The sequence below is a fragment of the Photinus pyralis genome, unplaced genomic scaffold (assembly GCF_008802855.1).
Source record: "Photinus pyralis isolate 1611_PpyrPB1 unplaced genomic scaffold, Ppyr1.3 Ppyr1.4_LG4, whole genome shotgun sequence".
Taxonomy (NCBI): Eukaryota; Metazoa; Arthropoda; class Insecta; order Coleoptera; family Lampyridae; genus Photinus; species Photinus pyralis.
The window spans coordinates 38,368,026-38,435,896 of NW_022170511.1; the positions used below are offsets into that span (position 1 = coordinate 38,368,026).

Below are 67,871 nucleotides of genomic sequence, written 5' to 3' on the forward strand. Positions count from 1 at the left end.
CACGTTTTCTGATACGGTAACACAAATTATACCACTAGCCTTTCAACTTGATTGATTAGCATATTTCGGACACTTTTTTAGAACATAATTATGACATACAAGCTTTGCTTAATGAAGCATAATTAATTATTTTGTTTACACATTATATCGCTGACAAATCTTATCAAAAAAAGTACCGGATCACAGTAAATCAATTCAACTGAAATTGGCATCTTCTACTGAATGTATTTTTGAAAAATTAACAATATCCGAAACATTTAAAATTAACGTTGGCAAAAGACCTAGTATCATTCTTCCTCTCTCTCATATTTCGAACAGTATTGCGTTTTTACTTTACTAAATCAAAAGAAATAAATATCCGGAGACTAACTGAATTTAACACTAAGTAGATTTATGGTAGCAAAAAAGTCAAAAAACCATCCTGTTACAGCTTTCAATAATAATAATAATAATGTTTATTGACCGACAGATATAAATACATCCAATTACAGGTCAATTACTAATAAAGCTAAACGTAAGGCGCATTATAGGAATATAAAAAAAAAGAAAAAAAGATTATAGTAAGTAGAATTTATAGAAAAATGATTAAAAAGAAAATTTTAAGTATATAAATTAAGAAATTACAAATCAAGTACTTTATTCGTGCCTAAGAGTTAATAAAATACTATCTAGAGGTGAGAAGTGGATGTCGCACATATTTGATATTTTATTGAAATTTGCACACATAAAATGAATAGGAGAAGCAGCCAATATGTTTGTGTTCGGTTTAGAGCAATAAAATTTAGTAGACGACCGTGAAGCCTAAAATGGTACATATAGATTTATTAATTTTAGTATCTCGCCACAGTCTATCTTGTTATGAAAGAGATTATACAGGAATGTGACGTTAGACTTAGTTCTTCTTTCTTCTAGTGAATTTAAGTTGAATCTAGACAGCAGTAAATGTTGAGGATGACCTCCCTCTGGATAAATACCATCACCTTTGTAAGAAAGAAATTTCAAAAATCTTCTTTGCACAGATTCCAGTTTAGCTTTTAGGTAGGCTTGGTACGGTTGCCAAATTAATGCACAGTACTCCATTTTTGATCGTACAAATGAAATATATAAGATAGTTAATGCAGATATATCAGTGAATGATTTGCAATTTCTTATAATGTAGCCTAAGGATTTCTGACGAGTGTATTTGGTTTATATGTTCACAGAATGAAAAGTCAGAACTGAAGTGAACACCTAAATCCATTACCGCTGTGGATCGACGCAACTCTTCATTTCCAATGGTATATGTATACATAGTTGGGTTGGATTTACGAGTATATGATACGACATGACATTTAGATATATTTAACGCCAGCTGGTTTGTCTCACACCAGTTCGCTAGTAGATCCAATTGTAATTGTAAAGCCCAGCAGTCACTAATGTCAGTAACAGCAGCATAGATCTTAAGATCATCAGCAAACAATAAGTTCTTGCATGTGAGCACACTAGTCAAGTCGTTAATAAAAAGAAGGAACAGCAGAGGTCCCAAATTAGACCCCTGTGGTACTCCAGATGAAGCGATGAAATGTTTCGACTTATAATTATTATACAGGGTGACAATTTGAAAACTTACCACCCCCCATATCTTAGTAAATAAACGAGATATTTAAAAAAATCAAAATCCGTTTCGGTAATTTGGAGGGGGAATCACAATGACATAGTTGGCGACGCACCCCCTCCAACCCCCTGCGCCCCAGCCACCCCAACTTTTAAATCTTAAATAGTGACCCCCCATGTGTGATACGTCTTTGGAAAGCTCTGAAAAAATGCTTTCCAACCATACCAAATAGCATTACATTTAGGTTAGTAATTATCGTGCAAATCAAAAAATAAACTAATATGATACATTTGAAATCTGTCGTATTTAAAACGCAACCGGCGAACATAGACGAACTAAGACAGAGAATAATTCAAGAATGTCGAAATATTGCAAAACCAACATTTGAAAAGGTTCGCCAAGAGTTTGAGAATAGATTATAACTGGCGATCAAAAATGAGTTGCTGTCAAGTCGGCTTTGGAAGTTCAAGTTAAATACGATTTTCCATGTTTATTTTTTGATTTGCACGATAATTACTAACCTAAATGTAATGCTATTTGGTATGGTTGGAAAGCATTTTTTCAGAGCTTTCCAACGACGTATCACACATGGGGGGTCACTATTTAAGATTTAAAAGTTGGGGTGGCTGGGGCGCAGGGGGTTGGAGGGGGTGCGTCGCCAACTATGTCATTGTGATTCCCCCTCCGAATTACCGAAACGGATTTTGATTTTTTTAAATATCTCGTTTATTTACTAAGATATGAGGGGTGGTAAGTTTTCAAATTGTCACCCTGTATATAACATATTGATGGCGATTCACGAGGTAAGATGCCACAAAGGATATTAAATTATTGTGGACACCAAAGCTATCCAATTTAGTTAGGATGAGGTGATGGGAGATTCTATCGAATGCTTTGGAGAAATCTGTGTATATGACATCTACTTGTCCTCTCTTGTCCAATTGTTCGGATACAAATTGTGTTAAACACATTAGATTAGTGACAGTTGACCTGCCTTGCATAAATCCCTGTTGGTACGGAGAGATATACATCTTGACGAGTGGATAGATGCGAGCATACAACACCATTTCAAAAATTTTTCCAAAGTTACACAAAATACTAGCAGGTCTGTAGTTTGCGACGTCTGTACGGGTACGGTCATCCTGTTTGAGAACTGGGCATATTCTTGCAATTTTCCATAACTCTGGAAATGATATGGTCGCAATTGCCAAGTTGAATAGAACGTGTAATGGTTTTAGAAATACTTGAGCACAATCTTTAACTAAGAAACTTGGAACTTGGTCATGACCAGCCGTATATTTATTAGGCAGCTTTTTTATCGCATCAGTTATTTCTGTTTCAGTAATATTAGTTATAGAAATACACGGCATATTTCCATGGCAGTTGATGTTATAGTTGCCACTAGTATGGCAGGACTGGTAAGTGCTTGCAAAGTGATCAGCAAAACCGTCAACAACCTCCTGCGGCGTTGAAAAGACGCAGCCAGTCTTGTGCATACGTGTTGAAATCCTAGAATTGCTTCGCTTAGTATGGATGAATTCCCAGAAATGCTTAGCGTCACTCTTTATTGAAGACTGTACGTTATTAAGGTAATTATTATAAGCAAGTCTCATTCCAGATTTAACATATTTACGATAGTTTTTAAACATTTCAAGATCAGAATGGTTCTTAAACTTACGGTAACGTTTTAAGTATTTAGCTTTTGTTCTAATATTAAAAATTATTTCATAAGTAAACCATTTTGGGTAACTACGTTTTTTAGATTTTAAGTACGGTACATAACTATCAAATACCTTATACAATACCGTGTAAAAATGTTTACAAGCTACATTAACGTCTTTATATTGATTTAAAAAGGTCCAGTCAACTTCAAGTACAAATTTACAAAATCGGCCTTTCTGAAATTGTAACACTGGTCTTCTTTATTTACAGGAAATGTGAGATGAGGTTTATGTTTATAATTAACAGTAATTGATAGGGACGGGTGGTAGCTATCTTCCTTGGTCAGTGGGTCACTATCTCTTTCAACTGTACAGGGAACATTACTTAAAACTAAATCAAGAAGCCTCATCATATCATTCATTATACCATTACACTGAGATAGATTTACAATATTTAAGAAATCTTCTATTACTTTTGATTTACTATCAGTAATTGTTGTATTAACTAAATGAGGAGCGTTGAAGTCCCCTATTATTAACACTTCTTTATAATAACACACTTGCGCCAAAAGTTCCAGAAAATGTTCAAAATCCGTCGCAGGTGTATCGGGTGGTATATAAATTGCAAATAACATGTCAAATCAGCTCGTGTGACATTGAAACTTTTTTAAGCGAATGGTCACTTAAGAGGATTACTTGAAAATGAGTTTTTTAGACACCCATTTAAAGGTTCGCACATTTGAATTGGAACGCTGTTTTTGCACGAGGACATACCTAGAAAGAAACAAGTTAAAAAGTATTCGTAAACGATTTACATAAAGCGCATTTCCACTTGCATTCATTTCCCATTTGTAAGATGCAACTTCTGTTAAAATCGTAAAAATCCGGCCACAAATATGAAAGATAGCGTTGCACATGGGCAATCCATTGTTGACGTGCTACTTCAATTTCAGTTTATGAGAAGAATTTCATTTCAATGCTTTTCTAAATAAGAAAGTTGGAACTGCGCATGCGCACACCTAAATTTTAAAACTAATTTACTATAACTAACTAATAAACTAAGATTTTCCTTTGTTCCAAGCGCCTAAGTATCAAATTTCACTTAAATAGTTCCATAGATAAAAAAGTTGGCACGGCGCATGCGCAAAATAAAATTTTTAAACTGGCGCTAGATTTTCCTTTATTCCAAGTGCCTATGTATCACATTTCATTTAAATTCTTCCATAAATAAAAAAGTTGGCACTGCGCATGCGCAAAACCAAATTTTGAAATTGGCGTTTGATTTTCCTTTATCCAAGTGCCTATGTATCAAATTTCGTTTAAATTCTTCCATAAATAAAAAAGTTGGCACTGCGCATGCGCAAAACCAAATTTTGAAATTGGCGTTTGATTTTCCTTTATTCCAAGTGCCTATGTATCAAATTTCATTCAAATACTTTTATAAGTAAAAAAGTTTGCAATTCGGTTTATAAATGGTCGAGATGCGAAAAGGGCACTGTGAATTTTGAATCGATTCGATCCAACTTTTGGCATTGCGTATTATATGGCTAAATCTATGCCCATATTGAATTTCATGCAATTCAGTTCATAACTAACGGAGATGTAAAAGTGATCGAACATTTCTAAACAAAGTTATCGTTCACACGGACAGATAGATGGACAGACAAACAAAGGAACAGACGGAGAGACCAACCGGCAGGCGACAGATAGCAATGCAAAATTATAAACGATCTCTAGGATCGTTAATAAACGGCAAAAGTGTAAAATTATGGAACATGTAAAAACGGTTTTTTGTTTTTTTTACAATAACTTTTTTTTTAAGCGGTACAGAAAAAATTCCTTCCTTGGTACAAGACTCGACACCATAACGAACCAAATAGCGAAAAAAGTAGAACAATAGCTCTTAAGATAAAAAACTAGTAGCGTCGCAAAGTTAGCGGACGGACGGACGGACGGACGGACAAAGTGGCCACAATAGCGCATTTTTTTTAATTTTTGTGGAAATGCGCTAAAAAGTGTGTACCAACCACTAGAGCTGTTAATATATGCTAGATCGCAAGTAATGAAATACTCTGAATTGATTAAATTTAAATTATTTTTGTATATCTTGTATTGTACTCTGTCTATTTATCTTAGAATTTTGCATATTCTCTATATTTTAGACGTTATAGGCAGCTAATTTAAATTGAATTATCAATATTTTTTGCGATGTTCCTTAATTCTATTGTTGAGTGGTTTAAGTATGTGGATACGATTGGTCATCGAGTTACAATTAAGTTATTTTTCAATAGATTTTGTTCATCTAACCATACCACTACTGACCATTTACAATGTGAAGGTTAGTTAGGTAGGTACTTTGCGTTGTAGTTAGCGAGATAAGATTCCTAATTCAACGTGTGATTTGTAATTTAAATAAATCAATGTGGGAAGCTGTAGTCTTTGAACTAATCATAAATGTGATGGCAACGTTAAAAGCTCAGTAGAAAATAAATTCCTATTAAACAAAAGTGTTGTATTCTAGTTTTCCAGGTTAGTTATCTAATATAGTGATGGTTTTGTATGTCTTTTTTTTATTAACAAATTTAATCTATATAAACTGATGTACCAACCTCCAGAATAACACGAGGGTAGAGATCGCCTGATTGAACTTCTCAGTATCGCTGGCGATCTTATCGCTGATTTCGATTCGGGATGAAAACGCCAACTCATCTTAATAAATTGGATGACCAATTTAGAGATATGTTAGCCAAGGGACACTTCAAAGACACTTTCTTCGGAGGGAAGCTTAACGGGTGACAGCAGCTCGTACTTTGAACCGTTTTGTGAAGGGTTCAGTAGCAACAGTAGCAACGTTTCACACTCTCTCCGTCTAAAAAGCTAGCAGAAAAGTATCGGAAATTAGGTTCTTAAAAAGCATATCTTCCGACTCAAAAGTTATAGGCCAGCTATCAACAACGGACACCTACTCCTGGCTTCAATCGACGGAGGACGGAGGCCAGTGCATCGCTCTCAAGTACCACTAGCGGACAAGCGTCCTTAGAAAGAATAACCATTAGTAGAACCGCAAGAAGGCTGCATTTCTTTTGGAAACAATGGTTTACCCTTGATAAATTCATTTTATCTTGAAAGCTACCGTTACGGTGCCAATGCAAATTTTTGTATTTTGGAAATTGGGGTGAGATTCGAAGTTGGCACCGCATGCTAGCGTGTCTAACCACGAACACGCTTTGATTCCACGCATCCCTATGATTCCGAACGACTTCAAACGGTTTCATTTTCCAGATGCGGCTTCCATTCACAACATCGGCAAATAAATCGCAATAATTTGTATGGGACCAATCTGGAAAATCCATGTTTTTCACATGTCGCCTTTATATTGTGCCCGGAAAACACTATGTTTTTTTAATCATTTATTCCAGCTCGAATTGAATATTCATAGGTAAGACATTTTAACGTCTGCCAGGTCAGCTTCTGTATCAATATTTTCGTCCCATTCTATCCAGAATGCAGAATCTAAACCAAGGGTGTATTACAAAGAAGAAGTAATTCAGATACGAATTGTATAATTCTTCAAACAGTTTAAATTTAAAAAGAAAGTTAGTTAGCGACAAAAGTGTTGTCACATTTCAGTTTGTCATCGATATCTCTGTTCAATGCATTAATTTACACCTTGTAAATAACAATTATGTTGGTGAAATGTGTGGATACTTTCAGCCCTATTCAACTCAGAAAGTGTATCACAATTAAGAAGTAATATTGAAATGAACGTTACTATAATGTACAAAAGCGTCAAAATTGGTCAAAATCGTAACAAAATAGAAAAAAATCATAACCCTTCATGGGGGCATTCTAGGACGCAGATTAAAATTTATTGTATTCGTATACCGCTGAAATATTGTAGCTATTTCCACGTTCCGCATTGACTGACCCTGGTATAATAAATTTAATGATGATTAATGATAAATTCAACACGATACAGCAACTTGTGGTTAGATTTCGGTTTATATGTTAATTAGATGCATTATAATGCAAGGTAGACAAAATTTCAGTCAAAAACTTCTTTGCTGGTACTGCTCTGCTGAGGATATTGTCAGTGCTACTGGTCAGAAATCTTTTGAAGACGGACTAGATCAACAAAATATGCTTTACGACCTCGAACACAAATTGATGTATTCTATATACAGGGTGATTCCTATAGTACCTGCCACCGTTTGGGAGCGTATAGGGGGTGCCTAGGGGAAGTCTTTTCATATAGGACACTTGGGGTCGGAAATCCAAAATAAGGGCACCAGAACCAAATTTATCTTCTGGAATTTCACGCCTGTATGTAGGCAACCCAACCGACCGACGTTTCGCGCGGAGCGATGCAGAGCGAGTTAGCGCGAGGAAGCGACATGGGAGGGAAGGAGGGAAAACGACAGTCAAAAGCAATAACGTTTACAAGTGTTCAACGTGGCCACCGTTGTTCTCAATGCACTTCCTACATCTAGCCAACCACTCCCCTCGAACTCGCGTGAAGACTCCTATGTTCTGGCGAACAGCCTCTCCGGCCATGACGACGCGCGCAATTAAGTCCTCTTCGGATTCGACGGGAGTCTCGTAGACGTGCGCTTCCATCACACCCCACAAGTAAAAATCTAATGGGGTGATGTCGGGCGAGCGGGCAGGCCACTCCACCGCACCTCCACGGCCGATCCATCTGTCCGGATAGGTTTGGTCCAAGTGTTCCCTCACCTGCCGCCCGTAGTGAGCAGGGCACCCATCGTGCTGGAACCAGTGGTCCCAGTACAAGTTCACTGGAACATCCATTAAAAGTTCTGGTAGCACCTCGCGCAGGAAAATCAGGTAATTATGGGCATTTAGACGCGGAGGGAGGATGTAAGGCCCCAGTAGGTTGTCCCCCAGGATGCCAGCCCAAACGTTTAAAGAAAACTTGTCCTGGTATCCTCGCGTAAACGTTTCATGAGGATTGTGCTCCGCCCAGTAGTGGCTGTTACGAGGATTGAAGGTCCCCTCTCTTGAGAATCCTTTCTCGTCAGTAACTAGCACGCTCCTCAGAAAGTTCGGATTAGCTTCTTCCTCCTGGACGACTAAGTTGCAGAATTCCAGCCTCCTTTCATGGTCACCCGGCCGTAACTCTTGCACTTTCTTAAACTTATAGGGTGTAAGTTGTTGTTGTTGGCGATGTTCCACACTGTGTGTTGACTACAACCCACCTGATCTGCTACAAGTCGAGTGCTAGTACGCGGGTTTGCCTCGAAACGTTCCAACACATCCTCCTCTAAGGCATTTACCAACGGGCGATCGCGATCACGGGCGCTAGTGGGCTGCGAAATAGGAGGAGGTCGGTGTAAACAAACTTTTCGAAATGGGTGCTTAAATGACCCAAGTATCGATGTGCATCACGAATCTGTGTGTAAAGTTAAGCCTCCGTCAGCTTACCTGCAATTGCCCTGTCTCGCACAGTCGGAAGTGAACTTCTTGAAAGACCTGTCTGCAGGGTAACTGACGGTTTGGATACCGCTCAGCGTACGCTCGTCGTGCAGCTCGTGCGTTACCATTTGCCAATCCGTACATGAAGTGCATGTCCGCGTATTCCGTGTTAGTAAAACGTGCCATAGTGTTTATTCACTTGATACGCGTCGTTGCAGACGGGATTTCGTGGGTTTAAACAAAATTCTGATCAAGTGTCAGCCACACATCGCCGCCTGAGATCGCTCCGTGTGCACCGCCGGCCGGTTGGGTTGCCTACCTACAGGCGCGAAATTCCGGAAGGTAAATTTGGCTCTGGCACCCTTATTTTAGATTTCCGACCCCAAGTGTCCTATATCAAAATACTCCCCTACGCACCACCTACACGCTCCCAAACGGTGGCAGGTACTATAGGAATCACCTGTTGTACTATACATTTGCCATGCTACGTAACGAGCCCATTAAACATTCCTCTCCTAAAAACCCCTAAAAATCGTGATTTGTCATAATCTGAAAAGGTCCTTGCTTATTAAAATTTGTTCCATGTTTTTGTTTTTATTATGACTGAAAGTAGTGTCTAATAATGGGTAACTTGCATAATATTGATGACGTCCTTTTCACACATTCATTAAATCGTAATTCCTAACTAACAGAATGAATTATTTATTTAAAAATTCCAATGATTAATCAATAATAAAACGAAGTTGGCACACGATTTTGTCATAAGTGCGTTTCTTAATACTGCCGAAAATTCGAATGTGTGGTAACTTAATGTGCAACTGACTACATTACGTACTTATGCACTGGTAAATTATGTAAAATGAGACAGAGCTATTTTCGGATAGTTTTCGAAAACGCGGGACATAAACTTTCTGACCGACCACTCCCGTTTCGTCTCAATATGGAAAAAAAGGTGTTGTCGTCTTTGGGTTACTTACTAAAAATTGTGTTGTCGGAAAATACTTTATTTTAGAGAATTCCATTGTGTAGGTTGGTATTTTCTTTTCTTTCTTAATGGCCTTAATTAAAATTTCAGATTAATCTATTACAATAAACATAGCAGGGATTTTTTATATAGCGAATTAGTAATTAATTTTCGTGAGGGTCTATAATTTAATGTTCATAAATCGCAGTGCTCGTCTGTGATCAAATCAAATGCTAATTTATACTAATGCAATAGTTTGAAAGACCTACATCTTGCCTTGTTTGTTCCAAATTGAAGGTTTACATAATTTGAAGCAGTTTTTATTGAAACAAAAATGATGTTCTTTTTGTTTTTACTTCAGTAGCGCGCAAAAAGTTACTAATTATGCAAGATAATCATGGTAGATGTTTATAATATGCGATATTTTTGCGAGATTGCTGTTGGTCGCGTTAAATTGTGCAAATCGAACCGGACTTCCGTGTAGTTCAATGGCAAACACTCAGCCTTTACCTTCTAATTGTTAACGAGGGCCTGATCTTCCTCTTGCTGTTTTATTGCTTTCGAATTCATGTAAAAGGGTAAGCTATAGATCATGGGAGTATACATTCCACAAATAAGTGTTGTAGTTGCATGATTCCCAAAAGTATAACTGATCTGAGCCTTGATACCGCTGAACCTCAAACTCATTTTGGAGATAATTGAGTGGCTATAGCTAAGAATCGGAGAGACATAAATCACTCAATAACTGCGGAGCTTTTCTATACCATTAAATGCTGTATGTTAGTTATGCCTTTTAGTAAACTTAATTGCTTAAGACCTCCGCTGGAAACCAGTAGCATGCCCTTAGGTTAGAAATAGACCCAGTAAAAAAGTCTAATCGTTAGTGCTTTATTTTGCATTAAAAATTTTGCCGATTTCCATGTCACACCAAACTCTCAAATAAAAATGATTTATTTCAACAAAAAGTGGCAACAATCAACTGAAAAGTCTGGAGTAGACATGGAAAGCATCGTCATAAAAAATGAGAATCTCGTTTTACACGCGCTTTTCGGGGGTTAAATGGCTTTGGCTCGGAAAAAATAAGGACCGGCGGCGTTTCGGGGACATCGCGACGCTTCGCTTCGAACGCGCGAAATCGCATCCCACCCCTGTTCTCCACGGCATCGCATGTAATCTTAATTCGACAGCGCTTCCAAAAAGCGCAGGGGGCAACAAGGAAGTTTGGGGGACGTTTCGGAGGCACTTTTTGAAAACGTGTTTGTTTAAACTTTTCCATCTTCCATACGTGTGATGACACGTAATCTGTAATTATCGCAAGGACATCGATTCCACATCGTGGAAGGGTAGTCGAAACCTTCCGTTCAGGGAGGGGTAAAATTTTCGATCCTCGCGAGCCTTGAAAAGCGATAATCCCTCCCGTACTCCCCCCCCCCCCGGATTGAAACACCGCTCACCTAACGTTTCAGAAAAAATCGTACGTAGACTGAAGATTAGAGTTCTGTGGTGGCGTATAGAATATATTTGACGGTTTAATAGAAAGAAAGAGGCAGCTGGGGTGGTGAAAATGCATTTTTGCATTTTTTATTATTTTTAGTTTACATGGTCATAAAACTTTACATATATGCAGAGTCGCGTGAATTTGCTTTTAGGAGTGCAAGAAAGGGATCGATGTAAAATTCCGAGTTCGTCGTCGCTTTGTTCTGTAACTCCGGACAGTCGCCCTTCGCGAATGGTAAAAAATAGAAAAATTTGCTGTGGTTTCCACAGATACCACACCTGCGCAAGCGCGCTTTACTTTTCAGCTCTCTTTTTATGTGTAAGAATATGTGTACCAAATTTGGTTCCAATCGATTCGGCCGTTTAACCGGAAACGAAAGTACAGTGGGAGCTTACTAACGTGCGGGTGGTGAAAAAAGTTACAATTGCACAAGAGTGGGCCAAAGTTTAATCTTTCCAAGACAATGCAAACCATTAGTTTGGGCCGTGCTATAAATTTTTAAGCCATAAATCCATAAGTGAAACATCTAAAACGGTGTCCTGTATACAACAACGCTTCTGGTAGATTTCTTGGTCTCTAATAATGCCTGCCTAAACCATTCATCCGATTGCATTGAGCAGCCGATTGAGCAGCCTTGGCTAACAGCTAACGGCTGAACCAAATTTGGTACATATATTCATAGACATAAAAGGAAGAGCTAAAAAAGCTTTTCAGCTTTTCAGATTCTTTAAAAAAAATGTCTTGGTCTAACCACACTTCAAAAAAAAGCGTTATGCGGGTCACTCTGTAATTGGGCGTAAGCCTGTTGAGGGCCTAAAACAAGAGGAACAATAAATTAATAAATAAATAAATACACACATCGGAAATTTTTTTTCTCTTTACGGTTCTTTACCACCCAACCGCGTCGTCTGGGTACTTAACGCAAATATCTAACAAGTTTTTAGACAAAATTAACAGGCCACATCAACTAATTAGTGAAGAACACCGTCGAGAGCTTGAGAAACCTTGATATTCTTCATTATGCCGAATAAGTTAACGTGTAATTAAAATTAAAGTGCTAGAATTTTCATTGTCTTTTTCCGTTTTTTGTTTACACTAAGTCTGATTTCGACATTCGGATGAAAGTTTTGTTTTTCACCTCCTTCATCTTATTAGATTTATTATTATTTAAAGTTGACACGGGTATATCATGCTACGTATCTTCTGCAAGAAAATCTATAGACTTTCTTTTCTAAGCGATTTGGGAATCTTTGGTCGCCGAAAATTGCAATGCAATACTTTGGAATCGGCAACAATCCTGCATCAAAACTTATTACCAAAATTCCCTTTTCCTGTGTTTTCTTGTCATTGGAAAAAAATTAAATAAATGTTTTAAAGTGTGGAGTAACCTGGGACCATGCCAACCAATGAGATTCAAGGGATTGTCTGTCTTAAAAAAAAGAGAACGAGGGATACATAACTCATGCAATTGACATGTGAACTTTTCTAGTGCTCCCAAGAAAGAATAGCGCTGGCACGCACTGGATACCCTATATCTCAAGAAGCACCAACAGAGCACTATTGTATTGGCATTTCAATTCATTTGACAAAAAAGGGCGTGCTGGACCGTTATAGAAAGTTGTTTTCTCAACAATGAACAACCCTAATCGCAGGCAAGCTTTAACGAAGGGATATTACGCATGCTTCAAGTGACTATGCAATTTGAAAAGTGCTGTACGAATTACCATCTAATGCCTTGGATGCGAATCTGAAACGAGTCTCGAAAATAACCTCCCAAAAAGCTTTCACCACCTATAAATAAATAACGTCTACAACGGCAAGTCGAAAGGTGGCGGTAGGATAGAAGGGTAGCTTGGGTATTGAGCGATCACGTTTCAGTTTCAGTCATTTCAGCTGTTCGAACGTAGGTCAGCTCAGTGCAGAGTGGATTTTAAACCGAAATGCGCGAAGTGTTAATTAAACGTTCTTTTGATAATGCTATAATCCATAATGTGTACCTAGGTTGCGTGTTGTTAAGTAATTATTATTAACTGAGGTATTGCTAGAAAAATAATTGTTTGCACATCCTTGATCCTGAATGTCGGCGTTAAGCGCCAGAATAATTTTACACTTTGTTATTAATAAACAATAAATGTAGGGCATTTTAAGGTGAAGGTGCCTATTTCTGTTCAGTGCACTTTATGCAATTTCTGGATTTTGCCAGTGCCACTACCTTCACGGAAAGATGATTAGATTGCTCAGGCGAGTGATTAGTGCACAGAAATAAATTTTTTGAGTAGTTGAAGGACTTTTTGGTTTTTTATCAACTTCGCAGTACCAGTACAGTTTATTTTACATTGAAATTGAATTCTTCCAACAAATTAGGATAAAAGCTCAATGGCAGAATTATGGAGGCATGACAGGAACTTCACTAACTGCGGTTTGGTGTTACTTTAATTATATAATATGTCAGGAAATTCAAAAAAAACTGCTTAATGTCTTAGTTGCCATTGATAATGAACCCCAATGATAAATTTATTCAAATTTAAAACTTATATAATTTAATTACTCATAATTAAAGTTAAAGGTATAATAGGTGTAAAGTTCTCCATTTTTCTGGTTCGGTGTGAAGTTATGGGTATACAAAAAAGAACCAAGAAGTAATATTTATTTATTTATATATTATTTATTATTATATTATATACTAATAAATATTACTTCGTGGTTTTTTTTGTACACTCATAATTAAAGCTATAATATCAATCTAGCCTTCCTAAGGAATGTTATGGTTAATTAAAATATCTGCAGAGGCTTTGAGAAACTGTCTAGCAATTTTATTGACACTGAAAGGGAGAGTATAATGTGCAAGTCGGTTCCTGGACCGTATACACGAATGTGTAAGGAATAAATTAACGACAAAAAAGCGCGTTTTGATACCTTGAATCTCCACATGTCGTGTAATCAAAGTACTCCATTTTTCTAGTCTCTTTTTTTCGAAACAACGATTGGTTCTTTGGGAAACTTATTTTCAATTGCAAATCAAGAATAAACTACAATTTGACTTTAATGAAACGGACGAGTTTCGAGTGCGAAGCTGTCGCCATCAGCGAATATCAATAGAGAAAGTACACATCTTGGTTGTGGGATAAAATGTGCGTCTAAATGTTTAAAATTAGTCATGCGTTTAATTTATGTAAATCCTAGTTGTTAATCGGAAAACTCCTTATCCCAGATTGATCGGAAATTTTTTTCTTGTCAATCGTAAATTAAGCTATTAAGAGAACTAAGTCCCAAATCAATCAACACATTAGTAACTTCATTAGGCGACTTGTCACCTTAAACGTTGGCGCAAAGCTTTTAGATTACATCGAGAAAATCTACTGAAAAATGAGAACGATAGTACAGTACAAATTCTATATGATTAATGTGATTTACTACTGACAATTACTCTCTTGATTAAAGCATCACACAATAATGTTATATAAACACACTCATTCCTCAAAATCAATCATGCATTAATAAAATACATTCGAACATCTCCCCCATCGAGAGATTTGGCAATAGAATTACCCTTGTCGGTAAATCTAACATCTCGACTAATAATAATCCTGTTTTCTTCAACTGACCAAATTATGTAACCTTTACATTGGTGTACGTATCCGAGAAATATTCCTTCCTGTCCTCTCGGTCCGAGCTAGCCCTTTCCTAGTTTACTTTCTAGGTGAACCACCTTGGAACCAAACACTTCGAGGTGACTTTAAGTTGGGCACCTTTCCCGTCCATATTTCGTATGGAGCATTTCCATTCAGGCTCTTTAAAGAACATCTATTCCTTCCTTATGTACGTCATCATCATCATCATTTAATATATAAATAAATGTCAAGTTCTCGATCGGTAATTTTGTTAACTGAAATAAGATTCGTTCTTAGTTCTGGTACGAGCAGAGCATTAGAAAAAATTACTGCTGTTGTTTTCTTACCAAACGTATCGCCAACAAGTTTAGCCGTCCCTGAACTTATAATTTCCGTTGAGCAATTATCTGCGGCGTGATGCAAAATTCTCAGACCGGTTGCGCATATGTGAGGTAGCTCCGCTATCTAGGCACCAACTTTTGGATTTCATTGTATCAATTTCAAAAGTATTCACGCAGCCTTTGCTGCCTTTTATTGAACAATTCTATATTTTCAAGCTACATGGCCTTTTCGCTTACACTTGAAGCATTCCTAATGGTTCATTGGCATTTTCCTAGGATTTTTTTCACCAACCGCATTAACACGTGCGGGAAATGGTGTGCTTCTCTTCCACTCCCAGTCTTATCCCAATGACATGCTTTTACAGATTCAAGTCTTTCGTTAAGTTTATTCGGCACCAGGATTCAAATAGGTACCTACATTATAATTAGAGCACGATTACGAATCACGAATCCCGATTCTTCACACGTTTAGAAAAATATTCTAGCAAATATTTCATGTTTCGGTGGTTTTACACAAATGAAGGTAAGGATATATCAGAAGAAGAAGTAGGAGAGACGTTTAAGATGAAAAAGAAAATTCACTGACAACGGAATCATTTTCTCCACCTAAGCACTTCAGGTGTGCAAGTCACATCTCAATTTAATAGCAACAATTAATTATACAAACTTATTAAAGACAAATACGCACAGGGGATACTATAAAGCGTTCTTCAACCATACGTCAAATAACGACCGAAAAGTGCGAATTTGCTATTTCCCTCTCGAATTTAGAGCCATTCAAAGAGACCGAACTCTTGTATTTAGATGAATATTAATTCAGCCCTAGCAATCAGAATTTTTACAGGATGAGAAGAACATTTTTTCGGGTTTTTGCTAACGAGTCTGTTATCACTTATCACTAAATGCCTGATTGAATAATGTCTTGGCATGGGGATCTCTGAAACCATAGAAGACCATTGTCAAATTAGAGAGAAGATACGTACCTAATTGAAGAGTTATTATCTCGGTTATTATGATGCTTTAAAGAAAACCAGAAAATTCCGATTACTTCGGAAGATATGCCAGAAAAAGCGAAATGATTATTTTTGTTTCTCAAAAAAATAAAAACCACTTTTTCAGCTCTACAAGATGGCGTTAAAAGATTTTCGATACAACGTTTCTTTTCGGAGAAATATCCACTTTATTTTTTATATGGTCAGTAAAAAAAGTACATACACAAAAAAAAACAAAAGTTGACAACGGTTTCAACAGGATGGCGCACTCGTGTACAATGTCATAATTGCGCATTAATACCTAACGGAGTAATTGTACTATGCGATCAAAAAAAGAGTTGCTGTCGAGCCACTTTTGGAATTTTTTTATTTGCATGGGGAATCATATTTAACTTGAATTTTCAAAGGCGACTCGACGTCAATCCTTTTTTAATCGCCCATTAGTTCATTGGTACATTGATGGATAATAGCGAGGATAATAGCGTAATATTTACGAGCATAATCTATCCAGTTGTTGGCCAGGGTTAAGTGAAAATAAAATGCATGTGTAAGTAGTCTAAGCAGGAAATTCTTAACCTTTTGACATTTTACCAAAATTGCGAGGTAGATAATCAAAACAAAGGTCAGCTCTTAGTATATTTTAAAATATACATCACCTCTTGTTTTCTCCGAATTATCTTATACTTAGCCTAATTGGCCTAATTGGTCAATAGATAATTGAAAAAATTGTTAACGAAGATCTTTTTGTTGCGGTGCAGCACTATCGCACAAATTATTTTTCTAATGGTGTATTTTCATCGAATTGCAGACTACATTACCTGATTGAAATCTCCAAATTCAAGAGGTTATCATGAACTCAATCGTTTTTATAATCGAATGCAATGACGGTTTCCTAACGGATGGATCAGAATAGGTTTCCATTTTCCTATTAGACAATCGCTCTATTCTAACTAATTCATGTGCATGTTAGTAGGTATACAAATGCTTCTTCATTTTAATATTTTTCCAAGGCTCTATGATGTTATTTATTACCTTTTTATTACCTCTAATTCACACAACATTAGAATAAAAACTTATGCGCTGATAAAATCGTGTACGCAGCTCGAAGGGCAAGTGTTAGTAATGCGTCATAAGCTACAGTGCTAACTCACTTCTCTACTTGTACCTAATCGTAATTAATAACTCGCTTCTTATGTTTAGTTATTAGGATTGGAGTCTGGAATTTTTTTGGCTAGTTTGATGTAGTTATCTTTGTATAAGTTCCTTGTTTTATGAAATTTCATAAAAACCAAAGTTATTGGTAGCTTTACCTGTAAAATTACAAACTGAAAAAAGTAAAAACAGAATGAAGAATTTTTTGTAGAATAGCTATTGCTATTAGTTTGATCAAAATTTCAAGTAAATATTTTTACCTTGATGCTTTGTGGCTCTCGGGCTTCGCGTTCGTGTATTATGTCAAGTGGTGGGGACAATTATTCTCGCAATTATTAGTAGAAAAAGAAAATCATTTATCATTCGTTGACATGTAATTGTTATATGTTCTAAAAAGTAGCGATGTTTTATTTAGTTTTGAACTGAATGTTCTTTTTAACGCTTTTTCGGGTAATAGTGTTATCTGGCCTAGGAATTCTTGAGATGTTCCTTCAATGAAGACTGTTGAGTAGTATTGCTCCGTATCATTCCGAAAAATCTCGACAATGTTATACCAAAGGTTTCAATTTCTTGTTGATTTTCTTGTAATTGAGCATTTGGCAATGATTTTCTTCAATTTTCATTTGTATTCAGAAGAAGTTTATACAGACCTTTTCGATATGTCCTTGTCATTGGCAAAGATTGCATTTGAGCTTATTGCAGTAATTATGTTCGATTGTTTCTACCACAGCGCAAACAGCATAGCACGAATTTTCGTTAATCAATTGTTGATTTGCATTCATTTCTATTACTGAAAGTTTCACTCTGATTTGAAGGGTGTCTATAACTTAAATTATAAAGTTTAAAGTTGACTGCACTTTTTGTTCATGATACGACAAAATGTGTACCAAATGTTGTTGCAATACTGGTGCTCCAAAACATTTATTTCCGTCAAAAAAGTGGGGGAGTCATTTTTAACCCCAATGCAGTACGTATCTCCCTTTACTAATGAGCGGGAGGTAAAAAAGTAATAACCTGAAGAAACATTTTTTGAGTCTACTCAAAAAAGTAGGTAAACAATTTTCCACCAAAATCAGAAATGCGACGGATTAAAGTACCTACACGAAAACTTTTTCATAGTAGAAGTAGCTGGTAGATCGCGAAAGATCTTACCTGTGTGGAGTAGATCAAACGATTCAAAAGTTTGGCTACCTCTGCTATACGCAATATTAAGATTTTTAATGACATGCTCTCCATAATTCCATATATGTGCACTTTTAATTTTTACCGAATCATTTAGCAAAATCTTGTGGGCATTCGGACTTAATATTAATAAAAGGTATTGCTTTAATCTAATCTGGTCCTTACCGAATAGTATTGCCTGTCTTTTTGATACATTTAATTTCAATTTATGGACTTCAGAGATTTTGTTGATTAATTGCAGATCTTCACTAATTAGATCACATGCAATGTTGACTTGCTCTGCAGAGAATGACAAATATATTCGCGTATCATCGGCAATGGAAATGAGATTTACAGTGTCTAATGGCATTTGAAAAAAAAGAACTATAAGTTATAAATAAAAGTGGGCCCAACACTGATCCTTGTGGTACTCCCCTGCCGTAATATAAGTAATCCGAATCTCGACACTATAATTTTTTAAAAACAACACCGATCTTGCTCTAGTAAAGCTTTACTAATAATGTTAATTCGCCTGTATTGTACAGTTATGTTCCAGAGAGCGGTGGTGCAACTGACCCAGGCCTCCCGTTTGGATAAAGGGAATTAAAAGGCTCGATTAAACGTTCGAACATGTAAATTTTAGTTTTGAGGGGGACATCCAAATTAAATAACATTATTTACGCAACTTCAACCCTGAGGAAGAGGTGAATTTCACCCTAAAAAGTTTAAATTGGAAGGAGTGGTAAAGGTAAACGTTAAAAATTCGAAAGGAATGTTCATTCTGTTTTTATTTTTCAAATCCGATCAGTAGTTCCAGAGAAAACACGATTTAAATGCGTAGCTGAGATGAGTTTACGTTAATAGCCCTAACTTTGGCTACAAGGGTCCTTCGAATCCTAGGTAAGGCATGGCTGTTTGTGATTGTATAGTGCGTTGAGTGGGGAGAGTAGTTAATTAGCTAACACTCCGCCCACTATAAAATAAAGGCACATTCATTAGGGGCTTCATCGGGGCAAGAAACAAAATAACAATCAACAGAACCCCATATCCTCGCAGCACCGAGGAGAAAGTCGCCCGAAAAATCGCTTTCTTGTTAACAAAGTCCACACCATTAGATGCTAATTTGGCGCTAATTAGGGGCCAATAACAAAGCACGAATTTACAACATGCGTGTGTGAGCCCTGCGTTAAAAACTGCTTTTCTACACACTTCCCGTGATCCCTTATATCTTGTCACAGCCTTAACGGTAATTTGCATACGCATAGCATTCTTAACTATTTAAACAAAAACAATAACTTTTTACTTTCATAGTTTCCCACGCAATCAACTAGTTTGATGCGTCTTCACCCTGGTCTTCACCTTTTAGGGAACTAAATGTACCTCTAAACTCCCAATGTATTTGCCTTATTTGTACCTAACTTTATTGTGAAGGATATTCTCCTCGTATCTAAAATTGATACTTCTGTTTCTATATTAAGGGAATTTTTCTAAAGAAATTCTCCTTATGTGATGGTTTTCTCCGTACGTCTGTCTGCTTGTCTGTTCCTCTCGAGTTAGAGCGAAAAGAAACAGCCATGTCAAACCTTCGCCAATAAATTTCTACGAGTTCAAGGATCAGGTCTATTGAATATGAGCCGAATTAAAAGTCGTGTTTCCGAATGTCTAAAATATCCCTATACTGAAAATCGTATGCCAAGGAATACGGTCTTCGCCACTGCTTTTTAAAAAAATAAAATTCCCATTTTAAATTTGGATTCTATACGTTTCGACATGAAACCGGAAATTAACGAAAATATGGAATTAAACCTTGACTTCCTACACCTTCGCATCGTAGGCACAAAGTTAATTAAACGGACTGCATATTTCCGTATCACTGGATTACATTCTGAATGGAGTACGAGAGGCACTTTCATTGTTTCTTTGATTACATCAAAAATATGAATTATAAAGTATTGTTTTTTCCGGGATAAAGCACTTAAAGAATATATAATTAAAATAAATTTGGTGCCATTTCGCAATAAAAGCATTAACATTTGATTTATACCGCCTAATTACAAAAATAACAGCTGCAGTGTTTTTTTACATCCCCTTTAATTTCCTATGATTTCTGCTTCTTCGGAGTAGCGGAGGTGATTACTGTAAGCGAAAGAATGTCACTCTTACTAATTGGCAAACAAGTACGTTACCACTTGAACAATTACATTATTTTGTCAACATGTTTACAGCAGCAAAACTCTTGGGTCAAACAGTTATTTACCTTTCGCTAAATAAATTAGATGTGGAAGTTTAAACGACTACAAAAAGGCACTCGTGCGATAAGGTTAGGTTGCTAATTACGTGTTGTGAAAAAAATCATTTCACTTTTAATGCTACTTTCACCGTGAAGGTTGTGGCTCATAGCATGAATCAAATTCAGTTTTTTATCGGCATTATCATTATAAACTAAGTGGAACCTTCTCAGCTGATCGTCTAGTTTAATCTCAGGTCCCCCTCTTGATTATAAATACACTGAATGAGTCGCGCGGACACTTACTACCGTTTCAGTTTGGCGAGTTAGAATTGCGGATGGTGATTTAAAACAATAGTGTTCTCGATTTTTAAAAAAAATGAACGCGAAGGAGGACAAAATTAGAAGTGCGAGTCCTTTGAAGTGCTGCCAAAGTACTTCAATGACTTCGTTGACGTCTAATGGTGATTTGTGCGAGGCGAAAAATACGTACATGCCGAATTTTGAAAATCATTTAGAGGTGCATAATAATAATTACAATTTTCACGCGAATCAACAGCAGTTTAAGAAGCACACCTTTCCGAAACGTCCGCCGGCAAATCTGCACTTCGATGAGATTACCTACGACACTTGGAGTTGGTCCATGACAAGCTTTCCAAGAGGTATGTATTTAGCTCAATTTTAACCGACTCTCGGCATATTGTTTACATTTTTTTTTAATTTTGCATAATGTAAAGGTCATTTCAGGACCCACTCGTTAATATGACAAATTTTCCAAACGTAGGTAATTCTAAGAAACCAGGTTTTTACATATTCAATTAAAAAATGTAATTATTTAACTTTGTAACACCATCAAATTGCTAGAGCAGTACGTAATATATTTTTTGTTCGTTGGGATTAGATCTTGTAAAATGACATTTGTTATTCAACACAAAAAAGCGCGTTCAAACAAAACTATTTAATTTATCTGGGAAAATTACTTTAATTGTTTATTCTAAGAAGGTGGTAATACCTTTTCTACTTTTGCAAAAGAGTTTTTGCCTGCTAATTATGTAGCTAAATTGGCCGTCCACTTCTAATTTTCCAGCTACGAAAGAACTGTCCAAGGATACCGAGACTGAAGCCAATATCTGTATCAACCGCCATCCATTTTGCTACCAGTTTTAGACATAGTTTCTCAATCAAGCGCTTTTTTTTAATAAACTTTCCTGAATGCACAACAAATGATATTATCATTAACGCAAAAATTCACAATATACAATAGATCGATTGGGTTAGATAAAAACATACCAATATCAAAGTTCAAAGGGTATGGGCGTGACGAATGAGCAAAACGTATTGTTTAATTAGAATCTAGTTTGGAAAGGAGATAATTGTAGTAAATATAGACATTGTTGATAGAGGCGATACAATTAATTACCTACTAATCGGAATTGTGTAGAATAAATAGCGAAATCAGTTTGCATTTGCATATGCGACAACGGTTGTTGAAATGATCAATCGATGGTTGAATCGCTGGTGGACGAATGAATGCAAAAAGATAAAAACTGAGATAAATCTGGAATTTACCAAGTAATTTGTATACTTTTCTAAATAATACCTTAAGAGACAAGAAATATTTACTACTGTCTTGCTAATAAATCAGATTTATCCACCACTTTGGTTATTACAGTAGAATTTCAATTGGAATTTGTTTTATTTTCAAAATTACATTTCTGCAAACCTCCGAATTCTAAATAGTCTAGAACTTTTCATACCCCCTTCACATGCGATAGGTAGCTACGGATTTTGATTGGTTGTAAATTGGAAATATAGGCCAAAAAATAAGAAATGCCGTTTGACATCTCCGTCCCTTCACATATCAAGTTCAAAATTGGCCTGGGAGGAACATTTTTAAGCATTCTTCTAATTAACAGATCTACTACAGTGTCCCGTTAGTAGACCTGGCAAACATTAAACAGGTTTTTACAACTTTGGCTGAAGGGTGCCTCTAATAAACCGATTTTAAATGTTAAAACCAAATTGTGCAGTAACGGGATCTGCATTTTCAATCAGTATCTGTACTGTACAGTTTTTCAATATTGAAACAATCAAAGGAGAACGGTTCAAGGGGAGACCCTAAACTAAATTCTTAGGAAAATTCTATAAAAGATCATCAAAATTTCTTGGCCTTTGGGAAGAAATCAATTAGACCACTTTTTTATATAAACGGAATAATGAAAAAAGTAAAAAGAACCATGAAAATCAACCATTTGACCATCTCCATTAACTTGCCCCCCCCCCCCCACCAACGGTAAAAAAATCTATCTTATTCTAAAAATTAGTTCTAAATATGTGCTAATTTGTTACCGTATTCAAAATTTTGTTGCTCAAATAAAACGGCCGTTTTTTAAAAAATTAGTGGGCCAGCTTAATATAAACTGGACCCACCCAAAAAAAAAAAGATTGGGTGGAAAAAATCGGGCGAATGTCACGCAGAAATTTGTTGCTAATTTGTTGCTGTAAAGTAACAATAACTATGACATTCAATTCGCAAAGAAAAGTGGTTTATTCTTGTACCGAAGGTTATTACATTATACATTAAGGGTTACTTTAAAGGGCTAACACCATTAAATGATTTGAGTTACAAAAGGATTCGTTAGAAGATCAATAACTATTATATTAATGATTTTCAGAAAATTAAATCAAAAGTAATAATTACTCTCTGACAGCGCTACAACATTATTCGCCATGAGCACGTCAACCGACTGGAACGCACAATTCAAATTGAATCACCTAAATATTTTGTTTCTAAAGTAGTTATTACCTACAATTGTTCATTCCATTGTATTTAACAATAGTTAATGCAAAACCAAATTTGTTACTGACTATAAACAATAAAAAAATAGGCGAAAATGGCTCCGCCCGTAGACAGAAAGTATTTTTCTCTGATACCGCGCACGTGACTTTTTGGATATTTTTAAAGACATAGATATTTACGAGATTTTTACAACTTAGTTTCGGCGAATCTAATCCCTTTCTGTCAATCAGCATTTATCCTACTTTACCATTCCCAAGAATTTTGAACGTAGTTTTACAACCCAACTTGCCCTTTTTCGAATCGTTGAACTGTATTTTATAACTTTCCCAGAATTGCACCTTATTGTCCCTGTTTATCCCAAGGCACATTTTTCATTTGTTGTTACTAAAATTATTCATTACCCTGTAGTATGTAAGTAATAACGAATTGAGCAACAAATTATTTGTGCACATTAAAAGAGAAAATACTCTCGGTCTACGTGGGGTATCATTCTTACCTATTTTTTATTGTTTATAGTCAGCAACAAATTCGCATTTACATTAATTATTGTTAAATACAATACAATGAACAATTGTAGGTAATAACAACTTGAGCAACAAATTATTTGTGCACATTAAAAGAGAAAATATTCTCGGTCTACGAGCGGTGCCATTTTCACCTATTTTTTATTGTTTATAGTTAGCAACAAATTCGCATTTACATTAATTATTGTTAAATACAATACAATAAACAATTGTAGGTAATAACAACTTGAGCAACAAATTATTTGTGCACATTAAAAGAGAAAATACTCTCCGTCTACGAGCGGTATAATTCTTACCTATTTTTTATTGTTTATAGTCAGCAACAAATTCGCATTTACATTAATTATTGTTAAATACAATACAATGAACAATTGTAGGTAATAACAACTTGAGCAACAAATTATTTGTGCACATTAAAAGAGAAAATACTCTCGGTCTACGTGGGGTATCATTCTTACCTATTTTTTATTGTTTATAGTCAGCAACAAATTCGCATTTACATTAATTATTGTTAAATACAATACAATGAACAATTGTAGGTAATAACAACTTGAGCAACAAATTATTTGTGCACATTAAAAGAGAAAATATTCTCGGTCTACGAGCGGTGCCATTTTCACCTATTTTTTATTGTTTATAGTTAGCAACAAATTCGCATTTACATTAATTATTGTTAAATACAATACAATAAACAATTGTAGGTAATAACAACTTGAGCAACAAATTATTTGTGCACATTAAAAGAGAAAATACTCTCGGTCTACGAGCGGTATCATTCTCACCTATTTTTTATTGTTTATAGTCAGCAACCAATTCGGATTTACATTAACTATTGTTAAATACAATGGAATGAACAATTGTAGGTAATAACTACTTTAGAAACGAAATATTTAGGTGATTAAATTTGAATTGTGCCTTCCAGTCGGTTGACGTGCTCATGGCGAATAATGTTGTAGCGCTGTCAGAAAGTAAACATTACTTTTGATTTAATTTTCTGAAAATCATTAATATAATAGTTATTGATCTTCTAACGAATCCTTTTGTAACTCAAATCATTTAATGGTGTTGGCCCTTTAAAGTAACCCTTAATGTATAATGTAATAACCTTCGGTACAAGAATAAACCACTTTTATTTGCGAATTGCATGTCATAGTTATTGTTACTTTACAGCAACAAATTAGCAACAATTTCTGCGTGACATTCGCCCAATTTTTGCACGCAATCTTTTTTTTTTTGGGTGGGTCCAGTTTATATTAAGCTGGCCCCACCCACTAATTTTTTTAAAAACGGCCGTTTTATTTGAGCAACAAAATTTTGAATACGGTAACAAATTAGCACATATTTAGCACTAATTTTTAGAATGTGTTGGATTTTTTTTACGGTTGGTGGGGGGGCTAAGTTAATGGAGGTCATTTACCTAAGCATACGAACAAACAAAATTTTTAAGAGACAATGGAATTTTTGAATTTTGGATATGAACGAATAGAAAAATGTTAAATAATGAAGTTTCGGGGTTTCAGAAGCGAAATCAGTAAGCCATTAACTACCTTTAGAAGGAATAGGTTGTGTTTTTGACTTCAGTGATGGGAAATCTAGAGCGTACCTACAGGAAAAGCTCCACTTCATGCTTTTGTGATAAGGCAGTAGATACAAAACTGGAGAAAAAGGTTACTTATAGTCTTTTTGGGTATGGGGAAATTAGTTTCCACTTCAAAGGCCGTAATAGTTGTTAATTTTTTGAGGTTTTGGTTACTTTAGATATCTTCACAATATATCATATCCTGTCTGACACTAGAACTCGTAGGTACACGTTTGTTGGGCTCGTATTCCCATCGAGCGTCATGCTATTTATCTTTGTTTATTAATTAATAAACAAAACTATTATATACACGTCTGTCAGATATCTGCAGCCGCTAGAAAATTTTAGCTGTTTACATACATATATAGGTACATTCATACACTTTAAACAATTGAAAGAATGTTCCCTCAAAATCTGAGCCTTGTGGGAGCAAGTTATAAATTACCTAATATCCCGATGACAACTTTGCTAATATCTGGCACATATTTGCAACCCTCATAATTGGTTGTCTATGTTTCTTACACTAAACCTAAACATATCTAAATTACAACGTAGTACAATTGTAGCCTTAGAGTAGAATAAAATTTTTTTTTTCATTTTCAAAAATTTAAGGGATGATGACGGAGCCGCGAGATGCCTGCCAAAACGGTACTTTCTTTAATTGACTGCTAAGAAAACATCATTTGATAATTGTCTGGCTTTGTGGAAAACGGGTTTGTCGGATGGTTCGCGAACTCTCGCTTCCACTATTATGCCTACTGCATATTAATGATTATTATAAAATGTTGTTACCTGGGATTGTTAATTTGTCAAAAAGTTATAAAATAAACGCGTTCGATTTGTTGTTTTCAATTTAAAAATCAAAAAAAGGTTTCGATCGTTTCAACCCCCATTCACAACACTTTTTTGCCAGATTTGCGTTGCACAATAATATATCAAATTCGTCATCTAGATAGTTTCGAGTAAAGAATGTTTACTCAATGCGATTTTGTTTATCTATGAACTAGGTAGTATGTCATATAAAAATAAGGTGGTTTTGGAAAGTACCAAATTTTCGTCATTTTTAAGTATTGTATTAACCGATTATGTAACGTATTTGCGTAAAATCAAAAACGACTTATAGTTTTTATTATTTTATAAAGCAATTATAATAATAGTCTTAACTTTTTTTCGTTGACAACCTTCGCCCAACAAAAAATCTTTATGACTTATTTTGAAGATAATTATTTTACAATTTGCAATTTGGTTAGGTTCCGCACGTACTGGTAATATCAAGTATTTCAATTGGTATATAATAACTTTAATTGTTTTTTAAGGTTTAAATTGAGTATTGACGAGGACTTTATGCTGGATGTTCACCGCAAATCGATTACTTTATGACAAACTAATGCGAATAGATTTCTGAAATGAGTTATTCAATGAGCTTGTTTCAGTGTAAATATTTGAGCTTTCTTTGTGTTTCTGTTTTATCGGGAAGTTATCCCTTTGTTTTAAACGGCATGATTGGTTTTTTCAAACCTTGCCAAACTTTTAGTAAATTTAATGTCAGTATAGCCCAAATGGTCCAGTTCCGGAATTACTGATTTCCATTAATAATTTTTTCCCCCAACTAGATTCTCTGACTCCTTACGCCAGACTAGAAACTGGCGAGGAAAAAAATTGTCAGGAGTCAGGAGGAGTAATTGGACGGTTGGCGAACGACGACAATTATTTTTTGCGGATTGTCACAGGCGGTGTACTCATTAAAGCTCTCCGTAAAAGATAAGAACCCAGTCTCCGTCAGGAAAATTGATGGCGACAATCTTTTGGGAGTATATGAGAACGTTTTGATTAATGAATACATTGTAAAGAGACCACGATTAATAGTGCAGTTTATGGAAGCACGATTAAACGCTTGAGGAAGGCCCTTAACCTTAACCAAAAGACCCAATTCATGGCCAATAAATGCACGACAATTAAAAGGTCTATATAGACGCCGTGTTAAAGCCATTATCGCCAACCGTAGCTTCACAGAATTACCGCTGCCACCCTACTCATCTAAAAAATGCATTAGGAAATAGTGTAGATGGTATTTACGTAGAGAAACAACATTTTGGAAGCTTTGTACGGTTTCCTTCAGGTAGAAAATAAAAAAAAATGCCTTCGTAGCATATAATAAATAGGAAAATTATCAGCAACAGATTACATTACCAATAATATGTTATTTGAATGGGTACATTGGCACAAACCGTTTGCCAAAAAGAGCATGGTCTTAACCTTCACCTTCAACAGTGAACTCTCGTTAGGTGTTGATTTCTAATTTTTTACCCGCATGATTGGTCAAAAAACGTTTACACTTTATTCATTATTAATCAACCATAACCAAACAGCTTTCCATTTTTTAATTCTCAATCGCGATCCGTACCATTCATTCTTCTATGTGTTAATTAATCAAATTGACGTGCAAAATGTAGGAAAACTTTTGCAAGACACCGAACCATACCCGAATTTATAATACTCATTTATTTTCGGAATCTCGTGGGTGTCATTGAAGCTAGGTCGTGTCGTTTATTGTCAACACTATCGTTCAGCAAACAAGCTTGCTTACAATGGGATTTCTGGGGAAGCTATTTAGATTTGCATAATTCCCAAAATGATGAAGATTAAAGAAAGTTTATAAGTATACGCAAACTTTTGTAAATAAACCTACTCATTCGCATTAACAATGCCGGTAATTACTCACCAGTGATAACAACTTCCTTTAAGTAGGTGTCACACGATGATAAGCGGCAACCTTTAATCAGCACGTGTCCCATTGAGTCAAAGCTTGGTAAATATAACAAAAAAGCGAAATTGAGGGCAAGGTAATGCTTTCTTTAAATTGCGTGTCCGGCGGGTAAAACGCGTAAATGTGTAGAATCCAAAGGAAAGTTGTTCATGACCTTTGCTAATAAACAATGTTAGTTCAATTTTATTTGTAAACATTTTGCGTTCGTTCTTTATTGATTTTTCGCATTATAATGTTATCAATCGAACAATCTAATTGAAAATTATGAATTATTTGATTTAATTTGCAACTTACATTTCGTAAAAGTGAACTCTCTTGGTGCTTGATTTGATTTCGATGGAACTAGCTATTGAAATTGTCCAATTAATTTTGTGGTCCGAACGCAAATGTGCCTGACCAAAAATAAGAACGCAAATTTGGTGCGCTGCCTGATCCTCAGCAGCTGTTTCACTCAATCAAAAAAATCATTGGTTTGCGAACGTAAATGTCCCTGAGCAAAAATAAGAACGCAAATTTGGTGCACTGCCTGATGCTTTCTTCAAGTGTTCAATCGAGCTTTCATAAACCTAACCATTAATCGTGGTCCTTTACTCAATAAGCAACACGCCCTTACAGTCCCAAAAAATGGTCGCCTAAGACTGGGCTTTCACATTTTGTGTGTTTGGAGAGCCCTTATGGACCCACTGCATTGATTCTTGTTTTGTGAGAGGGTCCAAGTGAAACACATGCGTTTTGTAACCTATAATAATACAGGAAAAATATCCAAAAATAAATTATCAACCTCGTCGTATTAATCTCTAATCTTTTCATCCCTTAGCGCTAGGACGAAATATCTAAAATCTAAAATTGCATAGTAGAGCAAGTGACATACTTTCGCAATCTTTGCTCTACTATAATTTAGGAACCTGGCTATGAATATATGCGCTTTCGAAAATATTTCATATTCAAGCTTCAAACACGCTTTTGGTTTATTTTATCGGAATCTCGTTTTTTTTCTCAGATTTTTTTAAGTAAAACCTGGGACAATTTTTGTAGGTTGTACACAGAAAAATAAGGTTTTTCGAATACCCGAATAAAAATTTTAGGTTGCTTTTTGAAAAAAAGAGTTCGATACCGTTGCGGCTCTTTTTTCAAAAATCCGGCCCGTTATTTTCCTTTTCCGTATACGTAATATACGTATCCAAAATTTAATTTATATTCAATATCTGATAATTGCAATTGTCAAACGAGCTCGCTGCATTAGAAAAGATGCAAATTGTAACTGATTCAAGGCAAATGTTTTTTTTGGAACAGTTTTTTCCGAGGTTTTTTCCCCTAGTTATTGAATCAAAATTGATTTCTCAAAATTTATCTCAAACGAACGGTTTGACTGACTTCCTAAATAAAAATTGAAATAGACTACCATCACCAAGGCACCGAAACGAAATGGTTTTAGGCTCTTTCTAACAAATTTTAAAAGCTGATTTTTAATACGCAACCGCTAGCTTTTTAAGAAGGATAGAAAATATAGGCTTGGCATTTTGAACAAAAATTTAGCTGAGGATTCAAGTTACAAACTGCTTCATGGCAAATTGGTGTCTTCTCCCCAATGGTTAGAAAAACAGTGGCTTTCGATGGTGGCTTGTATGATCAAAAATCAAAGAATGAGGGGAGTATTCAAATATAACTCTCGCCAGGAAAGATTGCCGGTCACAGCACACCTTGTGTCTTCCGGAATAGGATCGTGCCGATGTTGAACGAAAAGTCTTTTTGTTCAACATTGACACGATACTATCCCGGAAGTCGCGCACATCTTTAGATCTTTAGATTAGTTCTCAGTTTAAAAGCACCCTAAGAAGATGGGGATCTTAAAACCTTATTACCTAAACGTAAAGTATAAAGCATAATGAGTTATATTTCTCTGCCACGCACCCATTGGTTCAAGTAACTTAACCTGTTTAGGATCTCATATATTTTTCACGAAACCTGCGTGGTTTTTGATACCACAGTATTCTTAGAAATATGTTTTCATTGGAAAATTCGCTTTTATTTCATTATTACGTGGTTTGAATCTTAATCTCAACTCATCTATCGGTTTTCGTTTGGTAATTAGAATTCAATCAATAAATACAGATGAAGTAGGTATTATTTTATTGATTCGGCTCATATGTATTGCCGTCATTCACCATTTATTATTATTTACTCGTCAAACCATTTCCTAACCTGTACAATATTCTATACGCATAGAACGAGTACACCAAATGCATTATTTATGGCTTTGCATACTGGTTACATCGTTAATGAATTAATTATGCTGTAATTATCAAATGAAAATTGCATCCATTAATTGTAACAAGCGTAATTATCTCATCATAACATGTGCAGCCGTGATTGTTGACTGCTGGCTAAACTTGATTTTTGTATTTCAGAAAAAAAGCGCATCCTTCATGGAGTCTCCGGAGTGTTTAAATCCGGCGAGCTTTCGACGATCATGGGACCGTCGGGCGCGGGTAAGACGACTCTGCTCAATGTACTCGCGGGATACGTGTAAGTATTAGGGGTGGCTTGAGCGTCGTGAACTTATAGAAACTCTGCAGTACAAGGGGCAGCTCAGGTGTCGTACGCATCAATGACAGTGTAAGAGACGGAAGCGACCGATTTCGTAAATTGACGGCCTATATTCCGCAAGAAGAGGAGCTGAGGTTGAACCTAACCCCAATTGAAGCCATGAATTTTGCTGTTCATTTGAAGTTAGGCTATACGATGTCGATCAAAGCCAAAGTTGAGCACGTAAGGGTCTATTCTGGTATTTTTGCACTGAATTTACACTGAAATACACACATTATCATTTACCATCATATAGGCCATAGGGGGAACAAAATCAGTGCGTAAAGTCAATGGTTTTCCATTGTGTACAAGTGTAATTAGGCGGACAGAGTCAATCAACCGAATCTTGCCCAATAATTAGTGATAAAGAGATAAGCGTTGTCCCAATAATGAGTACAAGCGGTGCGAAGTACACAAATTTGAACTTTATTACCTACTCTAATGTTAATGCAATCAGGTATTATTTATTTGTGATACGGGATATTAACCAAAGGTAACTGGCAATTTTCAAACCGTGTGCTGTTTTGTCCTTTGCTTTGAAATATAGGAAGCTGCGATATAGAGAGTACCTATACTTTTAACATCATTACTCATAGCCAAAAGAAAACAAAAAATTTGAATTGTAATATTTCAAGGTTCAAATGTTCAGGGCTAAAGGGGATCGCTGTCCCGCGATCAAATACCGATCATTGGTCGAAAATACGCGAGTTGTGGGCTCTAGAAGTTTAATGCGTCAAATGTATCGTTTTTCAGAAATGACTGGCTCAATTGTCGTCCGATACAGTTGACATTTTGACGATCCCTTCAAGAAACGATGGTGTTTCGTTAAAAAAAGAACAAGAATTAGCTGTATTTCGCCAGAGGGAACCGCTGCACTCTATAAATAACTTTTTTTAATTGCTTAATTTGAAGTTTAGTAAGCAGTGTCGGGAATATATTTCTGAAATTTTATGACGATAGGTATCATAGTTCCTGAGAAAAAAATAAAACATAGACATGGGCATTCTTAAAATATTCTTTTCATGGCAGCACATTGCACCATATTTGAAAAAAACATCCGTGTAAATCTGAGACGCATTAATACATCATACATTATTTACACTCACAGATCAAATCTAAATTCTCCTGTAAGTGTGTTTGTGACTGAAATCCTAAACGGATGGTCGGAGTTTTATGAAATTTTGTATGTCCCCAGATGGTTTAAATTTAGAATTGAGCCTAACTTTTTTCGTTGATGTCGCTTTCTATTTCCTCGTCTGCGATTTCCGGTTCAGTTCTGAAAGTGTCAGCTAAGCAATTTTCAAACGCGTCAACCTTGTCTTTATCCGATCTGGCCCATTCTCTGATAGCTATGCGGATTGGTGGTACATGTACTTGTGAGTTGTGGCCTCTATACTCTATAGCTTTTTTGTTGTCTGTTACAGAGAGGGTTGTTATGATGTTAGGTAATGCTCGAACGAGTTGTTTTGTGCTTCCCGGAGTGTCATTTTTAATGTTCTGTTATAAGTATGCTGATCTAAAACGCCCTATAGTCATTTGCCAGGTTCTTCTGGCGCATTTTTTTTCAGTGGTAAGTTGGTGAATGTGTAAGGGTACACTAGTAATATTCGAGGCACATTTTTTCAAATTTTGAAGGCGAAGTGTAGGGCCCCACTAAATGATCTGTCTTCATTTTAAAGTTGTAAAAATTTGGAAATGCCTAGAGAACTTTTTTGCAACAAAAATTCCTGCTTTTAAAAATACAAGGATTGATTTAGTCCCGTTACTCCTCGGCCAGGTCTGCAATTCTGTGTTTGGGTAAGGAAAACTGCTTGACAAATTTTCAGCGTGCCTTAAATACCTATCCACAAATGTCTACCAGTCCTCAGCACACGCGCCTGCTCAATACGTGTGTAATTGTGTATCGTTTGAAATGCAAATTATCGGTATATTTTATAAATAAGCACCGAAAACCCCAAATTGAACCTGAATTTATGAAAACATTTAACTTATTTCGAAGAAATTGAAGTCCACCTTATACATTTTGCTACATTTATTCAGGGGGTGGCACATGTATACTTGTAATTATCAATTCATGAATAACCACCCCTAAATTAAACTTATGTGTATCCACTACGTTTAGTTAAAGACAATGTCTAAGCTTAAAAACTATTTCCAAGGGAAATAAGGCGTATGTGTATATCATTGCTGAAGCCGGAGTTATTTAAGAATCAATACAGTTCCATAATAACCATCCCTAAACTAGACTGTACGAGCTCATTACGTTTAATTAAAAGAAACAACACGTTTGAGGGCGAAGGGACTTCAGTGCATTTTTGTGTGGCAGATCAGTATTCTATTAGCCACTTTCGACTCAACCATCAATAACAGATCGTGTCGGGGACTACCACATTCCCTTTGACGTTCCGTTCACCCGCAATTCGCGTTTGAAGATTTGGCTCCACCATCAGGAAGATCGTGTCGGGGGCTACCACATTCCCTTTGACGGTACCCCCTTCCGACGTCCCGTTTACCCGCAATTCGCGTTTGAAGATTTGACTCCACCATCAGGAAGATCGTGTCGGGGGCTACCACATTTCCTTTGACGGTACCCCCTTCCGACGTCCCGTTCACCCGCAATTCGCGTTTGAAGATTTGACTCCACCATCAGGAAGATCGTGTCGGGGGCTACCACATTCCCTTTGGCGGTACCCACTTCCGACGTCCCGTTCACCCACCATTCGCGGTTGAAGATTTGACTACACCATCAGTAAGATCGTGTCGCGGGCTACCACTTTCCCTTTGACGGTACCCACTTCCGACGTCCCGTTCACCCTCAATTCGCGTTTGAAGATTTGACTCCACCATCAGGAAGATCGTGACGGGGGCTACCACATTCCCTTTGACGGTACCCCCTTCCGACGTCCCGTTCACCCTCAATTCGCGTTTGAAGATTTGACTCCACCATCAGGAAGATCGTGTCGGGGGCTACCACATTCCCGTTGACGGTACCCCCTTCCGACGTCCCGTTCACTCGCAATTCACTTCTATTGGCGACACGAGAAAGAGAGACAGCGATTCGAGATTTACGAAACGTTAAACCGCGTGAGTTCGCAACGGAAGGTAAAAGGCGCCCGAAGTTGACTACTTCTCGAAGACGCGCGCGCGCGCCTCGCAAAAGGTCGTTAATTTCGCCCCTAGGACAAAAAACAAAATTCCGCCACGCAGGAGTTGTGCGCGTTTACAACATCTTTCCGACGACACCAATTTCAAAAGAATCGGACCAAAACTGTAGTAGAAGATAGGAAAAAACTGAAAAACCTTCACGTTAGTATACTACGCTCGAGGATGACGCCCAGATGTCGCCAACCCCACATCATGTAGCCATGTCCCTAAGGTTGACAAATTTCACGGCCCTGTAGATACACGTACACCCGTTGCCTTTCTACAAGAGTTGTTCTACGCGCCCACATGTGCTGCCAGCCAGCCAGCCAGCCAGCCATCCAGCCAGCCAAAGTGAGATTAAAAGCTACTTTTTACAAATAAATTTGCAAAAATGCGCTAAAAATCGCGTCCTATATTCATAAAAGGACTGGTTCTTGCATTATTTCGGCTACATAAATTCGCCCTCGCTCTCAAAGAAAAATTCCCTTCGCAAGGAGAGGAGTGAAATGCGAAATTTTCCTTTATTATTTTCCAACATAATTAATAAGGATTTTCACACAAATGGAGGGGAAGGGTAAATTGATATTCCAGAGCGAGATATTAGGGCGAATAGCACAGAACAAATATTACGCAGGAGGATTTCCGAAGCCCAATATTCTCGAGGAACGAACTGCATTGCGGATAGAAAAGTGATATTAATTTAATCTTAAACAACGGTGTCAATGTGCTTATTCCTGCTCGAAATGAATTATTTAAAAAAAGGTTCCACTTTAATTAAATCAGTTAGGATTAAGCATTTTTGAAAAATGTATGATTTTAAACATTTTATTAAAATATGTAATTGTAATTTTGAACCAAGAGCCCTTTCCGCAAAATAATAAATAAACCGGTCATTATATCTGAGGCGTATAGGATCAAAACCGGACATGTCACATATTTTAACAAAATGAAGTGAGATATACGTTTTGTACATTGAGGCGTGTTTTAGATTTCATTAGATTCAAAAGCGGACATGTCCCATGAAATTCTGATACAAAAACGGATATGTCCATTTGAACCAATAACGTTCTGGCATTGTGTCATGTGATCATGAATTTATTGAGGAAGTTTCTTGCATATAAGTGGCGTGGCCCCTTTTTTGTGCTTTTTTTATATAAAATTTATTTTCATTTTTAATAAATTTTTGATTATGTTGCAATTGCGTTAGTTTTTTTTACTGAAAAAATAAGCATAGGTATTGTAACTCAAAAATCCGTCATATTTAGTTTCAGAACCAGACATGTCCACATTTTGGGTGCAAATTCGACCAAACCCTAATTTAATTAATTAATAACTCATTTAATAATCAAAATATTCTTATTGTTTCTTGAGTAAGTATCATTTTTTTGGGTTTTTGGGTAGATCTGCAACTCAAACCAAGAATTTTTATGATTCGAATCCACTGGACAGATTATTCCGTTTTTTGGAAAACCATAATCATGTGACATGTCCGGTTTTGATCCTGTACGCCTCATCTATTCCTATTGGAATGCTGCTCGGAATTGTGGATTAATTCATTATAACTGAATTCAAATTTGAATAGTTGGCAAATTGATTTGTAAATAACTTGAATTAATTTCTATTTTTGGAAGGCCTTGTCCTGCTTTGACCTTAAGTCAGAAATAACTACCGCATGTTTTGGAAAGAAGGCCCCAAAGAAATGGGCTGTTGGTTGGTGTGGAGGCAACATACCAGGTGAATATTTCAAAACCGAACATATAAAATGAACATGGGAAAAACGTTTTTTGCAGATCATTGATTGAAAGGATTGAAATAGCTTTTGACACAGACGCTCATTAAAATGCACGGAAAACAAATATGGCCTACTAGAGTAACTAGTTCCGCAGTAAATGTTGTTTATTATAAACCCCTTTTCCTCCGTGAAATACATTTTACAAAACAATTAATGCCAGTTGTCATAAACTGATTTTGATTTGGACGACATTATTTGTAGTATGAACATTGTGTGAACAATATCAATATTATTCGCATTGCGGCAAGTGACATTTCGTGAATATAATTCTGGGTAACGGATGGTCTCTTGACTACTTATAAATTTGTCCATTTAAATTATTTGAAATTAATTAATCATCAATGCCCATTATTTTGGCTTATAGATTCTAGAGAACAGATGTTTGATAAGATAATAATTAGTAATTTGTATACTAAGATTAGAAGAAGCCTGCCACAATCAAAAAGTACTGTACCACAATTGCTACAATCTTGGTATAGTTTCAGATTATCTCAAACATGTAGGACAAGATCAAGGTGAAAACGCTTGATTCATAACCCAGAAACGAATTAAATGCAAATTGTAAGTTTACGGTACACAACCCAAAATCGTAAACGTGCTTTATTGGCGAACATTAAATAAGATTTTATTGCTTTATTATTTTTGGGTAGTTTATGGTGCAGATTATTCACTTATTAAGTTACGACCACTTAAATTATGTAGGTATTATGTAACTTTCAGGTAAATTTAGTGGGTGGCGAACGTTTTTCTTGTCGTTGGTAATTAAGTAATTTCATAAAAAAACATTAATTCGTTATACTTATAGCAGAATAAAATCAGTGGATAATGTATATAATTGTCCTGTCGTGGAGGTATGACTGCCAAAACACGTTGCGTTTCAGACCAAGAGACTATAATTAGCTGCATATTGCAGTCAATAACAAATTTGTTGGGGCATATTCGCGTCTTTCATTCATCCCTTTTACTTTTACTGACTTTACTGGATTCAGCAATATGAAATTCAGGTTCTGCTCCACTGGAAAGTACATATCATCGCATTCGAGAGTAAGAACTTTTTGTTTCCCTGCCCCTCTCATTTGGAATTAATTTACCCTCCGCCATGCCACGGAACTAGAAGTATACGGGCACAGGAAGAAGCATGGCAGACCAAGGCAAACACCGAAAGCCTCCAAAGTGATCGATGGAAAAGGATACCTAGTGTAAAATGACCACGCACTTGATATCTATTGTTTCTCACGGTTTATGTGTCCTTAATGCATTGTGAATGTTAAAAACCAGACATTTTTAACTTAATGCCATTGAATAATTTTGTAGCTTATACAACGAATGGAAATTGCTCTTACCATGAATGACACAATTTATAAAAAGTTAACGAGTTGTTTTTAATCATAAATTATGCAGAATTCATAAAATTTGCAAAATATTTCTGACCACTTTCTTTACCTACATTAAATTTGGTAATCGGCACGCACGTTATTATTCCCCCTTTGTCGAAAAAAAAATTTGAAAGTTTGCCAAGTTATAGAAACAGAAAAAGTTATGTCGTATTTAGATGTGTAAATAATTGCCAATTATATACGCCTGAAGGCGTTGAACGAAGCACTTCTTTGTGGATTATATTTTTGGTGGCTTGCCTAAAGATTACCTAAGAGCGGAGAGACTTATTCAAATTAATTACCTAATTACTAATTTTATGCAAGTGTCATAAACGGAGGTGGTGAAATGCAATAAATGGAAGGTTAGTCTAAAATTTTATTGGAAAGGTTGTGAAAGAACAAAAATAGAATGTCTATAATTAGGTGCAGGCGCTAATGGCGCTAATTTTAATCTTTGGCCAGGTGTTGTGTTTTACGTTTACAGGTTGTACTTCTTTCAGTAGAATTTAAATTAACGTAATGAGGTATTTGGGGGTCACAAAGGAATTTATGAGTTGCTGCAGGTGAATTCAAAGCACTTGCTGGAAATCACTTTATCAACTCTGTATATTAATGTAACAAAGTACTTAGTAAAGGGTCGATGTCGAGCGCAACAGCTGGTAAACCTCCCCATGGTCCTCATAGCTTGTAATCATACTAGGGATTTTGTTGTCTAGATTAATTAGTTTGGAAGTTATTCCCCAAACGCTCCAAAATGTGCGTTTCTTTGTAATATTTTCTTCAGCAACCATAGCAAGATGGAATTAGGGCGTTGAGTTTGCCTTTTTTGATTTAAAAAAATGTTTAAATAAAAGCAAGCTTGATTTGTGACAATTGGAAGCATTAAAGTGCACAATGAATTTTGTTAAGCAGAATGTGCTGAAGATGAATTTCCTCGGCATTTTATCTTGAGCTATTATATTCGTTGTGAGCGAACATTCTCCGTGGGAGATTGAAGAAGTGAATACTTTGGACAGGAATATTATAAGGTGCAAGTTAATCTGGAATAAGGGGAAATTAAGCAGCATTGAATTTTGTTGGAGCAGAACGGAAATTTCCAAGCTGCCATTTTCATCGTCCTTTTTCCGTCCTGATTCCTGAACATCAGACGAGCAATGCACTAAGCACTAAGCAGCATAGGAAGCGCTGAGAAACATGGATATGTTTAAAAAATAGAATATAAAATACAATAGTAAAAACCATACTCACTCACAAACTTGGACGAGTTTAGAGTGAATCAAAAATACTGGTGTACAAATGGCCACCCTCAGAAGATCGTGTCAAATTTCTAGGCGAGAACACATTCCACGCAATTTTCTTATTTTCTTAGCCTTGGTTGAAACCTCGCCCACATTAAAATAAAGACCAAAAATAAAATAAATTCTTTTGAACCAACGAAAAGAAATCAAGATTAATATTAAATTGTTTGTGTTTCCCAGTGTCTGTAGGAAACCTTTTGAAAGTTTACAATTTTACATGTATCGCATTTCTGTAAATTTGCTGCTACTTTGGAAAGGACCTGGGTGCAGATATTGAAATATAATCAGCACGTAGTTTAGATTTGATGAATAAGCCTTTAGGTTCTTTAATCCTTCGTAGATTTTACAAAGAATTTGTTGTGTGTTAGTGATTCTGCGGAGTACACAGATATGCCCTTAGATTCTGTAGAGTGAGAGGACAATTTGTCACATTCTTTAGAGATTCTGCAAATACGTAATAATTAATAAGGAAAGAATTAATCAAGGCAATTAAGCAACCACTTATAAACAGGTCAATTTCTTTCAAACTTGCAATTAATATAGAGACTGGTTTAGCAATACAATCATTAGGGCAATTAATTTATTTATGGCATTTACCCTTGTATAGATTACACTTCGAACCGTTAAGACACAATTTATCACAGCAATTAATTCTAAACTTTAAATTTATTAAGCTAATAGTATATAAATAATGTATGTTATTATACCAATAAGTTACGAAAAAAATTCTGCAATCCTCGTTTGTAAGCAAGCATACCCAATTTCATTAAAAAAAATTGCCAAAAGGGCAGGGCGATAAACAAAAATAATTTCAGAATAAGTAATGGTATTTCATTTTTGGTAAAAACTGAAATTCTGTTTTATTTTAAAAGGTAGAAAAAAATAGTCCTGGACTTAAATTTTAAAGAAAAAATCACTGACGCAAACAGAATTCAGCTATCCCTAATTGTTAGGCCGCTAGGGGGCGTTTCTCGAATTTAATCGATTTGTGCAATGCCCCATAACTTTCTTATTATTAAAGATAATTGATTATGGAAAATTGTCGTTTTAAACAATCCTGTCATCTTTTCTTCGCCATGAAAACCTAGATGTCTGCATTAAACATATGTTAATGTATAAAATGTCATATTCCAAATAATATTTAATATAAATATAACGAGTGATACATCAAAATTTAGGAAATTTTATGCTCTTTCAATAACTGGAAAATGTATAGGGTGGTTCGTATGAAAAATGTAGTTTAGGATCGTATAAGAAAAACTAAGCACCCTGTATAAAAACTATGTAACGCGTGAGATTCTACATAAAAAAGTGCTCTGTGCTGAAATCCATTATCGTTAATGATAAAAAAGTTACGGAGCATTAAAGAAATCGAGTAATTTCGAACCCCCACCCCCAGCGGCCAAACCGAGGGGTAATTCGCAGGGGAAATCTCTGTGCACTAGTGAGGAAATCACGAGGAAGTCATGATGAAATCACTAGAAATCGGAGGAAATCAAGGGACATCACGGGAAATCATTGGAAATCAAGGAAATGTAGAAGGAAATCAAAGACCATTCAAGGGAAATCATTTACAAATGCTGAATGCTCATGCGCAGTTGCGTTACTCAAAATGTTGTGTGAACGTTTTTTAGTTTATACGCTAAAAATAAGTGATTGTATGTTTAGTTTAGGTACATCCGAGTTTACATCTGAATTTATACGGTAAGAAGTATTTGTGAATCGTGTTACAACTTGCCTTTCATTCCTTTTGGTTTTTAACGGTTTATATTAAAATATGTAGAGTTGCTTTTTGCGAAAATAAAAGTACGTAATAAACATGTGGAGCCCGTGACTTCATTGGCGCCGATATTTTCGCAATTAGTCCAGGTTAAATAGCTTTAAAATAATTTAATTTCAAAAAAATTAGTTACCGGGCGAAACTGGGTTTTTCAGGCAGGTGAAATGAATAGAAATTGGGAAAAAATAATTAAAACAGCTGAATTTTTCCGTGGGTGAAATCAGGGGGGTTGAAAGGGGTGGAAAGTGGTGTTTTGCAAATTGTGGCAAAACTATTAATTTTAGACGAAAATGTTAAATGTAAAAGTAATATAAATTACAAAAATGAGCAACTTTTGTATCTACACCATTTTCACATAACCTCCAATTTTCCTAGAAAAACCGGAAAAACTGTTTTTTTTCGTTTTTTATTCTTATTTTTGCAAAAAAATGTCGTAGGGGTATGAAATTTGTGAGAAACATAGCTTGTTTTCTAATAAAAAAAGATAATAAATTAAAAATTAATTAAAATAAAAATTTCGGGCCTGTAAAGTTGAACCGTTTCCAAGATCTCACGATTTCTGAAAAAAACCACCTATTTTTCAAGGGTAAAATAAAAAAATCTATTTTTTTTCATCATACAGAGGTGCGCGGGGTAGCAAAATTTTCGTAACGTAAATTTTAAGAAAAGCGGCAAAAACTGGGGGACCAGTTTTAAGATATACCGTTTTTGACAATAGGTAAATAGCTTTTTTTTGCAACTAAATTAACGTATTGGATCCGCGCCAATAAAAAGTTTTTGAAATCTGTCTTCTCTCTCCTCTTTAATGTTGCTAAAATATTTTCTTTTATTTCCCAGTGCCCAACTGCCTTAATTAAAACATCTTTATTATTTCTTTTTTCTGCATTTTTATCGCAATAAAAGCAATTCAAAGTAAATCGAATTCTTTTGCTTCCAGAACAATTTGTTTTTGTTCACTAACTCTTCTTCCTGCCTATTTTACAGCTGATGGGATTAAGCTGGGCCTGTTGATCGTTAATTTACAGGAATTAAGAATAAATCCTCATAAAGTTTATTCCAGGTTTTACATCTCAAATCATTTGCTTTGGCCAATGACCGGTAAAACTAACGTTCTTATTGCAGATTTTGCAAGTTTTCAACAGGCCCAACGCAATTGCATCAGCTATAAAACAGGCAGGAAGAAGAGTCAGTGACCAAAAAGAAATTGTTCAGGAATCAGGAAGCAAGATAATCCGATTTTATTTCGATTTGCTTTTATTGAGGTAAAAATGCAGAAAAAAGAAATAATAAAAATGTTTTAACTAAAACAGTTGAGCATAAGATACCAAAAAAGAATATTTAAGCAAACATTAAAGAAGCAAGAAGAAAGATTTCGAAAAAATCTTTATTAAGATCCAACATGTTGATTTATCATGTCAAAAACCGTGTATGTCTTAATACTGTTTTTCCAGTTTTTGGCGATTTTCTCGAATTTTTGCTATAGGAATAATATTTTTTAAATTTTGTTTATTAAAATATAAGTCTTCCCGAAAATTTTGCTACCCCGTGTACCTCTGTACGATGAAAAAAAAATAGATTTTTCATCGGTTTGAAAAAGAGGTGGTTTTTTTCAGAAATCGTGAGATCTTGGAAACGGTTCGACTTTACGGGCCCAAAAAATTATCTTCTTTTTTATCAAAACAAGCTATGTTTCCTCCAAATTTCAAACCCCTACGACATTTTGTCGCAAAAATAAAAATAAACAACGAAAAAAACAGTTTTTCCGGTAGTAAAGTAGTCTAGATACAAAAACAAAAGTTGCTCATTTTTTTAATCTCTATAACTTTTACACTTAACATTTTCGTCTAAAATTAATAGTTTTGCCACAATTTGCAAAACACCACTTTCCACCCCTTTCAACCCCTGTGATTTCACCCCTGGAAAAATTCAGCTGTTTTAATTATTTTTCCCAATTTCTATTCATTTCACCTGCCTGAAAAACGCGGTTTCGCCCGGTAACTAATTTGTTTTGTAAAAAAATATTATATAACCTGGACTAAATACCAAGTACCTACCTATATAATGCTTATAATATAATGCATACATGATGAGATTAGGTCGGGGTATGTCCCCTGAAAGGGTCCAAGTTGTCAGGATTTTCTAAATCATATTCCGGAAGAATGATTGCCGTGCTATTTTAAGTATTATACTTATATGCTTATACAGGGTGTTTTTTTAAGATGGGCCATATACGACAATGTCTCAAATCTTGGCCTTGCGCTTAGTTATTTCACTGACAGTCCTCGATCTCGATTTGTGTTATAATTTTTTTCTTATCAGTTTGAATACATGTTCCGTTTATATTTAAAGTTTATATATCATTCATCTGTCGGCTCAACAACTTTTTTCAAATATATCTTAGAGAAATTTTGGGAGGTAATCAGAGGAAATCGGGGTAATCCCAAAGTAATCATGGGAAATCTCGAAGTAATCACAGGAACTCCCAAGGTAATCATTGGAAATCCACAGGAAATCTGAGGAAATCAAGGCAAAAGTGGTAATCTCTGTACAAATTATGAGTTGCGAATTACCCCTCGGGCCAAACGATTAAAGACAGCTGAATTCGGTTTGCGCCAGTGATTTTGTTTTAATCTTGAGCTCCATATTTTTTCTATCTCTTAAAATAAGAAACTGTCCCATTTGAATCACCCTGTACTTTTCCACAAAGTAAATTGCTGTTCATAATATAATCGAAACAGGCACATTATCCTGCGAACCTCTCTCTTTTCTCTTTTCAACAAACTGCCAAACTGCACCCCTCGGTATTAAAATACAAACTTTTATGTGTGCAAAATAAGATCGTCACATATTGGCGGATTGACGTGTAAAACTTATTAGGTTTTTCTAAAATTAATTCTTGATATTGTACACCAAAATGGTTCGCTGATCTGTCGCGAATATACAGACTCCTCAAGGTACTTATATTGTAACATAATAAATTCAATTACATGGTTTTATTTATTTACTACTAACTAAACTAAACTTTTTGATTTGGTAGTCCATTTGCTGAAATAGTCCATGACCACCAAGGTATATTTATTTCCAACAGCTGTCTCTGAGGAGAGGCCCGCGATATCAAAGGCTATTGTTTCAAATGGACTACCATGGTGTCTTCTTCTTTCATCCTGGTCCTTTGCTTGTGGCACAAATAGCACATTTTGTGCACCATGACTTCACATCTTGTTTGCAACTTAACCGGTAGAATCGTTCCTGCACCTAGATGGCCTCCTGATTTACGGAGGGGAATTTACCAAGGCGAATATGTAAATATGTTGAAAAATAACAAGCTTGAAAAGAGACCATTTTGATACGTTCGGAAAGTTATACATTTTTGCATTGCAGGCGCCGTTCATTCTAACATCATACTCACCTATAAATTTTTAGCTAATATTCACTGGAAAAGTGTTTAAACATATCTTCGTTTATAAAATAACAATTGTATGTAACTAATTCGTATATGAAGAGTATATTTCCGCATCTAAGATGGTTCTTGGCATGGCCTTGGGTACAGTGGGCGAAAATATTAAACTTTTCCTATTAATTACATGCGCTGCTGCTGCCTTTGTGTAATAGAGATAATACAATCCTGTTGCCAAAGTTATTATAATTATCTTACGCTTATCACAACACACAGTAGTTTTTGGGGACAAGTAAAAACGGATTGGTATGTTTTGTTGATTAGAAATTTAATTAGGCTACTAAAGAACACAAAAAAATTCAGCAGAGGCTGCATATTTAATGCGCCACACAAAACGCTAAACAATAATGTGTGTTTTTTTGACCTTCACTAATTCCTACACCCGAATATCTGACTGGGAGATGTTTACGTATAATAAATAAAGCAATTTATAGGCAAATGAACTTCTCGAAATGTTGGGACTTGAAGAATGCCATCACACACTAACAGGACGTCTCTCAGGTGGACAACGCAAACGACTTGCGATCGCGTTGGAACTAATCAGCAATCCACCCCTAATATTCTTGGACGAGCCTACTACGTAAAAGCAGCGCAAATTTTGAACTTTAATAATCTATTTCTCGCAGGGGATTGGATAGCTTGTCATGCAGCCAGTGTGTATCACTACTGAAGCGTTTGGCCCAAGAAGGACGAACAATCATCTGCACAATTCACCAACCTTCCGCATTGATATTTGAAATGTTTGACCAACTGTATGCGCTCGCTGACGGCAATTGCATTTTTCAAGGGCCTGTAGCAGAATTGGTACCACACTTGGCCTTGGTCGGACTACAATGCCCCCCTTACCACAATCCAGCGGATTTCTGTACGAGCATATCTCACATACCCTTTCTCTAACTTACTCAAATTGCAGTGATGGAGGTTTCAAGTGGCGAATACGAGAGGGATCTCCAAAAGCTAACCAGTATTGCCAAAGCAAGTAGGCAAAGTAAAGGTAATTATTTTGAAAACCAGGATCGGCGGTGATTCTCAGTTTTATAGATAAGGACCTACTGGCCGTCACTAATACGGATATTACGGAGATAGTCGATAGCGTAATTGCAAAACCCGCATCGCCGTTGGTGCAGTTCTTCCTGTTGTTCAAAAGAAATTTCCTTTGCACTCGACGCAACTACGTAAGCGCTTCATACGTTCCTGATAAGTCTCGAACGTGCTTCCATTACAGATTTACCTGCTCAATCGAGTTGCGGCCCACATAATTATTGGTCTCATATTTGGATACTTATACCGAGGGGTTGGTAAAGGTGCAAACACCGCGTTGGCTAATTACGCTTACTTGTACGGATCTATGCTGTTAATTGTTTATACGGGGAAAATGTCCGTGACGTTATCTTGTAAGTATGCCCGAAGAATTGATCTCCTAAGTAAATTATTTGTTTCAGTTCCTTTAGAAATGCGAGTTCTGCAAAGAGAGCACTTTAACCAATGGTACCAACTTCTACCCTACGTATTATCGGTCTTGCTGCTGGAGGTGCCGTTACAGGTAATTACAAAGTAAATCTTCACTTGAATAAACTGTATTTTGTAGATATTATGCTCATGGTCTTACATTGCGATTAGCTACTGGCTAACGGAACAACCCTTTGATTTTCGAATCTACTTCTTCTTGATATTCTGTACGTTGAGCACCCTCTGCGCGCAATCTTGGGGCTACTTCATCGGGGCAACGACACCAATAAAGGTACAGTCTACCTTCCAGGCGCACTTAATAATCATCCCAATCTATAGATCGCCGTCTTCATCGGCCCAGTACTAGCCTGCCTGTTTTCCGTATTCGGCTTCTGCATACGTTACTATGACACGCCGGTCCTTTTTAGGTGGATGTTCCACATTAGCTACTACAGAGCCGGATTTCAGAGCGTCGTTTACGGTATCTACGGTTTCAATAGGACCGCCTTGGACTGCCCTGACGAATTGCTATACTGCCACTATCGACAACCGCAAAAGATCCTGCAGGAAATGGGCACCGAGGACATCAGTTTGACTGCGAACGCGTCTTTAATAGTATTTGTAGGTTGTCTAATGCACGTTCTCACGTATATATCTTTGTGGGTGAAGTTAAACAAGCGATAGCCTGTAGAGTGTCTACTATTAAATCAAAATGTGATATTATACAAAGACTAGATAAATAATAGTATTGTTTGTAAGATTTTTGTATTAGAGAAGCCAAAGATTTATGTTCTAGGTAGGTACCTGTTTTCCTAGTTCTGTATTTCATGTTCATTAAAGCTCTATAGTTTTGTATTTCAGATGTACAATATCAAAAAATTTAATTGTGGTCGAAAATTTAATTGTGGTCGAAAATCCTTTGTATCTTAGTCCTTTTATACTGTAGATGGTTTTTGAAAGATTTATCGTAGAATATTACATAATATCTAACAATATATTCCTTGCTTTAATATGCATATTTGTAAGGTTGCACCCTAACAATAAGGAGTATAGAAATGAGTGAGTGAGTTTTATGGTGATTCTCCTTTTCGAAAATTACAATTTTTTAAGAAAGTTTCTACCACCCGTTTATTATTACGAAGGATGTCATTTTTGCTGTACTTGAAATATTTTTGTTTTTTCAATAATTTCGTTTATAGTGTTCGCACGCTTCCATTTAAGTGCACATAAAGTGTGAGCTCTTTCCATTTCAAAAATTATAAATCTCTGTATATAAAAATTAATCCCTCTTTCCCTTGCTCAGGCTTTACCGATTTAATAATTAATACTTTATTTTATAGAAGGTTCTTTCAGAAAGAAAAACTAAGAAAATTAGAAAATATCGAAAAAGGATCCGCGCGTTTGTCAGTTCGACAGTTTAACAGCTAGATGCATCGGGCGGCATCTATCTATAATCCATCAATTTATTCATTTCCTAGTGTCCAGTACTTTAATATTTTCTCGCCAGTATTGCTAAATTGTCATGACCTCAGTAGCGTAAGAAGGTAGCTAGGGGCCTGTGTTCCAGCAGGTCGCCGAGACCTCAAATTTTATATTAATTTTTAGATTTTAGTATTATCTGAAAATTGGTATGCATAGTAAAACAAAAATATAAACGTTTCTCGATATTTTTTTCAGAAAATACAATCAACAAAAATATACACTGAAGGATGTCTACTATGGAGATCTCGGAAACCATAGAAAATACGAAGATATGGTCAACTTAGGGTAAAGTTGTGCAGTGAAACAGTTATCATGCTGTAAAAAACCCTGAAAATTCCAATTACTTCCGAAGATATATCAGAAAAACCGAAATTTATCGATTTCGTTTTTATTATTTCATCTTATTTGAACAGATATAGTAAAACACTTCCCGAAACTCCGGCTGAAACGGGTACGGGAATAAAGAGGATATTACCGGAAACAGGGTACGAGAAAGGGAAAAAGCCGGATTTCCCAAAGGCGATACGAAGTTCGCAGGAGTGCTATTTTTAATAGATATAAGAATGACAGATGGAATGCACAATTATTTGTGTCATTTTATCTACCGTTGCCGTTAAAAAGTGATCACTTTATCTACCCTCAGAGCTGGGCAGTATTCGATTTTGTAAATACTTTTTAGTATTCAAATCCTTTAAAGTATTCAAATACTTTGTAATTATATACTTTTATGGAAGCAGTATTTGTATTTGTAACTCAAATACTTTCACAAATATTTAGTATTCGAATACTTCGCAAAGTATTTGGATACTTTGAGAAGTATTCGAATACTTCGCATAGTATTTGAATACTTAACCTTCCTTTTTTACCAAAAATCCAAAACAATTCGTACTTTTTCGATTAGACTTCTCAATCAAAAGTTATAGACTAGAAACCAATTTCGAAAGAAAATTCAAAGGGCTGTAACTTTTGACTAGTAGCCCAATCTTGGAACTGTTTGAAATTATGGATTCTACAGGCCACATTCTATAAGAAAATTTTTTTTCCAGGTCGATCTGAGAAATTTTTTTTGGGGCTCAAAAAAAGGCAGTGTATAACCTTCTTTTTTACCAAAAATCGATTACACCAAAATTTCTCGGGAAAACACGTTTTCTTATTAATTTGGGTGCGTAGAATCCAAATCAATTCGTACTTTTTCGATCAGACTTCTCAATCAAAAGTTATAGACTAGAAACCAATTTCGAAAAAAAATTCTAAGGGCTGTAACTTTTGAACTAGTAGCCCAATCTTGGAACTGTTTGAAATTATGGATTCTACAGGCCACATTCTATAAGAAAAATTTTTTCCGGGTCGATCTGAGACAATTTTTTTTTCGGGCCTCAAAAAAAGGCAGTGTATAACCTTCCTTTTTTACCAAAAATCGACTATACCAAAATTTCTCGGGAAAACACTTTTTCTTATTAATTTTGGTGCGTAGAATCCAAAACAATTCGTACTTTTTCGATCAGACTTCTCAATCAAAAGAAACCAATTTCGAAAGAAAATTCAAAGGGCTGTAACTTTTGAACTAGTAGCCCAATCTTGGAACTGTTTGAAATTATGGATTCTACAGGCCACATTCTATAAGAAAATTTTTTCCGGGTCGATCTGAGACAATTTTTTTTTCGGGGCTCAAAAAAAGGCAGTGTATAACCTTCCTTTTTTACCAAAAATCGACTACACCAAAATTTCTCGGAAAAACACTTTTTCTTATTAATTTGGGTGCGTAGAATCCAAATCAATTCGTACTTTTTCGATCAGACTTCTCAATCAAAGGTTATAGACTAGAAACCAATTTCGAAGAAAAATTCAAAGGGCTGTAACTTTTGAACTAGTAGCCCAATCTTGGAACTGTTTGAAATTATGGATTCTACAGGCCACATTCTATAAGAAAAATTTTTTTCCGGGTCGATCTGAGTAAATTTTTTTTGAGGGCCTCAAAAAAAGCAGTGTACAACCTTCCTTTTTTACCAAAAATCGACTGCACCAAAATTTCTCGGGAAAACACCTATTCTTATTAATTTTGGTGCGTAGAATCCAAAACAATTCGTACTTTTTCGATCAGACTTCTCAATCAAAAGTTATAGACTAGAAACCAATTTCGAAAGAAAATTCAAAGGGCTGTAACTTTAGAACTAGTAAACCCAATCTTGGAACTGTTTGAAATTATGGATTCTACAGGCCATATTCTATAAGAACATTTTTTTCCGGGTCGATCTGAGACAATTTTTTTTGAGGGCCCCAAAAAAAGGCAGTGTACAACCTTCCTTTTTTACCAAAAATCGACTACACCAAAATGTCTCGGAAAATACCTTTGAAAGTATTCGAATACTTTCTAAAGTATTTGAATACTTAATTTTTTAAGTATTTGAATACTTTTCAATGTATCTGTATCTAGTATTCGCTTGTGCGGGACGTAAAAGTATTTAGTATTCAAATACCTTTGATTTGTGTAAAGTATTTACTATTTAGTATTCAAATACTTTTTGAAAGTATTCTGCCCAGCTCTGTCTACCCTAAGTGTTAAAGAGACACAACCTATTAAAATGTCAATTTAACATCTGCTATAAAATAAAAATTGACAATGTGTAATTGAGCGAATTGTTAGTATTGTCAGAATTTCTTGAATCGCTCGATATAAATTGCATCACGGAGGTTCAATAATAAATTGTTCCTGGTAGTTGGCTTAAAGTTTTTGATATGTAAAATATGATCACTTTATGTTCATATATGGTTTGATGTCAACCGCCAATGATAAATTAAATCAGCGAAAAACACGCACCTGCCAACAAAAACACTTGTAAGAGTTTGCTTTTTATTTGTAAAAACGCCCAGATATTCGGAAAGTAAGGAGTAATTTTAAAAGCGTCATGTAATAATTTGTGACTTTTTAAAGTAATCTTGCAGTACTTTTTAATCTATAAGTACCGACCGTGCAATTGAATACATTCACAATAATTTAGTTTTTAAAAACGAGTCTCATTTTTTGGGGCAGATCCGCAGAACCATTATGGGTGCATGCAGAAATTTTCCCAAATAAGCCACAGTCGTATAAATTCGTACACCTCATCCTACCCCTATAATTTTGACTAACTAAAGAAAAAATCGTATGAAATTTATCACTATAAACTATGATAGACCTTATATCTACTTTTCTTAGCAATAAGAAGGCTAAAATGTAATCGTCGAATATAAGATTAATTAAATAGGCAACTTTAGGTATGCTATTTAGGAATTATATGTATTTCAGTTCATAGGCGCCTTAACGGGCATTTTTAAAGAGCTTGCCTCACTAATGGAGAGGTAACGTTTCTTAATATTAATTTACATTTCCGATAGGTGCTCACTAAAATGAACAAGGAATACGCCGAAGGGGTGACAAAGGCTTCACAATAATCTACTTTTCCGATTTTTTTGGGAAATGCGTACGTATTTGAAATTAAATGTATCAAAATATATTAACGAACGTTGTTTCTTAGGGTGTTTGGCAAAAATCTGTCATATATACAATGCATCTCAATTCAGACCTTCATTTATTTTATTATATAAGTTTAGTCTTATTTTTACTATGTGTTATACTGGGTTTACGTCCAAAACGATTTAATTTTGTTTTTTTAAGTGGGTGGTGTTTTAGCATTGGTAGAAAATTTCTTGCCAAGTACAAATGAGAAACATGATCACGAATAAATAATAATACGAGTATATAAAAGTTAGAAAAGCAGCTGTTTCAGCCCCTACCAAAGTTTGATAGGTCATAGGAGTCAGAAACAAACAAAAAATATTGGCGTAGTGAAGGTAAAGCTATAATCAAAAATATTGTACATGAATTGTATCTTTTTATGTAGGAGTAGGGGGTCGGAAAACTCCAGTCCGTACAAGATCCGAATAAAAATGTCTATACATTGCGAACCTGCTGGATTGCAGGTAGGTAAAGCCCGAAATATTGTGATGATACTTTTTCTATACAATGACAAAGTACTGAAAGTAAAATCATTGAATTTATAAATTCAATGGTAAAATGCATGAAATCTTCTACCGACTACATTTAAACATCTAACAGAGAACAAATTATTTACGCCTTATTTCGCTCGTTTCGTTTTTGAGCAATTGCCTCTAACGTGATCTGTAATTGTTCATCACGGTTTCTAAACAACTTTCATCTTATTATTGTTAACTAATGCTACATAACAAGAAGTCTTTTGCTAAAGGAATGTTTATTATAAAAAATAAATAATTTAAGAATTACGAATATTAAATACGATATAAAATAGCTTCTACGTAGATGACATAAATTAATAATTTAGTTACTCAAGTAAGAAGATGGTGTAGTTACTACAATGCAGTGATCAAGTCTTTGGCAAGTAAGATGCACAAATAACAATACAAACAGGAGATTTATCAGTCTAACAAAATATCAGTTTAGCCTCAAACGTCTAAACCGTAACAAGAGAGGAGGTCTTTTATCATGTCGAGGTCGAGGCGTTCGCGTCAGTCTGAGAGGGTACCGCCGCCGTTTCGTGCGTCGTCTCCTTTGCTACCGTAGTGCTCCTTTGGATTATGTTGTGAGTTTGCGTACTCGCCGCCGAATCTTGCTCGGGCAGATACTGACGGGGCGCGTACATCTGGTGCGGCGGAAACATGGGGGGAAACATCGGGAAGTTCGGCCGATTCTGTTGGATCAGTGGATCCGGGTAGTAGGGGATGTTATTGTCGAAGTTTGGATGGATTTGGAATCGTTCAATTTCGGGATGTCCATAGGGGCGCGGGTAGTATTGGGTAGCTGCAAGATTCTTGGGCTGTTGGTGCACGCCGCCGGTCACATCGAAGATCTCCGCGTCGGGGTTGGTGGGCGCGCCCGAATCCGCCAGTAATTGATTAACGTAAATGTCGTTAGTTAAATCTGGGGGAGGGATCAGCTCGGAGGTCAGACTGTTATCTTCGATGGTTTCTAGAGGCTTCGTGTATCCCCAATGCGTGTTCCTTTTCATGTCGGCGGAACCGTGGGAGTCGGGCTCTTCAAACGTTTCGATGTGGATGGGTCTCAATGCCTAACAGAAGAAGTGCGTGGGAATGAAAAGTGCGCAGAGTACAACACAATCAAATGAGGAAAAGAACAAAAAAAACGTGTTAGATCTGTTAGTGTAAAAATGTGGTGAGTAGGTGTTAGTAGAAATTTTGTTAGTTCCAAAGCCCAAAAGTGATATGACTTGGCTTATATAAAAAATTAGCGGTTATATATCTTTATTAATAGCAAAAATAAACACATTATTTTATCTTACAACAAAATAATGTATAGTTATACCTGATCCTTAAAACTAACTACCTACTAGTTTAGTACTGTTGGTCGTAATATGTATAGGGGTGGAAAATCTTTATACAACATGCAAGTTAAAAAAATAACCGAATTAGGCGGCGCTTAACTTTGCCGGCTCTGCCTCATTACCAACCTCATTGTCCCTAATTTTTTTCTCTTCGTCGTCCATGGGTTCGCGGTCTTTTACTGGTACGACGCCTTCGACGTCTTTTGATGTGGACCCTTCAGTGTCTGGATGCACGTCAACTACGCGAACTTTGAAGAAGGAACCACCGTTATCGTTGTCTTTTTTATACTCAGTTTCGTTAATGGTTACTTTGTGACCATTTATAATCTAATGACAGATTCCGCTTGAGTTATACAAATAAAGTGCGGGTTAAAATGAAATTAATACCTTAGTCACCGAAGTGGTATTTCCTTTTGCCAAGTCGAAATCGCCAACATTTGGAATGTGCAATTCGGGGAACGGCGATTCGCCTCCATTTGAAGGTAAACGTCCCAAGAGTTGATCAAGCTGATGCCTCATCCTGGTCATTAGCGCTGAAAAAACAGAAAACTATTTACACCGTCAATCGCACGGGAATTACAACCCAAAAAGCATTCGCAAATAAGCCGATCCATGATCGTGAGAAACTGACGACTTTTTGCTTTTTGCGTTTATATAAAATAGCAAAGCCCACAAATGGCCTACACGAAACCTTCTAGATGCATATTTGGCTTTGGCGTTTACATAATTGCAATTACCATTAAAGCTGTCGAAGACCGATGGGAATGGGTAACTGCCGAATGGATTGCCGAAGAAACCGCCACCGTTGGCGTCGACGTCTATGACACCATCCGGTGGGAAGACGCCGGGACGCTGCGCTTCCAAGGGTACAAAATCGACCTCCGCCATTGGATTGAGAGTTGGCTCCTCATCTTTGCTCGCTGAAAAAAAATGAGTCAAACTTAATACGTATGATAAATTAGCATTACATTAAAGCATGACTAACTCAAATTATCATTACTCGTTCTCCTTGAGGCGATTATTTTTACCTTTTGATAAGATTTTGAAATTCCGAAGTTTAATTAAATTCTGAGTAAAGTCACGTTAACAGTTGGCGTACTTTCACATATTTTTCTAGAATATTTAGTATTGCCACCGTTCCGTTAGGTACTGACTTGATATTCCAAAAGCGTTTGCCGTATGTTACGTAAGTGCGGCCTTTATATGGACTATTAGAGAAACATTCTGCGAGAAGAAAAATTTACAGTCGACCTTTAACGGCATTGTATCAGTGGAAAAAACAAACCGCAAATGTTTATCTACCTCCTGTTATGAAGGAGAGCCCGTTCCGGCTCGTTTATAAGCTAATTGCATGTTGAAAGATAATCGCCCTTATGGGGTGTTATGTTAAAAAGCTGTTCCAAGATAGAGACATGACATGCGGTTCAATGCTCTTCTCGCATACCGGCGTGTTTTGATAAATGGTGGTTATGCGCTTAGACGGGCGAGATTAAGAATTTGAGGTCCGTGATGATAATCATTCATTTTTATATATAGAATTTGAAATGGACGTCATTGTATTTCTAAAAATAGATTCAAATTGTGTTTTTTTTTACGTGTGCGGAGATCTGCGTTAATTATAAATTTACGCTTCGGGTAACGTTTGACTTGTCAGATGCAAATCCTGTACAAAATTTGTCAGACATCGATGGGAGATTGAGTGTACAAATTGCGATCCGCAATCATAATCCCAAGCGGAATGTCTTTAAATTCTTTCAGATGGAAAATCACCGATTCCTAATTTCACACGTACCTAGTTAATCGCTATTGGGCAGAAAAGTGAAAACATTGTTATGCATTGCGTCAGTAGGAGAAGTGTCATGTCCCATGTCTCTTAATTTGGTCTTATTGCAAACTGTTTTATAAACGATATGCTGATATAATTTGATTATTTCAAAAGTGTAGATGAAAATCAATCCAATTCTTCAAACCAAAACAATTCTTCAAAAATCTTAGAATGGGGGAAAATTATGACTCCCATAAAGGATTATGCAATATTTTTATTTCAATTAATCGCCCAAACCCGAAACAACCTCGAAATTAATATAAACAGATTAATTATATGGTGGATGCCTGCGTCAAATTTGATAGATACGTATCTAATGTGTGTCAGTAAATTTACTTCAAAAATCTTGCTTTGCTTGAGATATCACGTGAATAATGTCTGTCCAGAAATCGTAAACAAATTTCAATCCACAATCAGAAATGTTGTTGCTAAACTTGAAAATTATAAATGTACTAGCCTTGATCTTTGTAAACGAAGATTCAAAGCAAAATATTCCAAGTTTTCCGAGATCATAATTTGCAAACAAAGGGCCATGGTATTCCAAAGTTTCCGGAACCTAAGCGGGAGACTGCCTGCGAAAACTTTTCATTGGCATTGATTTCAACTCCTATCAATTGTTCTTCTGGACCATGTTTGTTTTTATTACAGCGAAAACTTGCAAAATATCTAAACGTGTGACTTCAGTTAATCCTTTATTCAAGTGGTAATTGCAAAACACTGGGAAAAACTCGACATGTTTGCGATATTACCTTGTTTACCGGCTTACTAAATACAATGAAAGGCCCGAAGGTTGTTTAGGATGAACTCGAAATGTGTGCATCAATAATGCAATAATCGATTGGCAACAGCAAAAGTTACCAAAACCTTGAGAATCCATATGTCGTTTTTTTACCAATGGTCATAACAACAAATTATTGGTTATAAATTCCATCACGCGATCGTGCTCATGTTATTAGCAATGAAAATCAGCGCAGTGTGTCCACTGTACCTGGGTGTACCTTCAAGGTTGATTACATAAAAAAAGAATTGATTGGACAAGTTTAATTAAATTTAAATATTGTAGTCATACATGCTAATTTCGGATTACGGTCGCCATTAGCTTGTATGAATCACCGGTGTTGAATAAACTAGACAATTTGTGCATACAGGATAATTAAATCAGGTGCGTGGGTCACTTTAAATTGCCGGCATGAAGAAATGAGCCGAAATTGCATGCATTGAGAACGCAAACGCTAAAATTATTGATTGGGGCACTTACCAGGATAAGCAAGTACAGTCGTCGATACAGCCAGAGCAAATATCACCGATTTTAACACAATCATCTTGAATCACTTTTTTTAAGCACTGTGTCCTATAAACTTACAGCAATTCTACGTCGCTCGCTTACGGCAATGAGGTGAAAAGCGTACACCGTGAAAATATATACGCGGACGCCCCACGGACGCCCAACTTTACTCTTCGCAGTTGTTGTTCGGATTTATTTGCCCCACCAGCTCAGCGCGTCGATTTTTTCAAACTCGTAAATGAACACAAATCGTCAGAAATTAACAACCGTCCCCATCACAATTCTATTAACGACCTCTCCAAAAATTATTTTCTTTCAAATTGTCACACGCGCGCTGCGATTCTTAATTTTAGAATTTTCGAAATTCTGACCGCTAATTAATGTAACTTTGACTCAGTCCAGTTTTTTTTTGGTTCAGGAAATTTGATTATGAATAATTTCGTTTTAGTTCTGGGTGCGATGCACGCGTATTTTGATGAGGCTCTTTGAAGTTCGAGGTCTAGGTTAGCTTAATTTAAATTTTTGATTAAATTTTGTGATTAAGCAGATACGCAACCGCTGATTTATTCCAGCGAGAATTTTTAACATTACTAATTCAACAGTAATTTCGACACAAACAGATTGACCATTTCTGGTACTAGCATTCTGTCGATGAATAACTGTTCCAGCGCACTTCCAAAAATAAACAAAATGTCCCGCAGACTAAGCTATTTGGGATCTTCTGGTATCATAAGCATAATATTTTTGGAGAGATTACTTAGATTTAAGTTTTTCAAACTAAGGGTATTACGAGAAGGGGTAGATTTACACATATGTGCGACCAATATACCACGATTAGCTTACTCGAAAAGCCTCTACTTCGAACAAATTAGCTAAGTCTCGATATTTTTTGTATTGTATCATTTTCATTTTCATCGGAAAGACATCTCAAAACTCAAAAGTGTCCTTTCCATTGCTTTTTACACGCTCGTCAAGTTTATAGATAGAGATCACAAACTCGCAACTCGTAAAACAAGTGTAAATTGTGCACAACTCTTGTGCAGATAAAGCGCATTTTTTTAAACAGAAATAGCTTTTGATTTGACATCACCAATGGATATATTCCTTGCAGACGTCTCAATCGCCTTTTGTGAGTACCCTCTTCCCACAATCCGTTCTTGAGGTATAAGGGAAGGTTGGTAGAAATTAATTCCTTTCGTTGAGACCTTTCATTAGAATACCATGAAGGATAAAACTAGTTCCACTCCCCCCCCCCCCCACCCCTCAAGCCCCATCGCTCACTGATCTCAAAACCTGAAGTTTCTAAGTGGCCCAGGGCCCGAGATCTCGATGGAACAGACATACAGACGACGGAAAATCGAAATGACTCCACAATGGAGTTGATAAGAAGATCTACTTTGTCCTTTAAGTCGGCAGGATCCGAAAGCCGCCCCCCCCAAGGAGAAGTTTGTAAAGAGGAATATCCGTTACCTTGGGATGGATAGAACCCTTCTGGGCGACTGGGCAGTTATTTTCAAATGAAATTATTTTATGGTCTAACATAGTCGATTCGGGGGTGTCTTACCAGTTCGTTATGTGAGATAAATCAGTCTGGCTTCGGGTAGTTATGAACGTGGGTTGTCTATCCTGATTGAGAATCTCTAGTACTGGTCAGTGATGATTTACCCCTAGAGTTGACGTTAGTGGTCCCCCATGTAGTATGGTAAGCATTTGAGTCACACCCTGTAATAAGGTTTTTCTCGCAGTGTGCTATCAGTTCTGCCATCTCATTACTGGGAGGTAGGTTGACAGAATCTCCCGAGAGATATACTAATGCCAATATATGCTCATACAGTAATACTACTGGAGCTTTACCCTGTATGTCACAGCATAACTGTATAGTCGTGATACTACTGCCACACAAGTGTGGTAGCAGAAGAGTCTTAAGGTGCCTAGGAATAGAAATATAGTTCTAGGATTAAAAATCTCTATTTCGTTTCAAAGAAAGGAGGTTTAACCCCCTTGCATGCGATCACCTATTGCAATGCGTACAAACAAGGCTCTTCCAAAGAAAGGTTTAAATCTCTAAATATCTTTTCTTTAACAAACCTTTACGCTTATAAAGTATCTATAATATTATGAAAAATAAAACAACATAAAACTTTAAATAAATCGCCTGACGACCATAATTACACTACAAGGGCAAATGCCCAATTAAGACTTCCAAAAATACACTTTTACAAAATTATTTTTCCTACATTGGCATCAAAATATTCCACCATCTACCAGATCACATAAGATCTAACGAATCACTGACCCAATTTCATCAAATCTGATGAATTTTATTCATTAAAAGACACGAATCATTATTCATCTTATTGCCACTATTTACATTATTAAAAAAGTAATGTAGTTATTTAAACACTTATTTTCTTCCCAGCACCGGGATAGGTTTTGTTGTAGTTTTTGTACTATGCAATCAAAAATGAGCTGTTGTCGAGTCACCTTTGGAATATTTGTTTACATGGGTAATCGTACTCGAACTTCCAAAAGCGACTCGCTCCCTCCATGTGATAGAAGGGGACAGAAATATTAATTACCTACATTAATTTTAATTAAGGGTATTCTTGCGTGAATTTTTTTGGCAGTCCATTACCAATGTGTTTGTTGACTTATTAAGCTTGCTAAAGAATGTACTTCACTCGGTAAACAGATAAGCGAAGGTTGACCTTATGTAGGGTGTTGTACTATAAGTAAATTCAGAACGGTGCGGTCATAACTTCGGGTATGAAACTTCAACGCGGTAAACAGGTGCTGCGTTACCAATTAGTAAGTTCGAGAATTTGCAAAAATTTCAGAGACTGGCACTATACCTACTGAAATATTGACTAAGATTCCGATTTTTTTAACTGACCGCTTTCCAATACGTTTACGTGGATTAATAAATGAAGGTAAAAATGTTTTGATAAAGGTCGTGGATGAGTATGTCTAAGGATCAATCCTTTCTCTCTTACTTTTAAATCTATATAGTATTTGAGGAATCTGTCAATCACCTACATTACGGTATGACGTCATTTCTAGCGTCATGTTTATCGTATATTTGTCTCATCTTCGCTTGTGCCATAAACGTATTATTTACTGCATAAAAATCTGGCGCCACTCTTCTTATTAGTATGGAATATCCCTCAAATCTTCCTATTGCCTTAAAGACACCCGACACTTCTACAGGTTATAAGTGCCAGTGAAAAAAAGAATCGATTTGTAAACATCGTAAGGAATGCAAAGAAAAGAACTATAGATATTTCCGAGGCATAACGATATTGAAATCAAATATATTTTATAAATTTTCTTTCAATATTGCTGTGTGCACCTACATTTCGGGTGTATAAAAAAATACCTAAATGCTTTACCCCACGTTGGGCATGCAAGCGATAAATGCTGTGATCCTTACCATGGGCACATAAACAAAAAAATTTAAAAAAAACTGAACCTACCTAGCTAGCTCACAATTACCATTATTCTCAATTGTACTAACTTTCAATATCAAGCTCATGGAACAGCTGGGTTCCGGCACAAAGAAAAATCCTGAGGTTAACTGTACATAAAATGCCGCTTAATGTATTTTTAAGGAAAGTCTGTTAAGTCTTCTTGCCTCAGTTAAGCCTATTTGATTCAGAGCTGCGAAACTCCACCCAAAAAAAAGAAATATTCGCAATATGGGACTAATCGCCAAAAATTCCAATTTATTCTAAATTCCATCTGCAAGATTTTAAAATTTTGCCTATTAGAAGTTTTTTTAAAAAGTGACTTTTTGTGGGACATAGTCAAAGAACAAAATAACATTACTATATTTAATTATTATTTAAAAAGACAAGAGAAGAACATTTTAATGCACCTTCATAAAAAATAAATTATTGCAAAAATCAAATTTCCCTTCAAGTTTACTGCAGCAACCGTTCTGTTCAATCGACAATCATAAATTTATTTTTTTTATTTATAAATAAATCGATACAAATTGTGGTTAACGTTAGGTCTGGAAAAGGACGAAACTTTTCCTGATATTTTTCCGAGCCCTAAACTTTTAGTTGCTTCCTGAATAAAGTCAGCTGAGCAATATATTCAATTAACCTTTGCTTATTACCATCATTTGAAGCTCCTTCCAGAACGAGAGTGAGTTATTGCATTAAACTTATAGAAATAGTTAAATAGCTGGTTGTACAAAACATCCTTCATACCTAAGGTACTGTAATAACCCAATTTTATTCTGGCAGAACAGCAGAGAACTGAACGCAACTAAATGGGCCGTATGAATAAAAGTAAGCAAATGCTTATACTTGCAAAATTCAAAGTAAATACTCGTAACTGCCCCTTCATACTGGTATGTTTAGCATGGTTTAGCAGCGCTGTACTGCGTCCTTTCCTTCTGTTTAGAAGAGCTGCTAAGTTGCCCAGTGCGAAGGAGCACTTACGAGTATTTACTTTGAATTTTGCAAGTATAAGCATTTGCTTACTTTTATTCATACGGCCCAATATCTTGCGGGGTCGCGTAAATCTGGGCGGGCAAATTTGACCTATGACAAAACGAGACAAAAGACAAAATTAATTATAAAAGCGTATTACTTTAAGGAAATTACTTTTCCGGAAAATCTTTTTGATAGCGTACACAGTGACGTATATGTAAAAGTTTCGGAATCGATAGCAAACCACAAGAAATTAGCCAACTGAACCGATTTTTCTTTTACAAAACTGTTTATCTTTTTATATTAATTTAAAGTGCGTGAGTCAATATAAAATCGAACTCGGGTATAGTTATGATTAATTTTTCAGCATTCTGTAAACAGCACATCCTGTAAAAGGTTCTAAAAGATTTACTGCTCCTCAAGTAGGAACACTTTGAACTAACCAGATTTATTTCTAACGCCTTTTGAACTGTTATGGTTTGAATTTTTTTCCATTTTCATTTTCTGGTTGGCGGAAATCTGTTCGTCGACTACAATATTGTTTACCATCTGTTACCATGTCAGAGATTAATTTTCTAAGCTCTTTTTAACGTACCTTAGTCCCACAAGCCCCGAATTAGGACTTAATCGCTACCAGAAAGATAGGCATAACTCCGGTTATATCAACGTAAGAACAAGAAGTAAAAAATAAACAAACACAAGAAAAACAATTTATTTCAACCCAGACCCACCCACTGTTACATGCCATTTTATGATGGTAATCTTGACAAAGCATGAATGCAAATTTATTCTCTGCGTCAGTAGATGCCCCTTTACGTATATTCAACGTCAGTATTATTAAAATCATCTTGCCAAAATAATTCCAAATTTGTTGTCGTGGGAAAGAAATTGGGTCAAATTATTTTTATACCTAGTGATGCTTCGATTGCAAATGGCCTTGAATTATTTAAAACTGATACAATAAGCACTGATTGCAATTAACCGGAAATATGATTTGAAACAGTGTTACGTGTGCAGGTACTTCCTGCGGTAGAATTAATATTTCTGATACGCGCAAGCAGCACGTACTAACGCGGTAACAGTAGCAGTTCCACAAGGCACGTAGCAAGTGTTTTCCCCATGGTTTTTTTTCTCTTACCCCCTAGAAAGAGGTGCGAGCAAATATAATTTATCTTCCCGACCGCGGCTTGCCAAATAATAATAAACATCCATATTTAGAAGAGTGACGTTAAAAATCAACGTAGACATTCGTCATATATAACAATATCCTGCTACTGGACGTAATCGTTGCCGTAATTTCCACGAATGACAAAGCTTCTGTTTATATACCATAATTACTAACACTTTTTCAATGGTTTGGTTACGGCCAGTATTTTCATCGGCTGACGCAGCAGAATCTTCTCAGAATATTAGTAAACATATTGCGAAACGTCTAAGAAGTGATTATATTTATATACAACTTTGAGTACCTATTCTTGTGTTGTTGTCAGTCAGGTGTAGGAAGTAACACGCTTTGCTTCGCGTGCACAAGAAGACACTGTCAAATTTGACAAGGGTTCGAAACTGTATTACTTTATTCATTTATGGCTTTTACTATTCAAGGTTGACTGCAAACGTCTTCTTCACGGAAGAAAGTCACAGTTTGGAATGTTTTCCCAATATGGCAAAATTCGAACGATTTACAAACTAAATTGATGATTTAATTGTAATCCTTGGAAATAAATTGGATTTACTCCAGCCGCCGTAATATTTTAAAATAAGAAATTTACTTTATACTTGGAACAGGTATAAACAGGCGCCACCTAAATGTGTCCACTCACAAAGTACGAAAATAAACACAAATGGTCCAATAAAAGTCACCCTGCTGGTGTCCCAAAAAATTGACATTAACGAGGGTTGTCTTCATAATGCATCTTTAGGAACCTGACGAACAAAAGATGAATAGTTAATTAGCATTTATGTTGGGCGTAGTGAAGTCACATACGAAAGGGACTTTCCACGCATTTTATTTCTCTTCTAATGTTTACCTGCATCTTAAATGCCTGTATCTGTATTTGGGAAGGGTTTATGACATCCTCTTGGTTTTTACAGGCGGAGACCTTTATTACTCGTTGCATTTAAAGCTCTCCTTTTGAAGCTTTTATGTTACTTTATAAAAGTTTTGACCGAATTATGAAAGATGGCACTTATTAAATAGGAAATTGGAAATAAGGGTAACATTCAGTTGCCAACAAAGCAACGGTCATAATAAAAATGTAAGAAGAAGTGCTACCAATCTGTAGCTTGAGACCAACAGAATTACCTTTGAGGAGCGATTATAAATTAGCATATTTGGAAATGCAAGCGTTGTTTCACAAAATTAACGTAGTTTTCAGTATGGAATATATTCATAATATAACATTATACCATTTATATGAACTTCTGTACAAATTCAATAAAGTAAAAATGAAGCTTAAAAGGGCGAAGTGCATTTGCCTATAAAAACAATACCGTTCCCCAGCTCCGCGCTTCTACTCAACCTTTGCTATGTAAATGTGTGCTAAGGACTACTCTAAACGTGAAATATTGTTTTTTGCGCGATCGGTCATTTCTGACTATTTACCATGGGTGTTTCCATGACAGTAGGTAGAATTTACCAGTTGCTATGATTACGACGACGTCAAAATTACTTACCGATCTAAAAACAGAACAGCAAAAATACTTACCGACGCCTTTTTAAAAATCAACAGTCTTACATTACATTTAATCTTTAATTATTGTTAGGTACATTAAACGTACAATTTGTGCTGTTGTTTCCTATAGCAAGACGCTCATAAAGTCATAAAGGAAGTTCAAAGCTAGTAAACTACATCAGACACATGCACATTTTTATGAAATTATTAACTTCAATTTTGACAAATAAACTGGTTACCTAGTGATATACACCATACCACTTCGATCATTTCGATTTATTCTGCTCGTTAATTTCTTAGTGCATATTTATATTGGTTGCATAATTTTAATTTCGATCGCGCAAAAAATGTTATAAGCACGTCGAACGTTAAGGGTTACCGTTCTCAGACAATAATTGGAGTCGTCGCTTCGCTCCTCCTCCAAACAATTGTCTTCGAACGGTAAAAATCCCTTACCGTTCTCCATACTTAATATACTATTAGATTTGAGTACATTCAATATTATGATGATGAAGTGCAGATTATATGTACAGAATCCAGCGCATGTAGAACGACTCCATGTAATGTTGAAATTGTAGGTTATAGGTGATAGGACGAAGAAGGAAAATTTAATACAATCCATAGTATGGTCACAGATAAAATACCCTAGCTGTGGTATGGTTATTAAAATGATGCAAGATACTTAATAAGTTGGTAGATTTTACTTCAAGGTTTTTGTTGCTGACAGTGCCGTAACTAAAATGCCTCAAATGTACGCAATGAGGACGGGCCCCGGCTTAAAAGGGGCCCCGGCAAAAATGTACAAGCAATTTAATTTATTTATACAAAATTGAAAATGTCTCGAGCCCCTTCAATGGTATGCTTCTAGTAATTATTTACATATTTTCCGTTACTAAAGGAAGAGATAAAACGTAAAAAGCGTAATGCAATGCTGGCTAATGTTTTATTTACGAAGGGCCATGCACCTGCTTTTTTTTACAGTTTACTATGACAGTCCGAAGAAAATTCTGAATCATTGTTCACGTAGGGTAAATGTAGGTGAAAAATCTGGAGCAATATCCTCAATATACAAAAATTAACAATCCGAGGAAGTGACTCTTGAATTTGAATAATTTAAATCTGACTTTGATCGAATACAAAATTTGATATGCTCAAAAGTATCCAACCCAAATAGATTTAAAAGCAACTCCACTCCTTTCCCATTTGTGAAAAATAACAATCCGACGTCTCTTACATCAAGTAAATGAGATACTTTGTTAATTAGCAGAACCTTCTCCAATCCAGAAGGTATCTGGAGGTCCTGGATATGGTAACCTTAGACAGTTAGACTGAAGCTGTATTTCGAGATGAATGCCGCTAAGTAATTTTAACACTCCAGCGTTTACCTCTGCTCGGACGAAACAGTTAAAGACATTAAAAAAAAAGCAGATTCATACACAAAGAATTGAAGTCGCTAATCAAACTAAACGAGTTTAAACATCGAAAGAACTGGCCAATATTAAACAAATCAAAACAAGTATAACATTTAAAGTGAAACAATTAAATAAGAAACAAATTCAAGGGTTACCTACCCCTAGTTACAAATAACTGAAGTCAATACAGATGACAATAAAACGAAGTTGCAATTAAAATTAATATGGCGCAAATGTTACACAAAGCTTGACAATTAAAGTTCGAACAAAATCAACTAGAAAGCAGGGACGCTAAATTTTACAATGGACCTGTGGACCAATAAATTACAAAATGCAAAATCAGCAAAGCTAAATCAAGACACTATTTTCGACATATACAGATTAACATCGTTTAAAAATATAAGGAAAGGGCCTCCAAACATTTTTGAAGACGGGCCTCTAAAATGAAGTTACGCCACTGGTTGCTGACACAAATAAACTGCACGTCTATAGACACGAGCGACAAAGTCACTTCCGCCAAAATTTAATCAATTGGTCCCTTGACCATTGTCTACCTATTGCTGAAAACAGAATTGAAAAATTCGAAACCGTTCGGGAGTTATCTTGTCCACAAAGTTCAAAATCATGAACTGGCGTTGCATTAGATATTTTTAATTTTAATGTCGCTTTGAATAATAATATAATTTATTATGAGATAATCTATTTTAATGAACTATACATATATACGCGGAAGCCTATATCCTGGAAATAGCGACTTAGGTGACATGCATGGTCTAATTTAGAATTACACTGAAGCGCATGTTGTTTTCGTGACTGCAGTTAAATTGTAAATGACACGTACGATTAGTAGTTATTTTTTAGGGATTTTTCTTGTTCCTCGCCCTTTTTTCGTGTTGAAAAAGCAAGACAAGAATGAATTGAAGTAAGAGTAGAATTTCTTGTTAAATAAAATTGCGGAGCATAACCCAAATAAGCATGGAAACGGCATATGTCGTAATAGAAAGAAACACAAAAATGATTTTAAAAAATCATCTTTTGAGCAAGCGATTGACCAGTGACATATACAGCGTGTCCACTCGAAGGGAAAGGTGAGAGTCTGGGTATCTCACTAGACATCCAATAGAAAAACAACAAAACCTCTTAAAGTTAAATGCCTCTTGCACATAAATAATAGCAGAACATGCTCTGAGAATACAACCTGAATAGCCAGGTATATTTTTGAAAGAAAAAAAATTCCCCTTATGTGATGGTTTTCTCCGTTTGTATGTCCGTCTGTTCCTCGTCTAACTCGAGAACGTAAAGAGACAGCGATGTCAAACCTTCGCCAATCGATTTCTTGGAGTTCAAAAATCAGTGCTATTGAATATGAACCGGATTAATAGTCTGGTTTCCCAATGCCAGCGGAATGGAAAAGAATTCCCCTACTTAAAATCGTATGCGATATTAAATTTTTATGAATACTAAAAAGTTAGCTAAAAAGAGTCTACTTAAATTTAGCAAATTTACCTCAATTGATACAATTTCTTAATATAACCGAGTTTCCCTTGACGTATACGTTATGTATTATGTTTACATAATAAACCTTTTTGGAAACGTTTGTGTTTTCAAGAGAAAATTGTCAACTAATTGCGTGCTATTAACACGCGCCACTTTCCTCGTTGCAGAATAAAACGAATTGATGTATATAAGCAATATTTTTAGATGCCAACTCTATTTATAGCAGCGGTTACTTTTCAAGATTGAGGTTTGATGAGACACGCCTTTCTAAATTGTAGAAAAATAACGATATTTCAGCCAAATTGATCCCGAAAAAAATAACCTTTTAAAATTTATAGTTGCAGTGTCCATTATTATTATTATTTATTAGTATTGTCCACGAAGAGGTGTGTCTTTTTAATTAGAGAATTTTACACTGTTTGTACGCCCACCCTTAAACCTAGTGATTAATGGCTGGTCGTCCATGCAGAAAAAATCAAAATTACGATTTTCATTATGCAACTCGAAAAACGATTTACACATCACGGATTAATTGACGCGTGACATTCGTCATTCATAAATTATGTTGATAACAAACTTAGGGATGCCTGGACAGCACGCGAAACGGGCGCCAATCGAAACAGGAATGACGTTTTGTTCCGCAAGAAAATCATCCAAAAATAGGCACAATCTGATGTACAATTAGAGCTTATTATGCTTACCTTCCCTATATTAATAATAACTTTGTGTGTTGCAGAAAAATCGCGCGTAAATTGTAACCCAGGAGGTTTGGCAAATTCGCTCCGATGCAATTAACGAAATAGCAAGGTATGTTGGTATGTACCTTTGTTTACTTAACATTCCACAAAAAAGTTTCTAAAATAATATTTATTTTGAATATGAAATAAAAGAAATAGGAATTATAACGTAAAATCGTTGTTTCCTGAATCCGTTTTTATATACCTAACATTTTTGGTTGCGGAAACATTAGATGTACGAGTAACAGTCAAATAGTTGTGTCCCTACGTTATGTTGACGTGGGAATCTTGACTATTACGTTTATAAGATGTTATAGTATACCTATACATAAGGCAAATTCAGCAGATTTTAAATTGTTTATGCTACACACTGTAGCAAGTTAACTGCAAGATACACAGAACTGTCACTGTGGTTGCTCATTTTCAAATTTCAAATTTGATTTTGTATTAATTTTTGATTATGGAATATATACATACGAGTATAGCTATTGTGCATTTTTCCGTCCAGATAGTATTTGAATTACAAGGGGATGTCTTTTTTTTGTGATAAGGGCAGCAGAAATATTTTTTTTGTATACAAACTTCAAATTGGTCACCCGTGGTAGTTTTTTAGGTGATTTGATATAACCCCTATTTGATATGAAAGCCGTTTTTCCTACTCTCATCATTTTGGTTTCGAAGGTATTCTGCACTAGTGACGGAAAGTAAAATTATACTAATTTGTAAGACACACTTCATTGATTCATTTGCGAAAAGCATTAGATTTTAAGTATTCTGACGTTTACAATTTATTATTCTAAGCTATTTGTTGATTATCCGGTTTTCCACATTCATTAGAATAAATTAAAAACCAAACTGTATCCGGTTCGTATTATTACCATGGCAACAATTCATTTATCTCATATTCATCAAGGTCAGCCATAAAAAAAGATATTATCAACCCTATCCTTTGTATGGGCCCTAAATTCACACTTGCATGTAGCATTTACCAAAATATTGTTAACAATAAATAAAAAAGAATTTAGTGACACCCCCATTTATATAGGGAGGTATAGGTAAATATAAACAAAATTGGGCATAAGCAAATTTTATAAATTAAAGCGTTTTCTAAAAACTTGTTTTCAAATTGTCTTCATATTTTTGTATGGGAGCTTTGAAAGTAGTATATTTGATTGATAAGTAGACGGATTTTCTGGTTCGGAAGCGCTTAAACCTTGATTTTAAATTGTCTATTGTCGAGTGCTTTGAAAGTATCCAGTCAGTGGTTATAGAGTCTCAAGATTACCCATTCATATCAGACTCTTGATGTGACGGCGGGGTAAAACAACGTCCCCTGGATCTTATGTAGTCGCGAATACCAGAATTTAGTGAGTAGTCGTATGAACTTCCACCAAAGAAGCCAGAATACATATATACAGAAGGCAATGACAGCACTGATAAAGAAATAAATAATGGGCGACAGGTCACAGGGCGCTCTACAAGGTTTCCGAGCTATAATACGAATCACCATTTTTGTATTAGGCGAAAAACTTTCGTGGCATGAGTAAAGGTTTCACTAGACCTAGCGTATTTGGGAGTGAAAGAGGGAAAATATGCCAGTTAAAGTAAATGAGGGCTGACAAAACGTTTTAGATTCCTAATAAGGACAATGATAGGTAAAATATTCTTGGTAAGAGATGTGGTGACCAAATTAGAGACTCCTGAATTTTAATTCCAAGCAACGTAACATTGTCACCCCCGCCTTTATTGTATTGCAGTTTGAATATAACGCCGTTTATACACATACTATCTTCAAGATATGACTTAAAAAACTTTAGCGAAGTGCCACTTAATCCATAATATTCCAGTGTCGCCACAAGAATATCACGCGAGACTCAATCGAATGCTTTCGATAAATCAAATGGTGCGATTTGAGCGATTTTTTACCAGTTGTTGCATCAATTTGAGTACCACCTGGTGGAACAGTTTTTCCTGAAACC

General features: G+C 35.8%; 2 protein-coding genes across 5 annotated transcripts; one reads left to right on the forward strand and one right to left on the reverse strand.

The window, feature by feature from the left end:
- Positions 1 to 13,045: 13,045 nt before the first annotated feature.
- Positions 13,046 to 46,075, forward strand: LOC116167841 (ATP-binding cassette sub-family G member 1). Of its 4 annotated transcripts, none has more exons than XM_031483393.1 (12): positions 13,046 to 13,185; positions 20,892 to 21,296; positions 30,713 to 30,830; positions 30,881 to 31,073; positions 44,172 to 44,317; positions 44,364 to 44,602; positions 44,651 to 44,731; positions 44,779 to 44,912; positions 44,963 to 45,131; positions 45,180 to 45,280; positions 45,326 to 45,478; positions 45,526 to 46,075. In XM_031483393.1, exons 2-12 carry the CDS (start codon positions 21,014 to 21,016, stop codon positions 45,868 to 45,870), a joined length of 1,962 nt encoding a protein of 653 aa, XP_031339253.1. In that variant the 5' UTR covers positions 13,046 to 13,185; positions 20,892 to 21,013; the 3' UTR covers positions 45,871 to 46,075. The 4 variants fall into 4 exon arrangements, with proteins under 4 accessions (XP_031339253.1, XP_031339254.1, XP_031339256.1 ...); XM_031483394.1 differs by having other exon boundaries at positions 13,046 to 13,166; XM_031483396.1 differs by having other exon boundaries at positions 13,046 to 13,166; positions 20,952 to 21,296.
- A 4,824-nt stretch (positions 46,076 to 50,899) lies between these two features.
- On the reverse strand, positions 50,900 to 55,339 carry LOC116168158. The gene is made up of 5 exons (XM_031483828.1): positions 55,109 to 55,339; positions 52,763 to 52,945; positions 52,413 to 52,558; positions 52,152 to 52,352; positions 50,900 to 51,752 (listed from the first exon to the last, which is right to left on the reverse strand). The coding sequence occupies exons 1-5, from the start codon at positions 55,170 to 55,172 to the stop codon at positions 51,168 to 51,170; spliced, it is 1,179 nt and encodes a 392-aa protein (XP_031339688.1). The 5' UTR covers positions 55,173 to 55,339; the 3' UTR covers positions 50,900 to 51,167.
- Between the last annotated feature and the right edge of the window lie 12,532 nt (positions 55,340 to 67,871).

Bases quoted from the DNA above. Each gene is read 5' to 3' on its own strand.
- LOC116167841 (XM_031483393.1), top strand. From the start codon at position 21,014: ATGAACGCGAAGGAGGACAAAATTAGAAGTGCGAGTCCTTTGAAGTGC. The intron at 31,074-44,171 runs GTAAGGGTCTAT...AGCAATTTATAG, and splicing joins TCAAAGCCAAAGTTGAGCAC to GCAAATGAACTTCTCGAAAT. The intron at 45,281-45,325 runs GTAATTACAAAG...TGTATTTTGTAG, and splicing joins TGCTGGAGGTGCCGTTACAG to ATATTATGCTCATGGTCTTA.
- LOC116168158 (XM_031483828.1), bottom strand. From the start codon at position 55,172: ATGATTGTGTTAAAATCGGTGATATTTGCTCTGGCTGTATCGACGACT. The intron at 52,559-52,762 runs GTAATTGCAATT...CTGTTTTTTCAG, and splicing joins GGTCTTCGACAGCTTTAATG to CGCTAATGACCAGGATGAGG. The intron at 52,353-52,412 runs GTATTAATTTCA...ATCTGTCATTAG, and splicing joins ATACCACTTCGGTGACTAAG to ATTATAAATGGTCACAAAGT.